Here is a 72,089-nt window from a genome sequence, read left to right on the forward strand (position 1 = left end):
GTTACCGGATCTGAAGCAGGTTCTGATGTTGTACTTGGAACCAATTCTTCTTATCATCTCCAATAATCCTCTGATGTAGGGAAGTGCAAGCACTGGTTGTGACGGCTTCTCTTCCTTGCGAGGCTCCTGCTGTCTTCTAGCCAAAGTCTTTTCTACCATCGCTTTGGAGTTGCCATTCCGTTGAAGATCATTTTTGATGATGTCTAGTTCATTCTCGAGACCTTCTTTCGTATTACAGAGCCCAAAAGCACGGTCTAATAGAGTCTTGATGATTCTTCTTTTAGTCGATTGATGGTGGTTGGATTCGTGGTTCAGATACTGTCCCGTATGAGTGGGTTTTCGGTATACAGATATTTCCCACTTAGTGTCGGTCCTCTTCACCAAAACGTCTAAGAATGGCAATTCGTTGTGGATTTGCTTCTCTATTTCTATTCCATTTTTACTTGTATTTTATTTCACTATTATTTCATTTCAGGTTTATTTTGGTTAATATAATTGTTATTTTCAGCTATTCATTTTCAATTCTTCTTTTATAGTTATTTCAAGGATTTCATATCATTTTATATAGTAGACAATGGAAATTCATCGAGAAATTAGTTATTAGCAATGTTAGCAGGGTTTCACTACATTAATCAAAATCTGGTCCAACTATAAATGTGAGGGATTTCGTTTACACTGTGTTATTAAAAATCAGTTGTTTCCTATTTACAATTTATATTTATTTACCTTTATACATAATTCGCCTAGAATTTAAAAAATTAGGTACACATGGAAAAATGGATTATGAGCGGCCTACAAAAAAAATAAACAAAAATTAGATTATTCTCCTTCAAATTACAGATAGAAATGTACTCGACTGAAAAATGGCGATATTTTTAAATGAACACGCATATATTAGACTACAAAGAAAAATATGAGGGCAGAAAATTGAGATATTTTCAAATATGATAAAATAAAACAGAATATTAGATAGTTTGATGACCAAATCAAAGTTCTCTCAATATGAGAAATCTGTTTGTATTTTCAGAGCACACCACTGAGATAAATCGTTTCATTTCTAGAAAATTACACTAGAATGAACGAGTTCCATTTACTTCGGAATTCGTTTTGAAACTGATTTTCAAATATTTCAATGTATTACTTTGTTCCAACAAATAAAGGGATAGTTCAAACACCAAACTTTTACATTATCTACAACTTTTACTTTGAGAAAGTTGTCTCAATGTAAATAAATGGGAGCATTCATTCACCACTTTTACTTCCAAGGGTGGTGTAGAAACACTCCCATTTACTGACATTGTGACAACTTTCTTGAAGTAAAAGTTGTAGATAAAATAATGGTAATGGTAAGAGATAAAATAAAAGAAAAAGTTTGGTGTATGTTGTTGCTGGTGATTTACAGAAATGAAAGGATTCTTTCACTCTCTGCATGCATTTTAGTTCACAAAATATATTACAATGGATTCCTTACAATTAAATTAATGAAAGACTAAATTCCAACCCAAGTAAAAACTGTGTCATTTCCTCTTCAATCGACTGACTATCCACTCGAGTCCTTGGTATAACCTAGAAAAAAATAAAGGACAAATAATAAAACAGAGAAAACAAGTTACATTCAACATAAATAAAAACGAAAACAAAACAATTCTATTCTCATCTCATTTCAAAATAATTCATTAACTTGACTTTTATATGCCTTATTTGAATTGTTTAAATAACAAATTATTTCATGACATGATCCACAAAGCCACCAGTAATAAAAATTTCAACTATTTGAAGATATTGACATAAAATCTTATGAGTAATAAGCATGGTAAGGACACTGAAAAATGGAAAGAAAAAACGCCTCATGAAAAAGGAAATGACGAGAAACCTGAAAAGTATACTGAAAAATTTTCAAAATTGGAAAAGCTATCTATTTTTAAAGAAAAAATTAAAGTGTTCAATTCCACATGGTTATAATTATTTCAATGATGTTGAAAAACTAGCTTTAGTTCACAACAATCATTTGAAAAACGATAACTCTATCACACTTCTTGATAATATTGAAAAAATATCTAGAAAACCATGAAAAATGTGAGGATATTATAGAGAAAAGTCATCTACTACAGGAAGAAGTACAATCCAGATGATCTAAATGTCAGAACCTTTCAAGTACAACAAGATGATGGAGAGCCCTGAAAACGAAAAATACTTCCATGAAAAAAAATGGTACTATTCAATGAACGAAAAAATTAAAGCAAAGAGCGAAGAAAAATAAAGTGGTGAGACCACTGAATGCAAATGGGTTTGAAAAATGAAATTAGCAACGACCATACTTTTCTCAAATATGGAGCCAGGTTAGTGGCACACGAACTATGATGAATTCTTTATATCCGTTGTGAAACAAATCATTTTATAATCATTATATTTATAATGGATCATCAGGAAGAAAAGGTTTCAAAATATCGCCATGATATTTCTGAAGTATTTGTTTGCATCAGGTGTCACCAGTATCAGTATCAGTTCATCAGAAAATCTCTGCTGAATTCAAGAACTCACCCTATAAGTAGTGTCTCGTATATTATGAGAGCATCTCTATTAAAATTGAAATTTAAACTTTTCAAACCTTATTAAAAAAACATACGATGTGCTTTTGAGTTTTATTATCCCGAAAGTTAATCGTACTCAAGGCGACTTCTTCTTGTCATTAGTCATCGTATTTACTTAGGTATAACACTCATCATGAGATTCTTATATCTTTATTGTTGCTCCTTTAATCTGCACCACGTGGTCTTCAAATGAAAACTAATCACCTATACCCTAAATTGAACTTTCCAGTTGTTTTTTTTTATAATAAAATATCAACATGCTCAAAATCACTTTACGTATTTTTAATAATATATCAAGGAAAACGTGCGGATGCATCATTCAACAACTGAGTAACAAACGATTACTTGAAAAGGGCAACTTTATGAAATCGAACACAGTAGCAGCATTTTTTATTAATTCAATTTGAGATATACAATATAGAACCATTAACTATTAGTAAAACAATTGCACCAGTTTTCAATAAAACACACAATAGTTATACAAGCAATGAAACAGCTTCTTACCGCTGGCAGGATTGCCATAAAAAATGTTTTTGAGAAAGTAAGAGTGTGAAAATTGATTCAGTTATTTAGTTTGCATGTCATGCTCCAGTTGAAGACCTACAATAACAGCCGCGTTCGTTTGTCGACCTTTGTTCTAGAAAGGAACTTAATTTCTACAAATATAAATTCAAAAGATTGTTAGATTTGTCGGGAATATATTCATACATAAAAGATTTTTAAAATACCAGAAATATGAGATTTGTCTCCTGCATATTTTCTGTGCGTTATGCTGAATGAAACTACAACACAAATTAACTTGGAATCTGAATATAAATTTATGAATAAATATTTGAATATAATAATAAAATATGAATATAATGAAATATTTCATTATTTATTAGTAGTAATATTTTGATGCGTTCTTCTCTCTTGAAGAAAATTTCAGCTTTAAGTTATTTCATGTTGATATTTATATCAACAGAGAAAGATTAATTGAAAAAAGTGTCAATCTAGAACTGTTCTAAAATACGTCATTCTGAGATGTAACTAATTCACCATCATTGATTCCAAACAACTTATGGTCTGATCCATTATAAATAGTTCTATTTCAAGAAACACTTCATTGTGAGATTTTCACTACACATTTTCACAAAAACGCAAAACGTCTTCTACTATAGTTTCTCCAGGTGTGCCTATATAGTGAAAGACGTGGTGTCGTGTTTTTTCAAAACTGTGTAGTGAAAATCTTACAATAAAGTGTTTCTTGAATGCGTTATGGATTTTCATCAAGTATCGGCCGATTCCATCACATAAATAGTCCTAAAAGTAAAATGAACATACTGTTGTACATCATGCCCTAAAGAAAATAACGCCGGGCGCCACTGGTAGCCATAAACCAATTGTGACGTAGCTAAGAGTGAGCGAATGTACGATGTTCGCTGCCGTTCTAAATGTAGCGAGAATAATGCTACCGGCTTCGATGGAATTCCGATGAATGTTTCGGCGCATTCGATTGCCAAATATAAGCGCCATCCACTCGCCCATCGAGACAGTCAAGTGGAAGTGACAGTGCGGTACGCGAAGCGATCTAGTAAGGCGATAGACATTTGAATAATAGTTGAAGTTTTAGTTAAAGTGTTTGTTGTATTTGAAGTGAAATAAATTTAAGTTTAATTATTGTTCAGTGCAGTCAATTATGGTAAACCCACGAGGAAAAACGTAACAATACAAACAAAAAATTCGAAATTATGGTATCATAATCACAAATGATTCATGTTCGCTTGAGTGTGGCAAGATAATCTATGATTTTTAACTGAAATGATGTTTTACTTACGATTTTGTTTTGTTGTTGTTTATGTAGTTATTGATAAAAAAAGTTTAGAATAATTGTCACTTTGATAGGTACTTCAGGAGAATTATTTTGCTAATTGACTTTGTCTAATTCGGTTTTTTTCCAACATTGTTCATCACACTGGGTAGGCGGTTTTGAAAAATTAACATTAATTACCTCAGCGAATAACTGAAACGTGAGGATGACTGCCGCAGTTGCAGTTGAAACGTTTAGAGATTGTAACCAAAGAAGACCACGGCAAAACCCGGAAACCAACCAAAATACAAAGGGAAAAAAATTGTTTGAAGTTTACACTACTTTTTTTTATTACATACATATGTTTTTGACATTTTTTTTTAAATCTAAACAAAAATATAGCATTACAAATTGTTTATTTAATAGACAAATGATTATGAATTTAGTTTTCTTTGGTTTATTGTAGATAATCAATAATAAATTGTAAGATAAAAGTTTTTGAATACATTGTTTAAACAGTAATACATAAAAAATAACAACACAATATGATTTTTGTGAACAATCATGTTTCATAACAAGTGGAATGCCAAAAAAGTCTGATAGATATATAATTGTTACACTCACTTTGATGAGAATATTTTCTACTTTCAGAGATAAAGTACAGCTGTCATATAGCCTTCACGATATTTGGGTTAACGATTATCTGACTATGAAGAATGTAAATGAAAACTCTAAGAAACAATTGTTAATTTGAGAAGAGAAATTATGCTCAATTTTTTCCTTCAAGTCTAGGTCATGAAACAGTTTTCCTAAATTTTTTAATTGATATGTATTAGTTTAAAATAAAACGTTTATTTGAAATGACTGCTTTCCACATCTCATGTAACTAACTGCAAACTCTAGGAGTAGCTACTTTTGCGTAAACTTCTTCATCTACAAAAACCTAATTTGCTTATAACTTTTGCAATTATTCATTTGCAGGTGCAAAACTTTCAAATATTTTTGTGGGTGTTATTTATAATTCCATTCCTTATCAAGATACTCCTCCAGCATGATAGGAAGAAATATTTTTTATCAATATTATTTCTCCTTCTATTAATGTTAGCTTCAGCATACATAAGTGCCTCTCAAAGATCTATTTATAGAACCTCCTCTTTATCCCAGACTTTGCCTTTGACAAGATTATAACTTTCAGAATTCATAAAGTTCCATATTTTTCCAATATAACTAAATGTGTTCTCAACAGTTTATTTCATTATCAAGTCTAATATAAACATTTGATATCACGAATGATTTGTTTATAATATTGTTGGCCACAAAAAACATTGTTTTGTTTCAATATCAGAATAATGTGCGTGTTAAGTATGTTTGCTATTATTAATAGTGATACTTGAATATATTTTACTTTAACCATTGAATAACTGTAGGAGTTTTATCTTTGTTGACATGAACAGGTCATTTAATGATAGGCAAATAGATGCCTAATCACGTTATTTGAATTTTATATTTCAATAAAATACACAATTATAGCCATTTTCACCTGATTTGAATAGTATCCAAATTCTTTTAGAATATGTTAAAGATATTGATTTTTTGTTTCTTCTTCGATTTCTCAGATTAATCTTTGTGGCATTTTTTCAAATGGTAGTTAGCACTGACCCACTTTAAACTAATTTTGTTTAGCTGAGAAATTTCAAGATAATGTTCTTAATAGGAAGTCGACAAAATTTATCAATACACTGGAAAAATGATTTGGTAGGCCTGATATAATTATATAAGAACTAATAAACTGTGTGAGGAAGATTCCCATGTTGGGACTGGGTGAGGGAAAATAGAGTATGTTTCAGTTGTTTGAGATCATCACATCACACAAAACTTTGTAAAAGCAAGAAAAAATGGCTCCCTTCACAAACATAATTTTTAAGGATCCTGAAACAGTACTAGAAAACTCCGAAGAGCAAGTCTGCCAGCATTCCATCGGAATCAGGAAAGTCTGAAGTTTTATTAAGAATAATTCCTGTGGAATTAACTGGCCCCAAAGGTAAAATCAACAGCTACGCTCTTTTTGATGAAGGGTCTACGGTTCCCATGGGCGACGCTGTATTGGCTGAGAAAATAGGCGCTACTGGACCAATAGAAAGTTTGAAACTAAGTTGGAGAAATTCTATGATCTGCGAGGACCCCTACTCAAAAAAAGTCAGTTTGAATATGAAGGAAATAATGGAGAAACTGAATGTTATGAATAATGTTGGAACTATCCATTCACGAAATGGAATCATCTGCAACAAGTAGATATTGAATATATACACTGTGTAAAACCACCAATTCTTATAGGACAGGACAACATCGATCTCATCATTGCTGTAGAAGTCCACAAAGAAGGAAACCACCAACCTATTTTGTCTAGATCGAAATTGGGATGACTAAAGTATAACTTTATAGACCGTATTTATGAATAAATTCAAAATGCTGGTTAAATTGAAACCCTAAATATCACTACATAGTATAAAAAAAAGTTGCTTCCCGCTGTCTGTTCCTATGTATGCTTAGATCTTTAAAACTGTGCAACAGATTTTGATGCAGGTTTTTCATTAGATAGAATGATTAAAGAAGAAGATTTATATGAATATAACATGTATAGTATAGTAGAGAATTACTAATAATTTTAGAGGTTTCTAATGTGATGTTGCAAATAAACACATTTTATTAGCTTACATTGCAAATGCTGGCTGAACCCTACGAGATAGATCAAAAAATGTACTACAGTATTGTACACCTTAAAAAGGTCTACAAAAAAGTTTGTGATGTCTATCTCTCAGATATAACCCACAATAACCCTTTTTTTATCCTCGAGAAATAATACGGCATTAATCCTTATCCAATTTGATACCTTAAATATATTGTGCATTTAATATAGGTCAATAATGCCTTTCTCAGCATGTAATTCAAGTGAATATTTTCGAAGATATTACAGATTAAAAATGCAGGGACATAGCGGTTGCAGTGGTACCGGCCGGGGGGCCGGCAGCTCGTGCCTATAAATAGCGCGTCGAAGGCCACGCACGCATTTATATGTATATTTGGTATCAGCTTTGCACAGTGCGGAGCCGAGGCGGCTTGCTAGTTTGACAAAAGTGACAAATTCAATAGATTTATTATAGATCGATGTTCTTCAAATTTGTTAGATTATATTTATGGCGTGAGGTTACAATCATTGTATCGTTTTTAAAACATTTAAATATAGGCATTTTGTTAAGAGCACTTTCAAGATTTGAGTCACTGCAGGTCAGCAAGATGTCTTCTGCAAACAAATTAATGAGATCACAATCCAGAAACAATTCAAAGTCATTAATTAATAACAAGAGCACTGAGAACATGAAAAGCTCCCTTGAAGAACGCCTCAATGAACATAAATTTCATCAAATAACGAATTATTTCTTAGTTCTGACACAATTCTCCGGCAATGACGGTTTACACCCATTTATTTGAGGAATTACTCATAGTCAATGAGTAAAATATTTCATGTGATTAATTTTGTCTATTTTCTATGATGGCACTGTAACTCCTGATATCAGATTGCTACAACTTTACTAGGAAATCATTACTCACCCATCTCCAGTTAGAGCACAACAAGACTGTATATGCCACTGCTGTTGCTTAATGGAAGTTAAATCTAACTCTTTGGATATTTCAGAGGCAGTCATCGAACCTTTAACATCCTGCTTATTTGCGTACACCAAAACACCTGCTTTCGATAATTCCTCGTTGGCTAACATTTTGTACAATTCTTCTCTTATCACAGATAACCTTTCCTTATCTGTTGAATCAACTACTAAGATTACAAACTGAAACAAAAGAGAAGAGAATATAATGTTTCAACAGTTATTTCAACTGTTTTATGGCATAAGTTGTATCAATATGTTTACAACATAAACAACATAATAGTGAAGTGTAGGTCAAGAATGAGTCACAAATATATGTAGAATATACGTGTTTATTTTGTTTTTCACTTTTCCTTTTCCTTTGAACTGTACAAACCTCATTTTGATGAGGAATTGATAACGAGAGTTTTCACCTAAAAATCTGAATACATTTTGAAAGACAAGGTTATTTTTGTATATGTAATATTGTACTATTCTTCATTTATCATCGAGTTTATTACATTGAATTTCCCGTGAATTATATTTATTTTAATTATATGTTATCTGTTGAGTTGTTTCAGATAAACTCTTTCTTCTGATTTATGTATGAAAAAAAAATTATCTACAGATTTCTTCCAAGTTTCCATAGATACATGTGAATTTTTCCTTAATTTGTTTTTCATTACCAAAGGGGAAAAAAGCGTATTTTCTAAACAATAAAGTCCACAAAATTTTATTTTTCAAAAAATAACTGTCTGTCATAAGCTTATATAGTTGTTGATAGGTTTGTATATTGAGAAAGATGCTAATATAAATTTAAAACTAATATAAATACTGCTCCCACACACTGAAACTGCATCCCAGAAAAGTGTTTCACCAACTAAGTTGTTATCAGATGACCTGTACTAAATATGGAAATAGAATCCCAGTTGGAAATAATATGGTTTAGTAAAAATTATCTCAGTGATAGGAAAAGGAACCTTGTATTGACGACTATCAAACTTATGAATGGATTGTATCTTCAAACCAGTCAGAACTTCCCACAGGTAAAATTATGTTCAGATAATTTTTTTTTTGCAGACAACAGCCTCCTCAATTACAAGGATAATACCCGACATACATAGTCAAAAAAATCCATATTATATTTGAATATACAATCCACACCTTATAAAATTGATGATCTTCTTGTTTTCATTGACAATCAGGTATTACCTGAATAAATTTCGTTAATGGGGCACTGGCTCGAAGCTGATGAACTTTGTTATCTAAATACTGTAGAAATTCTTTGAATAATGGGGGAACCATAATAATAATTAGGAACAATTTTTCTGATACTTTCACTTTATAAAATGTGAATAGATTTGATAATCTACTTATAGAAAGCATCTTCGAGTTTTCTTTAGTATACAATAGATGGAATGGTGGAATGTTCCTCCTGACGAAACTCAAGTAGTTTTCATAAAAGAGCTCCAAAACAACGCATTTCAAACTTATCATTTCAACCTTTTCCTTTAAAAAATTAATTACTGAAAAGAGAGGAATGAAATAATGCATTCAACATTTAAAGGGATTCGTTTCTATTTCACCATTTGGCAACATTGGTTATAGCTAATAAAGGACAATGAATCTGTTACCTGTATGAGACAACGATGACATATTTCAGAGACGTGCTATTCTGTTTACTTATGTTCTGAATTCCGAGACATTCTGTGACATATGACATTTTGTGCACCTAACCTATCTTACTCTAGATAAATAAATAACAAAACAACTGTTGTTTATGTTGCTTGTGGAGGTGGTATTGAACTATAATTTATATTGTGCCTTAATTGTTGATTTATAAAGATAATTTTCCTTTTTTAAAGTAGAATACCTAGGTGCCTATAAATTATTTCAACTTGATATAGGCGCTGTTGCCAATATGTGAATTTATTCACATAATAAATAAATAATAAATAAATAACAAAACAACTGTTGTTTATGTTGCTTGTGGAGGTGGTATTGAACTATAATTTATATTGTGCCTTAATTGTTGATTTATAAAGATAATTTTCCTTTTTTAAAGTAGAATATCTAGGTACATATAAATTATTTCAACTTGATATAGGCGCTGTTGCCAATATGTGAATTTATTCACATATTGGCAACGGGTAACACCCAATTAAGTTTAAGAGATTTCACAATAAATTATATGAATACAACAAATAATTACATCTAACTTACTTTTTAAAAGTAGAACTAATTTATTAATAAAAAAATAACAGTGAGAAAATAAATTTACTGAATTGAAATATTAATTAAATAAATGAATGATGAAGATAAGGAAAATTCAATAATTGATGATGTTTATGTTTATATTTACTACCATTTATAATTTATTTCTGAGCAAGCGTAATGCAAACTTAAATTTTGTTTCGTTCAATGAAAAGAAGTCCAGATCGACTTTATTACCACCAATAGCAACTCTAGACAGGGGAGAATGTTTACCGTAGTTACAACGATGAAAATCTATTGCAAATGTTTCTGTATTCCTTGTACTTCTAGAAGGAACATGTAAGCCAATTTGTGCTAGCAATGCAGGGCAGTTAATAAGATAATTTAATAATTGGAATAAGAGTTTTAAGTCAGTTTCCACTCTACGACTACTTAGCTTCATTATATCTGCAACCCTACGAATATCATCTAATGAATGGTCCTTCAAGGGCATTTTTAACTTGAACGCCAAAAATTTAAGAAATTTGTTTTGTACCCGTTCAATGTTAAGTGCAGGACTTTCATAGGTGGGTGACTATATGGAACTGCAATAATCTAAAACTGATCTTACCAGGGTGAAATACAGCATTTTTATACATTCAATATCATAGAAGTCCTTGGAAGTACGACAAATGAAGCCTAGCATTTTTGTGGCTTTGTTTATAATGTAATTATAATGTAGGTGAAAGTCCAGTTTTTTATCCATCACTACTCCTAAATCAGTTACAAATTCGACACATGTTAAAAGTTCTCCCGATATGTAGTAATCATAGTTTACAGGTGTAAGTATTCGATAGTACGTCATACATTAGGTAATAATATATGGAACATGGGGGGGTCTTTATAGGTCTCCAAGTTCCAGTAAGCCTGTTTTTATTGATGCTCTGGAGGATGTGATAGAAAAACATTTTTCTGATGGTAAAAGATGTTTATTAATTGGTGATTTTAATTTCAATTTTTTTAGTACTGAATATTATGAGCAAAAAATAAAAACTCTATTTAATATGTATGGGTTAGATCAAGTTGTTCAGGATTATACGAGATGTTGTGGTGATTCAAAAACTTTAATTGATTATGTTGTTACAAATTATGATAATGTTAGAGCAGTTATGAATGAACCTAACATCTCCGAGCATGGCATTATATCCATTAATTTATCCACTGAACACTTTTGATTGCCTGAAAAATCAATTACTTTTAAAAAATTTCCAGATCAAGAGTATCATAATATAAATATGCAATTAATCTCTTGTAACTGGAACAATAACTCAGTTAATGTCGATAATATTTTACATGAATTAATTGATAATGTGTCAACAATTGTTAATGAAATTGTCCCTGAGAAAACAATGTATCTCAAAAGTAATTATGTACCCTACTTTGATGATGAACTTAAAGAAATAAGACGTGAGCGTAATAATGCATATTACAATTTTAGGCATTGCGAGGGTGGTCCAAAAGAAGAACTTTGGAATGTCTATAAGATCATTAGAAATCAATATGTTGTTTTCCTAAAGGAAAAAGAGAGATTATATTTTGAACAAATATAGACAAAAATAAAAATAATAGTATGGAAATGTGGAAGTGTCTTAAAAAACTTGTTAAGCCAAAACAAGATGTTGTTAGCCGTATTCAGTTTGAGATTAATAATCAAAATGTAATTTTAAATAAGGAAATAGACATTGCTAATAATTTCAATTTATATTTCATATATAGTGTAAATGAAATAACTTCAGTTTTTCAAAATGTACAGCAATGGACCCATGACTACCCTGTTATATCAGCTAATTACACTGAATTCGTGCCTTCAACAATTAATGAACTAAGAAATATTATATTCTCGTTTGACAAAACTAACAAAGCAGAAATTTTAAATGATAATTTCTTTAAAAAAAGCTTTGATGTAGCTGGGTACGCAATATTAAATTTAATTAACACATCACTTAGAACCAGTGTGTTTCCAGATCAATTTAAGATTTCCACTGTTGTTCCTGTACCGAAAATTAACTCAATTAAAGCTGAACATTTTAGACCATTAAATATACTACCAACTCTTGAAAAAGTGTTAGAAATGTCTGTATATAACCAATTAATTCAGTACTTTAATACCAATAAATTGTTTATAGGCAACCAATCAGGTTTTAGAGCTAGACACTCATTTGAAACGTCTCTACAATTTTTAATAACTGAATGGAAAAATACAATTGATAGAAATCAGTACATTGTTGCGACATTTCTCGACCTTAAAAGGGCATTTGAAACAATTGATCGAAATATTCTACTTGAAAAATTAAAATATTATGGGATATCAGGGATTGTTTTCGATTGGATTCAAAGTTACTTATTCAACAAAAGACAAAAAACTAAATTTGGAAAAGAATTGTCAGATGAACTTATAATTGAGAGTGGCATACCCCAGGGTAGTGTGTTAGGTCCATTGCTTTTTATTATTTACCTAAATGATATTAATTAAATATCTGGATCACACTGTATAAACGTGTTAGGAATCACACGTTAAAAGGTAAGACCTCGTTAGTCCTTAACTCGCACAAGTTTCTCAACTTCTGAGAATTGTCGTTCATATGGGGGCGGCAGCTGATTAACGGGAAAACAGATTTTAAACAGATTTTTTTTTTTATGCAGGTGATACATTGGTTTATTGTATGAAAATGAAAATTTGGATCAAGCAATTGTTGAAATGAATAGGTCTTTAAATATCATTGAAACTTATTTATTTATTAATAAACTGAAACTAAATGTCAGTAAAACAAAAAGTATGATTTTGACATCATCTTATAAGTATGATCAAATTGTTTGGGCAAATACTGTTATAAAAATTAATAATGTTAGCATTGAAATTGTGACTGAAATAAAATATTTGGGTTTTATAATTGATAAAAATCTAAAACTAAATAGTCATGCTGATTTTATTTGTAAAAAAATATCTAAAAAACTTTTTTTTCTTTCTCGTATATGTAAAAAAGTGTCTATGTATGCTAGGTTGACTCTTTTTAAAAGCCTAATACAATCTCATTTTGATTATTGTACAACATTACTTCATCTACTTGGTAAAAATAAAATAGCGCAATTGCAAAAGCTTCAAAATTGGGGCATGCGATTAATATTGGGATGTAGCCGTTACTCAGCAATTAAATCGATGTTACAGTGTCTAAACTGGTTTTCAGTTGAAGTACGTATATTATATATGACTATGATCTTTATATTTAAGCTGCATAAAGGATTGCTACCCAATTACTTTCAAAAATTCTTATTGAGAAATAATGAAGTTCATGATTACAATACGAGAAGAAATAACAATTTTTACATTAATAAAACTAACACTAAATTTGGAATGAATAGTATATTTCATAAAGGCTTAAACGAATTTAATAAACTACCACAATTTGTAAAAGAATCTAATTCAATAAACCAATTTAAGTTATCATTAAAGAAGTATATTAGTGACAGCTCATTATGATATTTGTAATTTTTTATTTTTTAATGTGAACTAACCTAACAATCTATAGATATGTATGTATATTTGGTTTTCCTTGAAAGGTACTTTAAAATGTTATTATATTTACATAGTTAATGTCGTGAGATAATTATGAATTTGTAATTTTTCTTTTTTTTGTATATTAGGCTTGCCTACTTAATAAATAAATACAAATTTACATTTATTCACGTTGAGATTCATATCATTTTGTGAACACCATTCACTAAATCTGGTGTTTGAATTGTCTTAAACATTTTCAAATCATCTGCAAAAAGTAAGTATATTTTAAGTTAACTCTGATATCATTAATAAAAATGTTGAAAAGAAACGGCCCTAGATGGCTTCCTTGTGGTACACCTGATAAAACATTAATTTCGTTAGATATGTATGTGAATGTATTGTGAATTAGAAACAAATCCCTTTAAAAATTAAAACCCAACATTTGAAACATCAATTTGAATACTTTTCAAAGTGAATTTGAAAAACTCATGAACTGAACTCAACTTTATTTTGTTCAAACTTGCATTTGCTGTAATAACCCAAATTGAGGAACATTCCACATTATTTATATATTCTTTGTATTTTCAGTTTTCGACAGTTTTTTTGATATTTTCGAAGCCATTCTATCAGAAATATCGGTTTAATCAAAGATTATTGTAGCTGGAGATTTTAATATAAATTTCTCTGATGAGCAGTTTCTCATAATATTAACTGAAGAATTTGCTAACTGCCTTCAATATGACAATGAATGTATCAGAACCCACTCAGATATCGTTACATTCTACTATTACAATTAACTACATCAGCTCAAACTTTGATAATGATAACTTTAAATGTACCGTCATTCTTCACGACTTTCCGATCACGAGGCAATTTTCAATTTCTTTCATATAAATGGCGACAAAATGAAAAGAGATCTAGATATGGTAGAATATTCAGTAAGAAAAATTTTAGAAAATTCAGAGAACTTGCCTCAGTCACAGAGTGGATAGAATGTTTGTCCACTCCTGAACCTATGTATATCCTACATGAGACTTCAACTGTCCTCTTCGAAAATAGTTTTCCCCTCATAAAAATAAGGGAAAAGAGGAAGAAGCCATTAGTGTCCTTAGGAATGAAAATACCAGCTACAAACTTCAGATCACTAAATTTAATTAGAAAACACAATCATATGAATAAACACCATATGAAAATTCTAAACGAATTCTATTGCATGGTAGCCAGAAAATTTACCATGGATATTTTACCCTCAGTAGAACCTTTGCACTATCTCAAGGACATACTCGTATCTGATAACTTCAATTTGAGTTAAACGAACATAGAAGAATTCATAACAATCTTAATGGACCTACCAACCCACCAAGAAAAGACCATGGTTACTGTATGGTGGTCAGTGGCTGGTGTGATTCACTATAACATTCTGCAACTGGGCCAAACTATCACAGCAGAGTCCTATTGTGAGGAAACTGACGAAATGTACCACATTGGGTCAGCACCAGCCGGCACTGGCTAACAGAAGAGATCCGATTCTGCTCCATACACCCCAGACCTCTTGCCAACCGACTACCATCTTTTCAAGCACTTCAATAACTTTTCATTGGGAGAACCTTCGCCAATCAGGACTAGGCAAAAACGGTCTTCGTCGACTTCATCGAATCCCGAGTACACAATTTTTATGCTGACTGAATTAATCGACTTGTATTACGTAAGCAAAAGTGCACTGATTCAAATAGCGATCAATTCGATTATTTGAATGAGTATCCAATGAGCTATTAAAGTTTGAAGTTGATGAAAATGGACAAAACTTTTGAAAAAACCAAATATAACATTTTGTATATAATAAATTGATGGATGTAGCCGTTACTATGTGGTAGGAGTTCATCATGAAAAATGAGAAATAAAACTTCCTATGTTTTCATACCACTTCTATTTGTAACTAACATTATGATAGAGTTCATTATATTCGTTTGAAAATGTCCATATAGGACATAGTTACAAATAAAAGTGGTATAAAATCATAGGAAGTTTTATTTCTCATTTTTCATTATCATTCAGTGTCAATCAATGATTCTTTTTTTTTTGGTGCAATTTATCATTCTGTACCAAGTGTATTATTATGTAGCTAGGTATCCATATCCTCAACTTTTTTTACTGGTTTTTTTGTTATATAACCTTCCACAATCTGAAAAATAAATGGAGCTCAACCAATAGAGAACTTGCTGAAGTGTAATAAAGGCCAAACTGAAAAGTTCACCTCGAAAAGTTACTGCAAAATATAAACAACTGAAGAGTCTAATTAGTCAGTAACTTGTTGTATTCATGAATTTTGCCTACAAATTAAAAAACAATTGAAAAAATTTAATATTTATACTTATCTTTCTTTAGTGGTCCGCATTTCAGAAAATCTTTTTCCGTTTCCAAAACCTGAAATTCACTTTAAAACTTTCATCTCAAAATATGAATCACTCTAATTCTTTTGACATATGTCAAAATTTATGAATAGGACAAATTATTGACTAATTGGACTGTTCAGTGGTTTATATTAGGCAGTAACTTTTCGGGGTGAACTTTTCAATTTGCCCTTTATTACACTTCAGCAGATTATTGATTTAGCTTTGTTTATTTTTCAGATGTTGTAGTCAGTATTGAGTTCTCCACAAAAAAATGTCTCAAAGAATATACCTTGAAACATCATCACACTAATCTCATTTGCATTCACTGGAGAAAAATAGATAAACAAAAAATGAAAGAAAGGAGAGTTCATGAATGATTTTTTGTGAATTTCAATTCCTACATTATCAAAGAAAAATTGTGCATTCATAAGGAATGTTCCAGTTTCTCTTTTCTTTTTGCATAATAAACAATTTCCTTCTTATTCTCACCTCTGTATTAGTATAATAAGTACTCCAAGCTGCCCTCAAGGATTGTTGTCCTCCCAAATCCCACATAATAAAATGAATATTTCTCCAAACAACTTCTTCAACATTTGACCCGATAGTAGGACTAGTGTGAACAACTTCATTCATCAAAAACTGGTACAATATTGTTGTTTTTCCAGCATTGTCCAAACCAACAATAACTATTTTGTGTTCTAAAATTCGAAAAATATTATTTTTTTAGGTTAGATATATATTGAGAACTTGCCTTCATTGCCAAATAGGCTCCAAAGCTTAGCAAACAATAATCCCATGATACTAAAATATGTTTGGCATAAAAATATGTTTTGATTTGAATTGGTTTAAAAAACTTTTAGGAAAACTTTCACACTATTTCACTCAACTCTCACAACCAAAGTTCTAGATAACATTTCGATAAAACTCCTCACAAATTCCACAATAGAAAGTAATTGTTAAATTAGATCACATTTGGAACTATAGAATTCGTCATGACTTCAAATATTCCTCATCTTTCTTGCGAAAGCTCATAATTGACTATGAAAGCAATGAAAGTAAAAAGGAATGGAACAACCAGAATCATATGGAATAGCTATGACGCACCTCTGTGGATGACGTGATACCACAGAATATATTCTGTGATAATACGTCATCAGCCTTCAGAATAGACGTGTTTTCGCTAAAACTTCTCTGCTAGTGGAAAGTGCGTTCGCGGATTTATATTTCATTCAGCATTATTTCATCTATATTGGAACATAGATATTTTAATATACATAGTGCGGACGTAAATAGTCCCCCCTACCCTTTCAACTTTTGAACGGGGAAATATATCAAATATTTTTGTGAAAAGGAATCAATTTTAGTACTTTTTGATTAAAAAGTCGACAGCGTGTTAGCAACCAGTCGGGCGCTTTCAACTTTTTTTCAGTTGGAAAAGTCTTGTGACATTTCGTATGAAAGTTAATTTAATTTTCCACCTTTTTGAATTTTGATAACCGGTTGCAGAGTTATTAAAATTTGCATTTGAGACTAAGAATTTCGTAATTCTACCACCCTCTAAGTCAGATTTTTCGTTATTATTTATCTTATACATAAAAAAATATTGAACAAATGTCCCTTGATAGACTCCCCTTTTCCTTTTCATACAAATTTTGTGTACTTTTGTGTAACATGAATACTTCTGATAACTCTTCCCGACAGGGCTTTGAGTGCGTTGGCGGAGGCAATAAATTTCTTATTCTTCAAAGGTATGTTCCCATCATGTCTGAAAATTTCCACGATCATTCCTCTATGTGAAATAGTGGATCTTGACAACCCAGCTAATTTTAGGACAATTGCTTTGCAACCGTCGTCTCTAAAGTTATAGAAAAACTGGTGAAAAAACGAGTAATATTCTTCCTCGAGAAAAACAGTATAATAAATTTATTCCAATTTGACTTTCAGTCTTCAAAAGGTACACAAGACGCTATATTTTCGCTTCTGGAAAACCTGTACACCAATCTTAATGAAAGAGAATCTGTGGCGGCAATGTTTTGTGACCTAACCAAGGCCTTCGATCGTGTAGACCAAATGCTACTTCTTCATAAGCTAGAAGTTTACGTATTTATAGGATCTGCATTACTTTGGTTTGAGACGCACCTCACTCATCGGCGGCAGAATGTTCTATTAGATGGAATTTCATTAGAAGAACGTTTCATCGGCAGTGGGGTCCCACAAAGTTCCGTTTTGGGACCTGTGTTGTTTCTCATTTACGTCAATGACTTAGTTCATGTGGACTAAGTGGTCAATTAACATGTTTTGCTGATGACACCACTATCCTCTGGCATAGCAATACCGCCTCAAATTTACTTCATCAAATCATCGTCGACATACGAAGAGTGAAAGAGTGGTGGTGTTTTGTCATTCAAAATCAACAAAACAAATGTCACGTTTAGATCCAACATAGTGGAAATACTCTTGGAAAATGTAAAAATTGAAAATTTGGAGAAAAACAAATTTGTAGGGCTCTTCAGTGATAAAAATCTAAAATTTGATTCCCATGTGGACCACTTATGTAAAAGACTAGCAGCAGGATGTTATGCAGCGAGAGTTGTTGCAAGAGAGTTAGATACTACTATTACAAGATCAGTTTATTTTGCACAAATTGAGTCCTATTTACGTTATGGAATTCGTTTATGGGGAAATTTTGCACAATTTCGTTTCAGTATGGTATTTTCTCTACAAAAAAGATTCATCAGATATTTATGCAAGGCTAGTTACAGAGATTCGTGCCGCCCATTATTTGTCAAACAAAAAATTCTGACCTTAGTATGTCTTTTTATTTTGGAAACAGTGTGTCTTATCTACAATAAATATAAAAATCAATTTAATACCACCTCAACTTATAGTGCACGACAGTCTTACTTCATTTCCTTTCCCACACCTACTCTAGCCCTTACACAAAATTCTGTTATTTTCAATAGGAAGAAGTTATTTAATCACCTTCCCATTGATTTAAGGCGAATATATAATGAAAAAAAAATCAGAAAGAAAGTAAAAGAATTCCTTGTTGAGAGTCCTATTATAGTGTGAACAAATTCTACCAAGGCTCATGTAGCTCTGTGTAAACAAGTTATTGAAATCAACACGAAATGGCTATCAATGTTTATTATGTAGCATTATATATTTACATTTCAATATTCATGTACTTATATTTGTATCTGTTCAGCTGGGCTGTCTATTCACTCTGCTATTGTCTCTAAGCATTATTTTGTAGCTTATATTTGTTAATTTTAATGTCCCATTAAATTAACAACAGATCTGAGTTTATCTTACAATAAATAATGGTTAATAATGTCGAATGCTTTTTGAATGTCTATGTAAATGACATTTACCTGACTTGAGATTCAAAATCTTCAGATATATCTTGCGTTATGCAAGCTAAATTAGTAACTGTAGATTTCTGGTATTGAAGCCGTGCTGACTCAGTTAAATACTGTTTCTGACTAGATCATAGTATATTATTTCAAATCGTTCACTAAAGTCTGCTGGGTCACCCGATTTCAACACAGGCAGATCTATATAAGTAGTTTCCACACAGTTGGACGACTTTTAATAATAGAGAGTGGTAATAATATGATAAAAGCCTGACACTCAAGTATATTCATGTTTCAAAATGAATAGGTTCCGTAAATCACAATATATTGGAAGTAGTAAAGAAAGTAATACAAATCATGAAATTATGAAACAACAACAAAAATTAATTGGCGCTCCGGGGCAACAAGGCAATCACAAGAGAGGCCAGAAAATTCTTCAAGAGCAATTACCCTCAGTACTATCCCGCGGGGTTTGTTAGAAAGTAAAATTGAGTTATTATTGCAAATTATTTTTTTGGTAGACACTGCGCATAATAAGTAAATCGTATATGATATTAGGTTAGGTTAGGTTAGGTAAGGTCAAAAGTGAGTCTCTATTGCACTCCCCACTGCAACTTGTATATGATTACTAATAGTTAATAATTTAGTACACGCATAAACTATGCCCTTGCTCAGTAAATACAAATTTTTAATAGGTTATGTCTCCAAGTATGAAAAATTATCAAGTTATTTTAAATATATGATCAATTTCAACCTGAAAAAATTATATATTATAAATTTATTTAAACAACTTTTTTTTATTAATGGAAAAACAGATTAAACAATTTAAATTTTGTTTTGGTTAAAAAAACCTTACTAATCTATGCAAGCACATTAATTCACATAGTTTGAGTAATTGGAAAATAAACAAAAATGGTATTCAACTGCAAAATGTGTCTAGTACCCTCCAAAAAAAATGTATTCCCATAAATAATTTTTGTGGCAACTTCCTAATAGTACGAAAAAGCTAGTATGTCAAGCAAGATTCTGTACTAAGAAACAGATATACTTTAACAGAAACAAAAAAGTGCATGTGAAAAAATAGTTAAATCGGTGGTCGTCAGTTCTCACTTAAATCTTCATAAGATTTTCAGTTGAATTAAATTAAACAAGTAGTTAAAATAATTGATACCTTTAACAATCAAAATACATGTTTTAAAGTCCCAAAACAGGAAATAATAATGAAACGAATATTTCAAAAGCTTTTGTCTATATTTCTTTATGAGAAATGGAGTAGGAGTGATATGAGATTCAGAAAAAGTATTTCAATCACATCACATTGAATAAATTCAAAAGGTAACCCTCATAATTCTAACACTGATATTTTGAAGACACTTTCAAATTCTTTAAACATTTTTTCAGTAACAATTTTCTTTATGTAGTTCATTACAGTTGCTGATTAAAGCTAAACTTTGAGAAAATGCATAGTATGTATATCTCAGATAAATTCAGCTCTTTCACTTGATAAAAAATATTCTGAATTCCTGGAAAAATATCCATCCTTTTTGTTATCGAATCCAGTGTAACCACAGAAATTTTTTCAAAGAGCATGCTCCCTGAACCAGTTAGTTTCCAGAAAGATTGATTTCAACTTCGGTTCATTCGGTTACCCCACCCTCGCCTGTGATCATCTTTGAATTCATCCTTGGCTCTCATTCTAGCAATGTTCTCTTCATCATCCTCTTCAATCAACTTGTCCTTCAATTCTTCTTCTTTTTCATCTTGATTAAGAGACATTCCTGCTAAAGCTGCCTCTTGAAGACTGGTGGGAACAGTTTTCTTTTTGTTTGGATCAGGAAAGATACCTTCTGCCACACGTTTATCATAAAACTCATTCACCTAAAAGTTCAATTTAAAAAAATGTTAATATCTGAAGAGTTTTGAAGTTTGGTATAAATCCACATTTCATTATTTGAATTTTTCCTTCATGGCTCGAACAAATTATAAATGAAAATGAAACATTTTCTGAAAACATTGACTGACGTTCAAAAATAGGAATGACATATAGCAATTTTGTAAATATAAGAGATCGATTTTTCACTCGATTTTTCATGATAGTGGAGAGGTCTGATTTAGAATATACTTCACTAACATATGTCAAAGTGCATTTATAGCACCTGGAAACTACAAAACAAAAATTAATGATACTGCAATGTCTTTGGAAACAGAGACGGTTGAATCTAGTAAACTCTTTCCTTTTGGTGAGAAAACTTTTAAGGTGATTCTTTGTAATTTAAATTGCTTTTACACCAGTTATTATTATTAATCTTATCAGATCATATTCATACTACTCAGCAGAAAAGAGTACTTGAGTAGAAGTTGATTTTATGTTTTAAGTGTTAATCATACAAAATTTTCTCTCATCTGGCTGAATTCATTTTTTTAAAATAGATATCAATTTGTGTCAATACAAGGTTCAATAATGTGTTCTCTACTGTTTATACTCTATGTAAATAGTATCGGAGGTAATTGTACCACTTATGTAGATGATTTTTCGGTAGATATATCTGCACCAGATTCAAAAAGATTAGAAAACAATTGTGCCTGAATAGCCAGATATCAATTGATTTCAATAAGAACAATTCATTATTCGACGCAAAAATTATTCATACTGACAACTGCCAAAACGGATTGCCATATTTCATGGCGAAAAATCAGATCTTAACAAATACTGATCACTATGTAAGATTCTTGGAAAACATTCTAGATGGAAATCCCATCATCACAATCAACCTCAAAAACTCAACTGATTGAAGTTCCTCTTCATTAACTTTTGAACAGTTTTGACAAAGAGACAGTTGCTCAACGAATATTTTGCTCAAGTAGAATCAAGACTTAGGTATGGTATCTATTTCTGGGGTGTAACTACCTCAGTAAGAAATGTCTTTATAGCACAAAAACGTATTCTGAGATGCATAGCAAATTGTTCGAACAGAGAACCATGTAACCATGTAAGGCACATTTTAAGGAGTATGGTGTCTAAACTCCATCATTGGTTTATATTTTTGAACAATGAACGTACATGTTCAAAAACAAATCAACTTTCAAAACAAATCTAAAATTTCATCAACATGATTCTACAACAAAGAACTATTTACATATTCCCTTCGCTACATTCAATTATTATACATTACAGACCTTTGATTAACTCATATATTCATTTTAGTTTTGGATTAGGAGCTTGTCTTCCCTTTTTTTGTTTTTCAAATTTGTATCATCAATCAATACAGCATTATAAGAACCATGGAGTATGTGCAGTATCACAACTAAAAAATATATCAGATCGTAAGCTTGGGTAACATTTGACAAGTTTCACTTATTATAGATATCACACAATTCCCATTAAATCTTTATCGTGACTATTTCATGTAGTATTTCAGTTCTAGTAGCTCAAAGTAGCTTAAGAAATAAAGACATCAGAATCTTACCGTCATGGTAGGTAAAGAAGGATACCCTGCCCCAAATACTGCTTTCTGTACTTCATCTTTTGTTATAATAATTGGCCTGAGAGGAGGAGGTAGAGCTCTTTTGGGCTGTATTTTATCATCCTTTTTCATATTATCCATATGCTCCAAAATGGGCTTTTCCATATCAATGCTATTCAGTTCTTCGATAGCTTCATGAATAAAAAGTTTGATCATTGTAATGAAGTATTCTCGTTTGATTTCCTCATCCACATGTTCATTCTCAATATTTTTTTTCAAGTCACCAAGTTTAGATTTTAGTTCTTTTTGTTCTTTGAACCTGCAAAAAAAACCTTAACATGCAGAAATTGCTACTATTACGTATTTTTATAAAACAAGAATCAAAGTTGAATTAAATTTGCAGATTTTTTTTGGCATCAATAACACACACTGCTGTGTATACCTCTAGGGAGCAGCCTAACTATTTTCCAATAGGTGGCCCATTTGTAATGTTAATGGATAATCCCAAGATCATACAATAGTTTTACTATATCAAATAAAATCATTACATTTGTAGCAGGACAATTGAAGGTTCGTTTTTACAGTTTAAATTAGCAATAGGTATGCAGACAAGAAAAGTGAATAAAATGAAAATATCAGTACAAACGTGCAAACAATATTAAAAAAAAAAAAAATACATAATAGTGCACACATAATCTTCAAAATTGGCATATTGGAATTCTTGAAGGGATCAGAATGTTTCAGGAGGTATTCATCCAAAACAAGCACTTTTCCCAAATACCAGAACTGCAATACTCTTTGTGTCAGAAATTTCACCAACCAACACACATCGAGAAGAGTATTACCGTTCTGATGTTTGTGAAAAGTGCTTGTTTTGGATTTATTCCATGCCAGAGGTTCCAGTTTCACCTTTCTTTCATTTGCTTGGAACTCCTCATGTATCCCCAACGAAGCCTCTGACATTTCAGACGATCTCTCAGAGTATTAAACTTCACAGAGGGCTCCATGGAGGTATTTTCGTGCAATTCCTCTGACTCATAAAGAGAGTAGCACAAGGCAACCTACAAGACAGTAACGGGCTTTGGAGGTCCTTACAAAGGTTATGGGTCTACAGAGAAAAAATCATGGGATTGGTACAAATCTGAGATTTGATTGTATGACGGTCAATCTAAAGATGGCTGCTGAGGAAGGACCTGTGCAAATCGTCATTGGATCAGCTTATCTGCCTTACGATAGTCAGGAACTGACTATGGCAAAATACACACCTGACATGGGAAAGCACTGACAGCAATAAAAGTGGTGAGCCGTTACAACAGTTTTAAAAGAAGGGCCAGATGGCATTCACCCAGTTATGCTGCAAAAGGGACCAGAACTTCTACTTAAAAAATTGTATATAATTCTCAGGATGAGTTTGTCTCTGGCATATATACCAAAAACATGAAGATTGATTAGGGACACTTTTATTCAGAAACCTGGAAAAATTGGGCAGGACTCAGCGAAGACCCTGAGACCAAACAGTCTCATGAAAACATTGAAAACTTTTGAATACTACTTGACAGACATATTAGAGACACAGTAATGGCTACCAAACCACAGAATTGAGACCAATATGCCTACAGATCAGGTATGTTGACGGAAACAGTATTATGCCAGGTCCAGGAAAAAGCCGAATATTGAGATGCTTTCTTGGATTTAGAAGGCTCATTTGATGATACATCCTTAGAATCAATCATTAAGGCATCGAGGAGAAGAAGAATTGAAGATACAAGCTGCAGGTGGGTGAACTGCAAGCTTAGAGGAAGATTGATGTACACGACCATCATGGAAGAAGAGATAATAGTGGCACAGGTAGCAAGGGGTAGTCTCCAGGGGTTTTTTACCCCACCGTTATGAAAGCTTGTAATGGATGAGTTACTAAGTTTTCTGGACCGTAATAAACACATAAGTACTGGGTTATGCTCTAAACCAGAGCAAAATGGTGAAGGGACGCACGCAATAGGTCCTGAATATTACTAGATGGACTGATGAGAAAGGGCTGAACATAAGCCCAAAGAAACAGAATGTAGTAGTATTTACCAAGAGGACCAAAACAGAGGGCCTACGACCTCTAGTGATACTAAATCCCAGACTGACCTGGAACCAGTACTGGAAAGAGTGAAAGGAAAGGTGGAGTTACTTATGATGCTGGTCAGACGCACCTTAGAAAGTCATGAGGGCCGAAACCAGACATGATGTTATTGGCTCTACACCATGGTGGTTAAACCAATAACATTTGTATCTATGGTCTGGTGGCCAGAGATGAAATTTAAGTGTATGATTGAATTGAAGGATACCAGAAGAAATGGTAGTATTTGGGTGTGTAAAGATTGTTTATCATCAAGATTAATTTGATAGAATCGGCCGATACTTGATGAAAATCCATAACGTACTCAAAAAAAACACATTATTGTGACAGTCACCAGTCATCATAAGTGAAGCATCTTATAGTAGCTCATTCGATGGTGCTTCTAGTCTAATGAGAATTTCAGCCTGCAGGGGTCTGTATATGCATATCATCATGTTTATTTTTTAAGATGAACCATTGAAAACTCAATCTGTTTTTCCTGTATGAGTTTATACAGACTATAATGTTTTTCAAAGAAGAGCTTTAGGGAATTATTTGAAAAGCTCATACTACCAGAAATTTACATTTCTAAATTGTATGTACCCATTTTCAAATGTAAATATGATTTTGATAAAAGGTTTACTATTCTTAATAAAAACGCAACATTCAAAAATGATTTTCAACCTTTTTATATATTAAATTTGGTGCATTCAGGATATCTCTTAATGTATACCCATTAATACCCTACCTTTGTATTTTATTTGCCCTGGTATTCACTGCTGTCAACAGTTGTTCCAACTCTGTCTTATTTAGTTTTTCATCGGTTTTCTTATCTTGATAATTACTGAGATTATATGCATTGCAGCGTAATAAGAAATCCTTGAAATAGATTTCAGCAACATCTACAATATCTTTCCGTTCACCTGAAGTTAACTTCAAATTGAGAGAACCCAGGAGTGCTGGTAATAAAAAATACTGGAGATCACTTGTTGAAACTTCATCAATACTTTCATTGTTACTAAAAATGCCAGCCAATGAAACTAACCTAGTGGCATCTTCGAAAGTTTTCATAGTCCTTTTTATACTAATCTGAAATAGAAAAGTTAACTTTTATTAATTATTCTTATCCATAAATTACAAAAAACCTCACCTGCATATCTGGACTATTAGTAGGTTGATCACTATTTGTTATGTTATTATAAGATTCTAATCCCTTTTTGAATATTGATGACAGACTTTCAATATCACTTTCACTCGTATCGGTTCCCTTATTATCCATTATTTTATTATTGACAAAATATTTTCATCCAAAAATGATTGTTCTGAGAAATCAGAAATGTAAAACGTAATATAAATTGAGAGCAATCGGCAATGGTGCCGTTTCAAAAAAAAAAAACTATTTGTTCCAGTATTGCCAATGATGAATTAGTAAAATACCTACCCAAAGCTCGAAATCCTCGACTTTAGCTACCGAAGATCTGATTATGACGGGATTTTACCTGAATGCAATTTCAAGTAGTTTCGCACCTCTTTGGGATAAAATGTTTTGGCTTTCTACTTCTTACAAAAAATGTGGGAAACTTACAGAGGAAATAAGCGAGCAGTTAATTTCAAAATGAACTCTTCACAAAGATGTGAAGATGTGATGTGAAGATGTGAAGATGTATTTGTTTTATTGTATTTTCCCTTCAGGTTTTATTAATATAATGGATATTTTAGCTATTCATTCTAATTTTATTTGTTCTTTCATAGTTTTTGAATCATATTAGGCAATGGAAGTCCGAACTAATTAAATTCATGTGGTTCATTTTCTAGCCCGTGTCGATATTCACTGTTTTTCCACGGATGCTTTTGCATTTCAGGAATGGGATCCTCGTAAAACTGAAAATAACGACTTTAGTCCATACTTCTTGCAATATTGCCAACTATGTATTGTTATTGAGTCAAAAATAGGATCACTAAAAGTAAACCGTTTTTATTTTTTCACGAGCTCAATATTAAGTAATTTCAAAAAGTGTTGCAGTTCATTTTCTTCAAAATTTATATCTGCTTTGAAACCTAATTTATACTATCATAAGCGTGTTACCGAGACTAAAAATGCTAATGTCTTACCATATCATTGAGATAACATTACTTCATAATGATTTCAATAATTTTAACATTATGGTTAGGTTAGGTCCAAAGTGAGTGGGTCTATTCGACCCTCCACCGCAACCCGCAAGGGTTTATTGTGGCTCACACCTATTCTAACTCGGCCAAACAAATTCAGCTTCTTAACGAAGCCGATTAGTTTGTATGGTGAGTGGTCTTTCAGGTCAGATGGTGAGAGTACGGCTCTGCTGAACTCTAAAGACCTGATTCGGTCCCCAGCGGGGCAGGCACAGAGTATATGCTCTGTTAATGTGGTAGTCGGATAGTCATGTTGCAAGATTCCCACCTTGATACCCACGACAACCTTCCCATATGAGGGTTTTTGCACGTCAGCTACACTTGACGATGCCTTTGATTCAGCCGTGCAAGGCTTTTTCGCCTCTGGTTTAAAACCTCACTTGAGCGCAAACGTTTGCTAACCTGCTCATGGGGGGTTAGTTCCCCCACCTGAAACAGATTCTGCGTACACCGCAGCTCTCGCTCCTGAACTAAATTTATAGGGAGGTCAGTTGGAGTCGTAAACTTTACATCCATCTCCTCTCTGTAGACTCGCTCCTGAACTAAATTTACAGTGAGGTCCGTTGGAGTCGTAAACTCGACATCCATCTTCTTTGTAGACTCGCTCCTTTACTAAATTTACAAGGAGGTCAGTTGGAGTCGTAAACTCGACATCCATCTCCTCTGTAGACTCGCTCCTGAACTAAATTTACACGGAGGACGGAGGTCCGTTGGAGTCGTAAACTCGACATGCAACGTCGAGAGGGCGCCCGGTATCTCGAAGGTTCCATAGAAACAGCTGATAGGCTCAGTGTCGTTCATCCTCTCATCACGGATACACACACCTTAGGATTAAGCCATCGTTGGGATGCCATTCAGTTAGGGAATAACAGAACCACAAGTGATTCTGTCATTCCCGTATCCAGCGGGGCTACGTGGAAGTAGACATCCGATGGCGGGTTTGCTCAAACCCCACATCCCAAGCCGATGCACTCGCCGAAAACATTATGGTGCTCTGGTTCCGTAGATATATATACTGCCTTCCCAGTTAGTAATAAGTTGAACAATGTATTCTTACAAATCAATTGACTGTTACTATGTATTTCAAAAACTTCCTTCATTGCTAATCCGATGTAACGTATAGTTAATTCAGTAACTTACACAAGTTTCATTAAGACTGATGAAGATAATTCAAGATATTTGCACCATGTGATAGACTAAAAAAATACACCTGATATTTTTTAACAAGTGCCAAATTCTATAAGAAGGAGAGCACAAGCATGCATATTAAGTTGTAATGAATCTGAGACCGGCCCTGGCCGGTGTCCCGGTCGGCGGGCGCATGGCGCGTCACGAAGTACCGCGAAAACTCCGGATGGGTCCCGAAATCCGCAGAGGGATCCGGAACGTTCGTTGACGATATAAGAAACGTCGCTCTTCGTCCCGAAGGGCAGTCTGTACCAAGAAAGCGAATCGAGCGGTTAACAAACGGTGAAGATAAATTAAGCGTTAGTTACTGAGTGGTGTAAATAAATTAGTTGTGATAGTGAAGTATTGTTAAAATAAATTTGTTTAAGACAGTTAATTCTTTAATTCGTTACAATTGGTGATCAGAAGTGGATTTTCAAAATAAATTTGAGAGCGCTTGGTGGACAATTTTTGTATCACAGTGATATTGACTATAAAACTTTCGCACTTTCGCGCAGAGAGACTGGTGATTCATTGTGTTTCGCGAAGCGGACAGTACCGGACAACGGAGATATAAACTGATACATCTTTCTCGCGAAAAATAGACTTGTGAAAATAAATAAGTGTTTCGGACTCCATTAAATAAGTGGACATATTCAGTTTTGAGTAAAATAGACAGTAAGAGATAAAATGTGTTCAAGAAAAGTGCGCCTAGTGGACTTGAAAGTCGCCGAATTGAAGCAAGAATTGGAGGAGAAGGAACTAGATTCTTCCGGAAAAAAATCAGTACTCCAGAAGAGACTATGGGACAACTTGATTGAATCAGGAGAAGATCCCGAAACATATTTAATCGAAGTTTCTGGGGGTGATTTGAGTTCAATAATGAGCAAACTCGATGGACTTCAACAAAATTCGGTAAGTCTGGAGGAGAAGCTTCTGGAAAATTCGATGAGTTTAAAAGATGAATTTCAACAAAATTCGGAGTGCCTGGAGGAGAAGTTTCTGGAAAATTCTAAAAGTTTGGAAGATAAATTTCTAGAGAATTCGAATAGCTTGAAGGAAGAACTTCTTGAGAATGCAGAAGGCTTGAAGAAAGAGCTTTGTAGTGTAGCGAGCCTACTCGAAGAAAGAATAAGAACCATTGAGACAGAGATAGATGAAATCAGGAAGGAAATGAACGCAGAAGTAGAAGAAATCAAAGGCTGAGTTCAGGCAGAAATCAGCGAGATAAAGAAAACAATTATCAGGTTGCAAAACAAAATTGTTAATTTTGCCCACCCCACAGAAACGGTTACTGAAAACTCAATTCCGGAACTGAAAGATGTCAAACTCAGTTCTGAACCAGGAAAGCTCTCCATGAAGCCGCCCCAGTTCGACGGAAAAACTCCTTGGGCAAATTACTGCCGACAATTCGAAGCTGCGGCCAGAGCGAATGGATGGAATGCAGGAGAAAAGGCGGTAGCATTAACATTGGCGTTGCGTGGAGAAGCAACGAATATCCTGCAAGCCCTCACGGTCCAGGAACAGGAAGACTATGACCAACTTGTGAAGCATCTTGAACTGCGGTATGGACAGGCCCACCTAGAGCACGTTTACCATTCACAGCTCAAGAACCGCTGCCAGAAATCAGGAGAATCCCTACAGGAGTTTGAAGCCGACATAGCTCGATTGGTCCGTCTGGCATATCCTGCTACACCCGAAAATGTAATGGAGCGGTTAGCAGTTCAGGCATTCTTGGATGGACTTCGCGACCAAGAAACGAGGCAGGCCTTGACGCTAGCTCATCCCAAACATCTCGTGGATGCACTGGCAAGCGCTCTGGAGTTTGAGGCTATAAAACAATCCTGCAAAGGCCAGAGCAAAGTTCAAACTATGGAGGAAGATGGACAGGGTTCTGCTGATATTGAGGCCACTATAAGAAAGGCGATAAAAGGAGTTTTGTCTGAAAGAAAACAAATAAGATGCCGGAACCGTGGGAAAATTGGGCATGTGCGTAGCAAATGTCCAAGCATTCAAAAAACCAACACCAAATCAAAAAATTAGTCATCGGATGGAAGAAAAGTAATCGAAGACCATCGTGGCAGGAGGTAGCAAGTTATTCGCCAGTGATCAAGTCCTACTGGGCACAATGGAACTCCCTTACTTTGGAAAACGGGGTTCTGAAGCGGGTGTTGGAGTCTGAAGACGGTGCAGAAGAAAGGCACCAGACAGTGGTACCCAGGAGCAGACGACGGGAGGTGCTCGAAGAAATCCATGATGGAGTCACTGGAGGACATCTGGGAGTAACGAAGACCCTCCAGAAAGTAAGACAACGGTTTCACTGGGTTAATTGTCAAGCCGACGTCAAGGACTGGTGCAGAAAGTGTGCTGTATGCACTGCCAGTAACGGACCTAGGACACGACCGAAAGCTCCAATGCGCCAGTATAACGTGGGTTGTCCTTTCGAGAGAATCGCCATCGATATCGCCGGCCCGTTCCCAGAGTCCCACCATAGGAACAAATACATCCTGGTAGCCATGAACTACTTCAGCAAGTGGGCAGAAGCATATGCCCTGCTCAACCAGGAAGCCTTTACCGTCGCTGACGTCCTGGTAAAGGAATGGATATGTCGATTCGGTGTCCCATTGGAGCTGCATTCGGACCAGGGCAGAAATTTTGAGTCCAACCTGTTCCAAGAAATATGTAAACTGTTGGACATTCGAAAGACCAGAACCACAGCCTTACATCCACAGTCCGATGGAATGGTGGAACGAATGAATAGAACTATAAACCGCCACTTGTCCAAGGTAGTCTCTGACCATCAAAGAGACTGGGACCAATACCTCCACCTGTTCCTGCTGGCTTATCGTTCGGCAGTGCACGAGTCAACCGGCCAAACCCCTGCCAATATTATAATGGGACGAGAGCTGCGGCTTCCTTGCGACCTAAAATTTGGGATGCCCCCAGAACAAGACACTGCGGGGGAAGACTATGTCAGCAAGCTTCGGCAGAGAATGGACGACATTCATGAACGAGTCCGTCTGAACATCCGGAGTGCCAGCGATAGGATGAAGGGGGCCTATGACATCAAGGCGAATGCTGGAGGATTCGAAATCGGCGACCTAGTTTGGCTGTACAATCCTAAGCGCCGCCGTGGTTTATCACCGAAGTTGCGGAACTCGTGGGAAGGTCCGTACAAAATCATGAAAAAGATTAATGACCTCGTCTACCGAATCCATAAGCCACCTCAAGGAAAGCCTAGGGTCGTCCATTTTAATAGACTGGCTCCTTATGCTGGAAATCACGACCAAGTTCGCGCCCTCAGACCACCAGAGGATGAAATGACGTTCCAGCAATTCATGTCCTTATACTCGAACGGACAGAAGGTCGTACATGGGGTAACTCGAGAAGAGCCACGAGACCTTTTCAAGGTTCCAGTTGATTACGCCCTAGCGCACTGCGTGGCAGAGGATCTCCAAATGTCCAAGGGCATCGCTGTGGTATTCAACAAGAAATTCGGTCAGCTTCAAACATTACGAGAACAGAATCCAGAAGTCGGAGGAGTGCTACAGTTGAAGAAGGGTCAGAGAAACATCTTCTACTTGGTGACCAAAAAGCATTCTCGAGACAAACCATCCTATGAAGATGTCTGGAGGAGTCTTACTAGACTGAAGGAGACGATGCTCGACCAGAATCTCGTGGAGTTGGCGATCCCGAAATTAGCCTCTGGGCTCGACAGGCTGGACTGGAGAATTGTGAGAAGCATGTTGGAAACGATCTTCAGATCCAGCGGCATCCAGATTTTGGTGTGTGGTAACCATCTTCCACGACCGAGCATAAATACTGTGGAGTGTTACTTCGATCAAACTTCACAGTGCAAATATGGAGAGTTCTGCAGGTATCGACACACGCCAAGGATGACATTTCGGGGCGAAACGTCTTTGAGGAGGGGACAATGTAATGAATCTGAGACCGGCCCTGGCCGGTGTCCCGGTCGGCGGGCGCATGGCGCGTCACGAAGTACCGCGAAAACGTCGCTCTTCGTCCCGAAGGGCAATCTGTACCAAGAAAGCGAATCGAGCGGTTAATAAACGGTGAAGATAAATTAAGCGTTAGTTACTGAGTGGTGTAAATAAATTAGTTGTGATAGTGAAGTATTGTTAAAATAAATTTTTTTAAGACAGTTAATTCTTTAATTCGTTACAAAGTGAAGGAAAACTTTTTTTCAAAAATCGTTTCACTTTGGTTATGTTTACGTTTTTACGTAAATTATGTGTTTAATTCTTTCAATCAGATTGACTGATTATTTCTATTTTGTTGAAGTTATTTTCACTCAAAAATGTCGCGTCACAGAACTCCATGTGAGAAAAATCCATAGGCGTATTATTTTTTCTCTAAAAATAACGAAGTCATTAGCCTTACCCACACCACTGTTAAAATTGAAAATTATTTTTCATTGAAAAATATAAACTTTTATCAACTGCCATTGTTTACCAAATATCATCAAAATATCCCAAACGAATTAAGAAATATTAAATGATTGCCATATTTTTTCTTAAAACTTCCACACTTCGTATTTTCGCAATCGAACATTTTTTTTACCATAATTTATATAGGGACCTATCATTGAGTATTTTTTCATTTAGATTTTCACCGTTGAATAATCGCATATCATTGAGGAATATATTGTTACGTTTTTTTTCCGTGGATTGACCAATAATTGACTACACTGAACAATTATCGAACTTTATTTCACTTTAAATACAACAAACACTTCCACTATCATTTGAATGTATATCGCCTTACTAGATAGCTTCGCGTACCGCACTGTAACTTCCACTTGACTGTGTCGATATGCTCGTGACTATTGTTTATATATCGTGTAATCGAATGCGGTAGGAAATTCGCCAGAATTCCTTCAAAATCGGTAGCATGATTCTCGCTACATCTAGAGCGGCAGCGTACATTCGGGCGCTCTTAGTTAGGTCACGATTGGTTTATGGCTACCAGTGGCGGCCGGCGTTATTTCCTTTAGGGCATGATTTACAACAATATTATTGCTTCCTTTAACACAGCGTTGACATTGGTGTAAATTAATTTGCCGCATATCTATATAATAGTGAAAAAGATCTATCATGTTATTGTTGGGTTGCATAAAGTTATTATTTATTTCATATAACATACATATTATGTATTCAAATATTTTCAATGAAAATTCAGTAAGGCAAAATTGCCTTATATTCGATCCTTATTATCAGGTAAACCAACATTAGGTGTGTTTTGTTCCCACTAATCGTATTTATAGTGATGGACATAAACGAATTATTAGTAATCAAATTGTTTGAATAATCGAATTATCATACGAATTATAAATCACTCGCAATGCGCAGTAGAATCACTCAATGGACATCGAGAAACTGTACTTGTTCAGTATGTGGATGTACTATATTAGATTAAACTGTGAATTTTACTGTAAACTGAGAACAATGTTTTATTTCATTTTCATATACTGAGAATTTATTTTGAGTTCGTGAATTTATTGTACATTTCTCAATTGGCTTTGGTACTAGGTGTGTTTTGTTGATATTAATCCTATTCCAGATTGGATCATTCCCGTCAAAATTTATATGTTGTCCTGCTCGATCAAATAACTTTGGGCAGAGAACTTTCGTTGGAAAAAGCCCAATCTGGAATAGGATTAGTGCCAACAAAAACATACACTATCAGCGTTTGACTTGGAAATGTCTGGAAAATAACTGTAAAACAGTTATGTTCAAGTTCTGCGATGCGAATATTGTCAAATTAATTCAAATTATGGTCAAGTGCGTCTAAATGATAAAACACCAACCGTACCTATAATAAGAAAAAGACAAATAATTCGAATCTTGATATTCGATTCGATATCTCGAATTATTATGATAATCGAATTATTGATTATTTGTAATTCGAATTAGCCCATCAGTGGAAACCACAACGATTCGTGAAAATAGCTGACAAGACTAAGTTTTTGTTTCACCGTAACTATAACACTTTCCTAAAATTATAAGTTTAAATCATGCATACAATATTCTTACATCTTGAATTAAAATATATATTCCAAATATTTCATTACCGCCGAATGTTGTTCGCTGCTCGATGGAAATAACACAAGTATAAAATGCTAAAAGAACGAAATACAAAGAATGAAGCAGAGGTAGCGCATAATTTTTGTCGGGATTGAGTTGGGTACCAAAACCACCAAGCTACCTCTCTACTGTGGCCAAGCCACAAAACAGCTTTGTGGGCCAAACAGGCCAAGCTGCCAAGTCAACAACTGTCAATTGTGAAATTGTGGTTAGGGCACAGAACAGCCAAGGGGTTATGTCACACAGAATATTGGAATGATATATAAATAACGGTGCCAAACCTGAGGAAGTAATAAGTCGTCGTAATCATTTTGTGAAGGAAAAATCAAGTTTCACTATATAATTTTTTTGTCTAGATAATTATTCAATCGAATCTAAGTATGGCATCATTGAAACCAAGAAGCTCCTCTGGAAAAGTTGTACTTGAAAAGTTAACAAAAGAACTTTTTCTCAAAAATATTGTAGAATCGAGAGAATCACAGGGTGGAACTGATGAATTTGACTTCAATAAAACTCGCTGTCGAGTTTTAACTGACAATGAAACTGTTAAGGACAAATCTAATGGGATATTGTACTGGATGTACAGAGACTGTAGAATTCAAGATAACTGGGCCATGGTATTTGCACAAAGATTGGCAATTAAGCAAAAAGTACCTCTTTTTGTTTGCTTTACAGTGAAAGATGCTCATCAACAGTATCCCACAATGCGACATTTCAAATTTTTAATAGAAGGTTTGTTTGAGCATATCAAATATTAATATTTTTTTGTGAATGAATGCTTTTCATTAGTATTTGACTTCATTAGTTGGCCTTGTAAACTATTCATTTTAATGCAAGGAATAGGGAACTTCTGAAGTAGGTATATGTTCAGTAAGTTTATGTCATCTAAAGATTTTTCAGAACTAACAGGAAAAGGAAAGATTTTTTTATGGTCACTCTTCATCATATTTTTTTTTCTGATTGATACGGCTGTTGTTTGATGATCCATAGTTATTTCATAAACTACACCTTACGATTTGATCTTCACAAACTTTATTTTCAAAATATGTCATATATATCACGACATGTTTCACTATCACAGTAGCTTTTTCGTAGGGTTTGACATACTGAAAGTTAATTCTATTATATACCTACTCTAATTTTTATATACCCCACATAATCATAAGTGAGGGATACTTTCTCAGGTATTTTTTCGATCATAATTACCTAAAGAATCTACTCTTACGTACCTAAGGTACATCCTCAAATTATGACTACTTAAAGCATATTATATCAATTCTACGTCAATAATACATTGTCCGTTTCTGAGAAAACTAGTTCAGTAATGATGAATAATTCAAATCCAATTGGTCATTCAGTAAAATGTTTGAGTTTTTAAGTTTAATAATTCCCGTTGCTTCAAATAATTTAGCTTTCAACTTTTACTTTCTATGTCTAAAATTTTTTGAAATCTCCGTTGAAGATATGATTTTCTTCTAAAAGATTATTTGAATATGTTAAACTTGTTTTCTCATTTTTATAGCTCATATGATGTTCCTGGACGCGATTCCTAAATGTTCTGCAAGTTTGACCAACATAATTAAATATATATTTGGGCGTTTCGTCTCAATTATTTTAACTAACTTTCCCAACGTATTATGTCGGGAGAGGTATTACTTTGAGAAAGTTAGTAAAAGATAATAAAGACAAAACACCCAAATTCGAGAAATCAGGAGTTTAGAAACTGGCAGAACATTTGTGAATCGCATCCAGGAACATCATATGAGCTATGTAATTGAGATGCGGCCGTTAGATGTATAAATATTCTTTTATAGCAATATTTCTCCTAAATCTGACTGGAGTGATATCAACTGACCATAATGATCGGACAAACTCTCCACAACAAAGATGCATAGAAATCATGTTTTTTCAAAAACGCGAGAAATGGGATTGACTAAACTTTGTACACATGTTGATAGATGGTGCAAGATTCGAAATCTGTCACGCATATTTTGTTGAGACCATAATGTAAAAAATCTCTCATCTAATATCAATTCATTCCAAAATGTAAACAACATTGAAAATCGAAGTTTTTATTGATTGTCATGTTGCGTCACTTGAGTTGAACTCAGCACCTCTGTGAATGAAATACTGAAATTTATTGAATGTCTTTATTATTTTTATCACTAATGCTTGGCAAAATCATGTCACTAAAATTGCAAAGGCTGCCTCTCAAAAGCTTGGAACATAGTTCCGAACCAGAAAACTGTACATACAACTTTTGATGCTTTATAAAGCTCAAATCAGACCTTCTTTGGAGTATTGTTCTCATGTATGGAGCTCCGCCTTTAAGCATACCCTGAAGCTGCTGGATTCTATCTAGAAAAGAGTCATCCGCCTGATTGGAAATGTGACCATCACTTGCAACCTTGATAGTATGGAACATCGAAGAAAGGTTTGAGATTTGTCTCTCTTCTATAGATACTTTCACGGGAAGTGTTCAAGTGACTTGGCACATTTGATTTTACCAAGAGTGGTACATACCAGAAATACGCTATGGACTGTGGTTGTTCATCGTTTTGAGGTTCATCTCTGTACACCTCGAACTTCACTGATTAAAAAATCTCTCATTTGGAGAACTGCGTTTATGTGGAATAAACTTCCCGAGAACGTTTTCCCAAATGGATTTAATCTCCAGCGATTTAAATCCAATGTAAATCTCCACTTTCGTTCAGGCACCGCTCTTAGAGCGCCTTAAGGATTTTCCTGCAGTGCTTGTGTTTTGTTCTTGAAAAAAGAGAGTTTTTGACAAATGTTTTACATAGGGAAGGGGCAGAAGTGTTCACATCAGGGATATTCTATGAATCTTGTTCGTAACATAGAATAACCAACTTAAAACTAGGTCAGGTAATCCCATTAGGAGAAACCAAGCCACGCCCACCAATAATATAACACCAAAGTCAAATACCAGCATCGTATTTGTGTTGGAAACAACGGGAACAACAACTCAAGCACCAACCCAAGCACTGCGACCGTTACCACATCGCCTTTGATAATGTCTACCGCAGTTTTAAACGAAACTTCATGCATAAAAACCTGCAAAACACTTCCATAAAATCCGGAAAATAGCTTTCGCAGATTCACCTAAGAACTATCTTGAAAACATTGACATATTTTATATTGATCTGTGGCGGTGTAATAATTTAACAATTCAATTAGTAAACTCAAACTAAAATGCAAGACCCAACATTCGTTAAATTCCATTCTGTATTCAAAATAAAATTTTCAATTATTCTGATGACTAGGGAAATTTCACTCATCTGAAATTTAATTTATGAACTGAAAAAATAAATTAATGTCAAATTCAATGGTCACTGTTGTATCATATATTTTACAGCACTCACCGAACAAATTGTCTAAGTTACTAGGTACTCATACATTAATCTTCCGTAGGTTTGAAGTTACTTAAGAAGGAGTGTGAATCTCTGAACATTGGATTTTATTTATTGAACAGTGCACCCAAAGATTTGGCAAAATCAATTGTGGATAATAACATAGGAGGTGTCATCTGTGATTTCAGTCCCTTGAAACACCCTAAGAAATTACAAGAAGTTCTTTTAGAGCATCTAATTGATGATGTACCAGTAGTTCAGGTAATAACCTTTAAAAACTATTCACTTACTCTTACTAAACCTCTTTTTTTGTACCTACCCCTCGAATATTTCAGCAGGTGCAAAGTGAAATTAATAGTAATTGCAAAATACTGGTGACAATGTTGAAGCAAGCTCTTGTTTAAACCTCTGTTGTTTAGTAAAATTTTCAAGAAGTCACTTAGGCGATTTGGGGAAGAATATAGAAACAGCCGCTGTTACCAACTGGGATTAATTTTCTTAGTTCAAATTTAAGTAATGGTAGTTCAAGGAAAAAATTTTAAAAATCAGCTATCAGATATCTTTGATGATGACACATCCTACTCAAGCAAAGAAGGATATGACTAAGAAAAAAGTTATCGAGGAAATAGCTGAGAGTAACGGGTATCCTTTAGGTTAGGTTACAAAATTCAGAGTGTCTTCATAAATCATCAACTTTTCAGAAAGGTGAAGATTCCAAAGTGTAAAGTCCTATTATTACTCTTTATTAGCAAATAATGCTCTTCATAGTACAGTCAGTCACTTATAAAATACGAAACAATAAAAAATATATATATAAAATTAGACAAGTCATATTTTAAAAACAAGAAACTAGAAAACAAGAAGAATTATTGATGACAATTTCTTGAAATATATTCACTACATTTTCTTTTGAATGAATTTAATGAATCACATCATTTTATATGACTTGGCAAATTATTAAATGCAATCAGACCAGAACTATACAACGAACCACAACCTATATGTTCTCTGTTCATATAAAAATTTCCTATTCTATTTCTAGTGGAGTGTGTATGAATACTACTTGTGTAGGTTAACTAATCACTCAGATAATTTGGCAACATATTGTGTTTAATTTTAAATATAAATATTAGCATATTCATTGTTATCCTTTGTTTAGCAGACATAAGAGACAGTGTTTCCAACATGCATTTCACAGATGTGCGTTTATCACAACTTAATATTGCCCTCATGGCATATGAACTAAGATATACCAGTGAATTTTCTAAATTTTTGAAAAAAAAATTAAAGTTGGTTTTAAAAACTGCTTGTACACTTCAACAAGTTGTGCAACCTGAAAGACCATATGTCAGAAAAGAAAAAGTCTAGGATTCATGAATAAGCTGCGACTGAAAGTATGAAAGAATGTTGCTCAACCTAATCGGATTATAATAATTTGTTTCTATTAGATTATGTACATAAACATGAACATTGCATATGTTCAAGAATTAACTTATCCTGAGAGAGGCATTCACGGCCATGATAGGTCCGAAAGCCTCTGCAGGCTGGCCAAGACAAGTATAAAGACATCTCTCAAATCGTGGATGCAAATCAAATCACAAAACTGGTGAAACAAGCTCCTAAGGTTGAGGTAGGCAAAAAGTTCATGAAGGAACCCTCGCCCCAATTCACGGAATACCTGCTAATCCACAATCGCAATGTTGTAACGGTAGTGGTAGGTCTACTAGCAAGACATTGTCGGCTCAAGAAACTTGCTTGTGAAGCATTAGCAATGCTAAGATATGGGTGATGCAAGAATGAGAAACCAGAGGCTAATGTTGGAGCCAATATTATGGCTATGGAATCTCATCAAAGAGATCAAGGTAGATGAATGCTCTGCTAACCAAGACGAATCACAACATATCTCCAAAGGTCGCAGTGAACCAGATCACAGGTCAGCTCCTCTAATAACCTAATATATGAATAACTGGAATATATAAAAATTTCAAGTAACACATTTGACATATTTGGTTTTTTATTTTAACCAACAAGCCTAAGGTCGCTAAACATCTCAGAGAATGGCCACAGAAGAAATGAGAAATGCTTGAAATTGTGAAGACGAATATATGATACCAGGCTCTTGAAAGTTTAGAAATGGAAAAATTTGGTATGAGATCTATGAACAGCGATAAAGGTTCCATTCCAAACATCCCATTGTTTATTCGCTTGCAGAATACAAAAACCATTGAAATATTAGGTATCATAACAAAGTCATTAACATATAAATTAGGAATTAAGTTACAAAGATAAACTATCACAATAAAGTAATACATTCGGAATTATTATTTAGATTGCATAGATTGCATTATATAGAATTCCAAACTTTGGACACAGATACTCGGGAAAAAGTTATTGACATAATTCACAAAAAATTTCTGACACAAAAGAATAAACTCCTACGATTAATTCACTTTAGATTTCCCAAGAAGCGGGCCCAAAGTTTGGATAACTATTTTAATCATAAGTTTCTCGACAGATTTGTAAATCTATCTGACTCGAAGTTTACACTAAATGAAACGAGATTGTTAGAATAAGCCCTCAGTCATAACATAAAACCATATATAAATTCTACGACCATAGAATGTTTAGGTATAGAAACGGAGCTGGCTCTGAGAGGTACTAGTAATTATAATGAACATGTCGTGGCAAATATTTGGAAATCTGAACCTGTTGGATCAAATTCAGTCTAATAGGAAAATTAAAATTGCAAAATCATTCAAGCAAAGAGCTAAGGATAGTGAAGTGATTTTTACGAGAGCAGATTACGGTTATTGCATTACATAAAAATGACTATCTAGGCACAACTCTAGACTTCCTCGATTCAGGGAGCTACGAGATTCTGATGAAGAACCCTACAACTATGTACCAGAAATGGTAAAGGAAATTCTCAAGACAATATAATTAGTTATGAAAGGAAGGGACAAATGTAGAGAATTGATCATGAATCCACAACCAATCAAACTGTATTCTCTTATTAAATTACACGAAACCTATTTCCCAATTAGACCTGTGGTGTCATTTGTAACAGCACCTACCGTAAAAATCTCAGAAATCCTTATAAAACTGATTCAAACCTATACCATTTCAAGCCGAGATTCAGTATAAATAATTCGTATCAATTAGTGAATAATATTAAAAGCGTAATTCTTCCTGATAACGCGAAATTAATATCTTTTAATGTCCAAAATTTATTTCCCAATTGAAACAATTGGACTGGTTGAGCATCTCCCAGACAGAATCCACCTAAATCCACTAATAAAACAGGAAATTTCAGATTCACTTACTATTCGTCTATCTCCAAATTATTTTCAATTTGACGAAAAGAAAAATCATGCAGTGAAGGACTAATAATGGGGAACCCTTTGAGTCCTTTGGTGGCTGAATTTTTCATGGATAACATAGAGTATTAAATCCCTAATAATCAGTTAACTAACAGTTTCTTGTACTGGTACAAATACGTAGATGATATCTTAGTCTGTTTTACTGGTTCAGATAGGCAAGCAGGCATTTTTGTTGAATATGTAAATTCCATCCACCCGTCAATAAAATTCACCACTGAAAAAAAGTTTTTTGACAACACAACCTCGAGCTAAAATCTAATACTTTTTTCCCTTGTATAATAAATAACTATTCATGAGACACATTTTATGCCAGAGGTTCGAATTCCACCTATCAAGTGAGAAATCTATGAATGTTTTAATTTCACTGTAAATATATACCTGATTATTATTTGTTATATTTTTTGTAATATTTGAAGTTTTTTATTGTAATAGTGTTAAACTGAAAATGAATAAATAAAATGAGCTTGACCTATGTAACACACTCTCACATTTTCAGAATGAACAAAATGTCGAAAAAATCGTGCAACACTGAATAAATATTGAGCCCAAAGCTCAGAATGGTAATAAATATTCATATGAATATCCTACAACTAGTTATGATGAATCAAGTATTCAGCTGTTCATTGAACAAATTAAGTTATTCCTTAATAATTGCATCAACAATTTTCAATCTGAAAATTTTTCTGAATTATCTGAATCCTAACATTCACTATAACTTCAATAGAATTCAATATTCTCACAAAAATTATAGGTAGACGCTCACAACATCGTACCAGTATGGAAAGCATCAGATAAACAGGAAGGAATGGCAAAATTTTTGAGAACAAAGATTACAAAACAACTACCGGAATACCTAACAGGATTTCCCATTATTAGAAGACACAAGTATTCTGGAAAGCTTAACTTTAAAAATGAAATTGAAAGTTTTGATGGCGCCTACTCACATTATACTCCAAAATGGGATGTTCCAGAAATCAAATGGGGCGATGGTCCTGGAGAGAAGGCGGGGTATTCTATGCTGCTTGATTTTATTCTTAAAAATCTGAGGCACTATGGAGCCACTAGCAATGATCCATCAAAGGATAATTCTTCAAAGTTATCACCCTGGATTAATTTTGGTATAAGAGAACTGCCTACTAATGCATAAATTATTTTGGTGAAGATTTGTTATCATCAATGTTTTCATGAATTGAATAATATAAAATAATTTGTTGAACTTGAACAACTTGACTATCTATTCACTTTGTAGTGACCCCCAAATAATTTCAAATAATCGAAATAATTTCATTTTTATAAAATACCATAAAAAGTCAATAAATTCGTTTTAGATCACTTTCAAAGACACCCTTAAGAAAAAGTAGTTTTTTGAAATTGGTTTAATTATCTAAAAGAACAATTCCTACAGCCAGTTTACAAGTATGTCAACTCAATTTGTGAAATTGGTTTACTTTGTTTATTTTTTTGACAACTGTAAAAAGTAAATTACAAATGATTCATTACTCTTACAGGTCAAATTTCTGCACAAAGATGTGCTCTAGAAGTCAAAAGCGTGGATTCGATTTACAAAGAACAATGTGATAAATACCTAGAAGAACTCATAGTACGTAGAGAATTAACAGATAACTATTGTTTTTTCAACAGCAATTATGACAATATCAATGGAGCAGCTAACTGGGCAAAGGAGACACTAAAACTTCATTCGTAAGTGAAAAGTATTCATTGACTTCAGTGGAAAAGCAAGAGTCACTTATTTTATTTTTGGTTTCTTGCATAATTTTTACTTATAATTTGGGCTTCAAACTTGAGAATTCGACTTAAAACTTATAATTTTGTTTTTTCAACTCGTAATTTCAACTTTGCACTTGTATTTCTAACTTTGAAATCATTATTGTGACTTTGAACTTCACAACTGTAATTTTGACTTTGCGATAAAAATTTGAATTTATAGAGCATGTAGTTTGAAATATCTGGTGACTTTTCAGAGCATGCTCTATAGTTCTATAGCATTGCTCTGAGGGTATTTTTCAATTACATATTTTGTTTATATGGGAAATGAAAGTGACTGAAAAGTTAAAGAAGAATGATTCCCAAGAGTTATTTGTTATTTTATTCAACATATCATGCCTTATGGATAAAGAGTTATATTTTATCCTTTTTGGGATTGTTGTCAAGCTTTCTATATTTCAAGAAGTCCCAGACCTATTCAAATAACTCTTTATTGTGAAATTTTCACTGGACAATTCACAAAACTGCAACACGTGTTTCACTATACAATAGCTTCCTCAGGAACATACGATATTCTAAGGAATAATCCTACAACTCTGTACTAAAATGCGGTAAAGGAAACCTTTAAATCATGGTTATGAATATAAGTGATGAACGCAGGGCAGTGATCATAAACCTACAACCACCCATTAAGATACATAAAACTAATTTTCCATTTAGACCTGTGTTGTCGTTTGTAACTGCTCTAAATTTCCAATTTGATAAAAAGTTTCATTTATGCAGCAAAGGGCTGATAATGGGGAAACCCATTGAATCCTTTGCTTGCTGAATTTTTGTGGATAACTTTGAAAATGAAATTCATAATAATCAGTTGATCAACAATTTCTTGTACTTGTACAAATATGTAGATGATATCTTAAGGCCGTTTTACTGGTACAGGTAGGCATTTGGGCAAGTTTGTCGAATTTGTCAATTCCATTCACCCATCAATTAAATTAACCACCGAAAATAAGGTGAATAAATCAATAAATTTTCTTCATTCGACTCTCACTAAGATTAATAATAAGCATGAAGTAGCAGCATTCAATAGTATGCTTCACAGAGTATTGAATATTTCACAGTCAGAAAGTAATTTTCAGAGAGGAGTGAGTTTTATCAAATAAATTAATGTCAACAACGGCCATAAGGTGAATATGATTGACTCCAATCTTTCCAAAAAACGACAAAAAAAGACATTTACCAGATCTTTCCCACTTGAAAAAACGATAATGATCATCATAGGACATTAACATACTTTAGTGAACCCACCAATAACAGCTTATTTTTTTTTAAAGAAAGACTCACTTAAAACAATAAAGACAAAACTTCAGTGGCTTCAAAAGGCTTATTATGACTATTCATTTCAATCTAAAGACTCTAAAAAATTATGGAAAAACCTAAAGAATATTAATGATACAAAAAGTAATACTGATTTACCAATTCCCTTGCAAAATCCTGAAGAAATCCATTATTATTTTGTTTCAGTATTTATTGTTGATGATATTGATAACAACCTCCTAGAATACTACAATAGTAATAAATATCCAAAATTAAAAAATCAAGAAAGTGTGTTCAAATTAAAATTCATCTCAGTTAATCAAATGAACGAAGTCTTAGCTACTATCAAATCGAATGCCACTGGTTTTGATGGTTTATCCATCAATATGATTAACTATTGTACTCCGTTTATAGATAATTTTCTTACTCATATTTTGAATTGTTGCTTAGAAAAATGTTATTTTCCTAATCTATGGAAAATTGCCATTGTCAGACCTTTGAGTAAAGTTTCGAACCCAGTGAACTACACTGACCTACGTCCTATAAGTATTCTCTCTACGCTTTCAAAAATATTAGAAAAACTCATTCATCATCAAATAAGTTCATATCTATATGAAAATTATATTATTCCTGATTGTCAAGCCGGTTTCAGAAGTGGGTATAGTACATTTGCAGCCCTCGTTCAGGTTACAGATGCCATAATTCGAAACTCTGATAATAAAGAGTTGACAGCTCTAGTTGCCCTAGATTTTTCGAAGGCATTTGATACTATAAATCATTCTCTATTATATTTCAAATTGAAATATTATGGATTCTCGGATGAGTTAGTCTTGCTACTATTTTCCTATCTAACGAATCGCTGTCAAACGGTATATTATAATAATAAAATGTCGTCAACTCGAAATGTTACTTCTGGTGTGCCTCAAGGGTCAATCTTAGGACCTTTACTCTTTATAATCTACACCAGTGACATCTTGAATTTCTATGAAGCACTCAAAAGTTCAGGCCTATGCAGATGATACGCAATTGTATACCAACTTAAACATCTACAACTATGGAACTATTCAAAACCTCATCAATTCCGACCTACAAACCATTTCTAATTTAGCTGCGCAACATAATCTAAAATTGAATAGGAATAAATGCCATTTGATGCTTTTCGGTAATAAAAAGAATAGGGCTATAGTCGCACAACATCTCACAATTAGAATTGAGAACACCATACTTCCCGTTGTGAATTCCATTAAAAACCTATGTATTATTTTTGATTCTGACCTAAAATTTGATTTGCATTTGAATGATTTGCTTAGAAAATCGTTTGGGACTCTCAAACTGATTTATTCAAATAGATATTTTTTCAGTCGACCAATCAGGAAACTTCTCATTGAGTCGTTGGTCTTATCACGGTTCAACTATGGTGACATTGTGTACAGCGATCTTTCAAGTAAATTTGATTTAAATCGGAAACAGAAAGTACAGAACTTCTGTTGTAGACTTGTCTATTCTTTAAGAAAATTCGATCATGTCTCGAGTAAAATCAAAGAATTAAATTGGCTGACAATGATCAATCGTACTAATTATAATCTTTGCAATTTTGTGTACAAAGTATTGAGTTACAAAATTCCCACATCACTTTACAATAAACTGATTCCTAGGTCTATGCTGCATTCATTGGATGTAAGATCAAAAAATAAACTGCATGTCCCTCGTCATAAGACGTCACTGTTTCAGAGGTCGTTCACTTATCTCTCCATCAAATTCTACAACTCACTGTTATACAATTGTATGCAATTTTCGAAAGGAGAGTTAAGAATCATTCTGAAAAAACACTTTCTGAAAAACACTTCCTGATTACCAACAGCAACTTGAGTGCCGTGTCCTGAATTTACCTTTAACCTTTACTTACCTTGTCACAATATGTCATCTAGATACCTATGACATAAATTATTATTATGTGATGCGTTTTTTTCATCGTGTCTTTCTCTCTATTCATCATTTTAGTTGATTAGAATTGTACATTTTAGGTTAAGTGTAAGAGTAGCCTTTGGCTAAACTGCGCCTATTTTGTACCTTCACCAATAAAGACGATTTATTATTATTATTATAAATAGATCAAGAGTATATAAGTTTACTCGTAATTCCTGCCCAAACTTTTACAATGGCCAAACGTGGAGAATTTCTTTTCAAAGAATAAAAAACAGGAGTCGTTTCTGGAATGTGAAGACCAATTCCACATTTATCTACCATCTTTTGGCAGACAGACATCAGTTCAACCACGTCTATGTCGTATTTCATTTGAAAGAGAAATGTTTGAAACTTAATTGTTGGATTGACAGGAAATTAATAGATTCAAAATCTTCGAAAATTTATTGAATGATCAAATACAATTGAATTCTTCTCCTGTGATGAATCTGTGTTCTAATGTGGAAATTGGTAATTAGTTTACAACATGTCCCTTTAATGAGTTGGTTAAATTAGTTTAATTTTTAATTAGTTTATACCTAAACTCACCTAAAATTATTAGTTAATAAGTACCCAGAAGGTCATATAATTAAAATTGTTATATAAAGCACTAAATAGGTAAAATTTTAGTCAGTATGAAAACGCCTGAGGAAGTTATTGTATATCGAGGTTTGATATCCTAGGAGTTTTTACCAACAGATTTACACTTGACTTATTTATTTATTTATTCTAAATTCGGGACACATACAGGTAAAAGAACCTAAACAAGTATCCACTAAAATACAGATTGTGCTAACAAAACTGGCGTTCAACAGGTAAATGATCTAAATGCTTAATCTAAAACATAAATGATTAAAAATTGAATATTTTCCTTATGTTACTTTTATACATCTGTAAGGACATGGAGAAAACGTCCAAATTGAAACAGTATCTGTTGAATGAGTCTGTAATTCTATTTATTGGAGAGTTTTTCCCCACATTGGTGTTATATGTGGAAGTAGCTAATAAATATTTATTCCTTGTGTTTCTCTGGGGTACATGAAAGGACATCATTGCTATCAACTCAGGTGAGTCAATAAGATTCGTTAAAATTTTATAGCCAAACACTAGATCCGAAGTGATTCTCCGTTGTTCTAGAGGCTGAATGTTATAATAGTTACGGATTTGATTAATAACAAACCTATTTTGCAGTCGTTCTAAACGCAATTTGAATGTATTATAGCAAGGATTCCATATAATGCTAGCGAAATTCAACTTGCTATAAACAAATGCATAATAGATAGTTTTAATAGCGGCTTCGTTGTTGAAGTCTCTGCACATTCTATTGAAGAAACCCAGTGTTCTGTTGCTTCTATTTACGACATATTCAACATGGCGATTGAAATTCAATTTTGTGTCAAAGTATACTCCAAGGTCCTTGATATATTCTACTCTATTTAATGCAATACTATTCAACAAATACTGAAACAATATGGGTGAATGATTTCTATAAAACGAAATACATGTACATTTTTCCACGTTGAGTTTCAGCTTATTCTTATCACAATATATTACAAATCTAGCAAGGTCTTCCTGAATTTTTAAACAGTCTCTTATGGAGGTAATTTTTTTAAATATTTTGACGGTCGTCTGCATATAACAAAATATTAGAATAAAGGAAACAAGACTGTATGTCATTTATGAATACTAAAAACAACAGTGAACCCAGGTGTGAGCCCTGAGGTACCCCTGAGGTAACCACGAAGGGCGTCGACTTGAATCCATTGATGCTAACAAGTTGACTACGATTAAATACATAAGAGGACAGCCACCTAAGAAGATCGCCCTGTACACCAATTCCAGCAAGTTTCGACATGAGTATGTAATGATCAACCTTGTCAAAAGCCTTGCTGAAATCAGTATACAGTGAATCAACTTGTTCACGGCTGTCCAGTGCACTCGAGATATATTCGGTGTAAATGACTAAATTTGTTTCGATGGAACGTTTAGCGAAGAAACCATGTTGAATGTCACAGAGTGAGGTCTTTAAACTATAAAATAGTGAATCATAAACTATGCTTTCAAATACCTTACTGAAAATAGAGAGTTTACTTATACTCCGATAGTTATTGACTAGATTTCTACTGCCTGAGTTTTTATATATCAGGACGAGAAGAGCCGTTTTCCAAATCTTTGGGAAGATACCAGACTGAATAGATGTATTGAAAAGTTTACAGAGTGGGTGGCATAAACTGACTGCACAGTTTTTAACAAATTACGATGGATAGCCGTCGATTCCTGCACCTTTATTGACGTCTAATGTGTTCATTTTTCCAAGCACTAATTCAGGAGTGAAATGGATAGAATGAATCAAATTGTTGTTGCTAAGATGCGCGCAGAAATTATAAGATTGTTGATATGGACTATAAACAGAACTAAAGTAGTTGGCAAAAAGTATACAAATATCTTTGGCGTTATATCTGCAATGGTATCATTAAAATTCAATTTATTAGGAATACCTACACCATTTCGACAACTTGACGCGTATTTCCAAAATTTCTTCGGGCAGACTTTGATATCTGTTTGAATATTATCAATGTATGCTTTGTAATTTTTGAAGATTAGATTCTTGCTCCTACGCCCGAGTATTTTAAATTCCTCATAATAATACTGATAGCCATACTAGATAGAAATGACAGAACAATTTGTTACAATCCTGTATTCTAAGAAGAATACTTCGGAATTTCTCAAAAACTGTATAAAAACTTCAGTAATTCATTATTTCACTATTTATTGTTGTGGAAACTTGAATCTGATGAACAGAGGAGAATGTTATGCTAGTAATTGAGTTGATCCATTTCAACATTTAACACCTGTATTTAGGTTATCTGCTCATTGCCAGTATATAATAAATGCAATGTGTTCGTTATTTGTATAGAGTAACGAATTTGAAGTGAAGGTGTATGAAAATCATTTACCTACTTAAGAAATGCTAAAAATTTGTGGACCGATTTTCACTTTCAGGTTGAAATTATGAATTTGAAGTATGTACTTAAATATTTCAGATTTAATCAAGATCACAAGTTTAAAGTTGTAATTGAGAAAGTTGAAATTACAAGTTCGAAGTTAAAATTACAAATACAAATATGAAATTTTTGGCTTTCTACTACTCCATCTTGATACAGAAAAATGTGGGAATCTTCCAAAGAAATATCAATGAGGTTACGTACAGCGCCATTTGCCCGCGAATGGATCAAGCAATACTGTCGATAATTCTGTCAATACAGATCCCGAGCTTGTGAGTTACAAACAAACATACATACAGATGAAGCTAATATAAAGCGTGTAAAAAAAGTGTTTTCTGTATAATTCAGTGTTATATTTATTTCAAAAGAATTTTTCTTTCGTGTAATTCAATGTTTATATGAAAGTAGCTGTTTCAGGAAGGATTTTTCTTTCAGACTCGTGTCTGAAAGTTACTTCTTTGCATGATCTACACATCTATGTATACAGTTAATTCTTTTTAAATTAATTACTTCCTTGCTTTCTTTGGAAGATTCCCACATTTTTCTGTATCAAGAAAGAGTAGTAGAAAGCCAAAAAACTTTCTTTCCCAAAAATTTGTCATTCCTAAAAATATAACCCCTTCAAATTTAATATGAAATTATTCAAGAAATAAAGAAATAACATTTCAGTTTCATAATGTAAATTATGATAAAATATACATATCTTGGGATTAATTACTCAAAACAATTAAAATTAATAATTCTCTTCAAAATGTTCAGGCCTGTCAGAAAATTCTATTCTTAATTGAAAAAATAGTCCTCTCATTGAATTAACTTGGATTTGTAATCATCAAACTTTTATGACTATTTTCCATGTTGTCATGAATCATATGTACTTCTGTAAAGAATATTTGTAGGAAAGACAAAAGAACATGGGTATATACAAGAGAACAACTTGAGAAAGCTGAAACACATGATGAAATGTGGAATTCAGCACAACTCCAGGCTCATCATGAAGGTAAAATTCATAATTATATGAGAATGTACTGGTGTAAGAAAATCTTGGAGTGGACAGAATCTCCTGAACAAGCCATTGAATATGGGTTATGGCTGAATGATACATTTTGTCTAGATGGTACAGATCCTAACGGATATGTAGGTGAGTAAGACAAATATATTTCGGAGGGGTGCATAGGAAATACCCAATTTTTTTTATCCCTTGATTTGACTTCGCAGTTCCTTTTGTTATTAATTTTTATAAAATCACTTCATCCTAAATCATGAATAAAAATCAAGTCACATGTATAATTTTAATTCTTCAGTGGTGGATATGATACATTTTTTATTAATAATATTTGAAAAATTCGTGGCTCCACCAAATTTATTTCGTACTTTTAGAAAAGTGAATGTTTGAACTGGATTATGTTCTAATAACATTACTGTTAATTTGGAAGATATATGTTTTTTCCACCTAAACGAAGACCAGAAAATGAAAAAATACTGAGAACCTAATTGAAGCAAATACCCATTGAAGTTCCACTTTTGCATGAAACTAGATAGTGGCAGTGAATATATTCAATTCATCTATTCCATTTATTCCTAGACTACCTGTTCAAAAACTAACCTCCTTACCCGATTTTGGTTGTGGCAAGGTGTGCCATCATGTTGGTAATATAACATATGACTTCTGTCAAATGGTACATCTTCCAACAAATTTGATAAACCATTTCGGAGGGAATCTATAAATGTCTCCGTTCAGAGGCCCATTAAAGAAATATGGTCCTATGACGTGATCCCCAATTATGCCCCACAAAAAATATCGGACTAGGGTTTTAAAAAAAAAATTCAACACCTTGCATCTGGAAAACATTGCATACCTGGACTCTTTTTCCATAAAATCAGCTCCTGAACATGCCTCTACATTTTTTATCTCAATTAAGAAACAACCTGTATACTGCTGTAGAACATATGGTTATCTGCCATGAAAAAAAACATTCAAACTCATATAGGTACTCATTTGTCAAATGTTCAGTGTTACATTTCCTGAAAGTAGTTAAAGATTTCAAGGAAACCTCTCAACTAGAGTTTCATGTTGAATAACTTTTTTCGAGATCAATTGCCCTAACACCAAACTGATATTTTTGCACTCGACGCGCGTTTCGCCAACAAATTTAGCATCTTCAGGAGAAGAAAATTGATACCTAGTCTAGTCTGGTTAATCCTTATATAGTAAAATTTGTTACCTGAGGTTGTATACCTGAAGTCCAATATGGAATTTCTCGGTAATTAACTACCTGCAAGTTCTTGGTAATTATTCTCTTCCTAACAGAAGATTAAAAAGCGGGCTAAACTAGATGGGTACCTTATCGCCATTCATGCTGTTGTTACATTATGCTATTTCTAGACTCTCGCATGCATCGAGTAATTATAATAATAATATGTTTATTATGAAGAAACTGGTAGCTACATTACAATTCAGATACTATAAACATAGAAACCTCATATTAACCAGGTTGGTTGTATGAGTTGACAACTGATTTCGTAAATCCCCGACCTTTCTGTGTTTTCTAGTCTATCTTTTGGATTACCAAGAAGCTTTTGGTAATCCAAAAGATTGTTGTCAAGATTGCAACAGCAAATACATCGGCCAGAACCGACGAGCGAATAAAACCCGCTTCAAGGAGCATTGTGCACACATGAAATATGGAAGGATAGAAAAATCCAGTGTCACCCAACATGATCTAGACAAGGACCACAGAATTGGTGAGAACAATCTGAAACTGATTAAGCATGTGCATGACACCAGGCTACTCGATGCATGTGAGAGTCTAGAAATAGCAAAATGTAAAAACAGCATGAATGGCGATAAGTGACCCATCTAGTTTAGCCCGCTTTTTAATCTTCTGTTAGGAAGAGAATAATTACTAAGAACTTGCAGGTAGTTAATTACCGAGAAATTCCATATTGGACTTCAGGTATACAACCTCAGGTAACAAATTTTAGTATATAAGGATTAACCAGACTAGACTAGGTATCAATTTTCTTCTCCTGAGGATACTAACTTTGTTGGCGAAACGCGCGTCGAGTGCAAAAATATCAGTTTGGTGTTAGGGCAATTGATCTCGAAAAAAGTTATTCAACTTTCACACCAAAGGTTCCAATCTCATCGTTAGAGTTTCATGTGGCAAGAATCAGTGGTAAAACCGAACAATGTTTTAACCTACCAACACCGAGAAGCAATATGTTATTCAAATCTCCCTCATTTGTATTCAACATGTATATATTTAAAAAAATAAATAAAAAACATTATGTTTGGGAAGCAATAAATACTTATTTGAAAGAAAAGGGAAATTAAACTTTCTATGTTTTTTACCACTTTCATTTGTAACTAACGCTACTTATTGTATAAGTAAGAAAATGTCCGTGTAGGACGAAATTGCAGTAACGTTAGTTACAAATAAAAGTGGTAAAAAACTTAAAAAGTTTTATTTCTCTTTTCTTCATTATGATTTCCTACCACGTAGTAACGGCTACATCCATCAATTAACTTATTTGAAATTTGTTTTTGAAGTGAAAACTTCGCTTCGTTACCTAACGCGTAACGGTGCCAGTTTGTCTGGCTTCCCTTCCTCTTACGCATACGTCAGCGGAAGGCAAGCCCCTTCTCTCTCGTCGGATAGTCGATCAGTATTTAGTGTGCGTGCGTTAAACATGCACTGTTGACAGTATTATAAAAATCTAACCAGTAAGCACGTAATATTCTTTTATTATATGAAACGTGGCTTAAAAATGATGATACAAATTTTGTGTATGTACATTATTAATACCATTATTTAATCCTACAAAAGTAACAATTGACTTATGGTAGCTATAATATATGTATATAAACAAAATAATCAATAAAAGATTTTTATTAATAAATTACCTTTCCTTACATTATCATATTAATATACATAACCTAAGCTTTCCTCAAGTTATGCAATTTCAATATTGGATAGTTTAACTTAGTTTAAGTTATCACTTCTGTCGAGCATCTCGAGACGCACCCGTTTTTTTATTCCATGAAGGTATTATTGTTACAATATATGTATATTCAGTATATTCAACACCTCCATCCTAAAACTGTATTATGTTTGTAAATCATCAAACACTTACTCAAAATTTAACGTATTCCAAAAACACTTTATTGTGAGATTTTCACTAAATTGTTTTACAAAAACGCAACACGTGTTTCGCCATACAATGGCTTCATCTGGCGTGTCTTTCAACTAATTCTACACATTCAATACTAAATATATATATAGTTTATGGAGTACCTGAAATCAAAGTACCTGTAAACGAAGTACCTGAATTTTAAGTAGCTGATATTTTACCTGAGTTTCTAACGAATTAAATTACCTGCACTTATGTTCCATTTTCACATTTGAAAAAATATATTCAGTAACGGAGAGTTATTGAGTTCTAATTGATCATTCAGTAAATTACCCGAATTCCTGAATCTATTGATTTCTAAACATTCTAGATGATTAAGTTTCAAACTCTTCTCTTCTAAATGTAACACCTCGTACTCATGATTGAACTCGTGTCCTTCTGCTAAAAGATGGTTTGCAAATGTGGAATTGGTCTTTCTATTTACAAAACTACTCCTATGTTCTTTAATTCGTTGGAAAAATGTTCTTCCTGTTTGCCCAATATACAGTTTTGGACAGGAGCCACAAGTCAGCTTATATACTCCTGATCTATCCGACACCAAAGTTTTGTCCTTATTGTTTTTAATAAATTTACTTAGGTTATTATTCGTTCTATAAGCTACGTTTACTCCTTCTTTCTTCAAAAAACGGGCAATATTCCTGTTTGGTTCCCCCACATATGTCAATGTCTTATAACTCACGTTATCGCATCTTGAATATGGGTAGACCAGATCCATGGCTTGCTTTTGTCGTTTTTTGGAAAGAATGGAGTTTACAATATCTACCTTATAACCGTTATTAATCGCTATTTGTTTGATCAAATTCAGCTCTTTCTGGAAATCCCTATCAGACAGTGGAATATTCAATAATCTGTGAATCATACTATTGAATGCAGCAACTTTATGCTGGTACGGGTGTGTGGAGGAATTATGTATGATAATGTCCGTGTACGATGGTTTGTGGAAAATTGCAAACTCATGTTTATTGTTATTTTTCGTAATGGTTAAGTCCAGGTAATTTATTGAATTATTTACCTCCCTCTCAGTGGTGAATTTTATTGACGGGTGGATGGAGTTGGCATATTCAATGAACTTGCCTAATTGCCTATCTGTACCAGTAAAACATACTAAGATATCATCTACGTATCTGTACCAGTACAAAAAATTGTTGGCTAACTGATTATTATGGATTTCATACTCTATGTTATCCATGAAAATTTCCGCCAGTAAGGGACTCAAAGGATTCCCCATTATTAGTCCTTCATTGCATGAAAAGAATTCTCCGTCAAACTGGAAATAATTTTGAGACACACAAATGGTGAGTAAATCAACAATCTCTTGTTTTATCAGTGGATTCACACGGTTTTTGTCTAAGAGACACTCCACTAGTCCAATTGTTTCAGTTGGCGGGATACTGGGATATAAATTTTGGACATCGAACGATATTAATTTTGAGTTATCTGGGAGGATTACGTCTTTAATATTATCCACTAATTGATAAGAATTATTTATACTAAATTTAGGCTTGAAATTGGTATAGGTTTGTATCAATTTAATCAGGATTTCTGAGATTTTAACAGTAGGTGCCGTTACGAACGATACCACTGGTCTAATCGGGAAATTGGTTTTATGTAATTTAATAAGAGAATACAGTTTTGGTGGTTGTGGATTCATGATCAATGCTCTGCATTTATCCTTTCCATTCATAACCAATTCTATTGTTTTGAGAGTTTCCTTAACCTTTTTCTGGTACATAGTTGTCGGATCATTCCTCAGAATCTCGTAGCTTCCTGAATTAAGGAAATCTAGAGTTTTTCCTATGTAGTCCTTTTTATTTAATGCAATAACCGTTCGACCTTTATCTGCTCTTGTAAAAATCACTTCATTATCTTTAACTTTTTGCTTAATTGATTTTGCAATTTTACTTTCTCTATCAGACTGAATTTGATCAACCGGTTCAGATTTCAAAATGTTTGCCGCAACATATTTATTATAACTACAGGTACCTCTCAGAGCCAGCTCTGTTTCTATACCTAAACATTCTATGATCGTAGAATTAATATATGGTTTTATGTTATGACTGAGACCTTTTTCTAATAATCTCGTTTCCTTCAATGCAAATTTTGTGTCGGATATAATTCATAAAAAATATCTGATACAAAAGAATAAACTCCAACGATTGATTCAGTTTCAACTTACTGAGAAACAGGCCCAAAGTTTGGAAAACTATTCTAATCATAAGTTTTTCGACAGATTTGTAAATCTATCCGACACAAAATTTGCATTGAAGGAAACGAGATTATTAGAAAAAGGTCTCAGTCATAACATAAAACCATATATTAATTCTACGATCATAGAATGTTTAGGTATAGAAACAGAGCTGGCTCTGAGAGGTACCTGTAGTTATAATAAATATGTTGCGGCAAACATTTTGAAATCTGAACCGGTTGATCAAATTCAGTCTGATAGAGAAAGTAAAATTGCAAAATCAATTAAGCAAAAAGTTAAAGATAATGAAGTGATTTTTACAAGAGCAGATAAAGGTCGAACGGTTATTGCATTAAATAAAAAGGACTACATAGGAAAAACTCTAGATTTCCTTAATTCAGGAAGCTACAAGATTCTGAGGAATGATCCGACAACTATGTACCAGAAAAAGGTTAAGGAAACTCTCAAAACAATAGAATTGGTTATGAATGGAAAGGATAAATGCAGAGCATTGATCATGAATCCACAACCACCAAAACTGTATTCTCTTATTAAATTACATAAAACCAATTTCCCGATTAGACCAGTGGTATCGTTCGTAACGGCACCTACTGTTAAAATCTCAGAAATCCTGATTAAATTGATACAAACCTATACCAATTTCAAGCCTAAATTTAGTATAAATAATTCTTATCAATTAGTGGATAATATTAAAGACGTAATCCTCCCAGATAACTCAAAATTAATATCGTTCGATGTCCAAAATTTATTTCCCAGTATCCCGCCAACTGAAACAATTGGACTAGTGGAGTGTCTCTTAGACAAAAACCGTGTGAATCCACTGATAAAACAAGAGATTGTTGATTTACTCACCATTTGTGTGTCTCAAAATTATTTCCAGTTTGACGGAGAATTCTTTTCATGCAATGAAGGACTAATAATGGGGAATCCTTTGAGTCCCTTACTGGCGGAAATTTTCATGGATAACATAGAGTATGAAATCCATAATAATCAGTTAGCCAACAATTTTTTGTACTGGTACAGATACGTAGATGATATCTTAGTATGTTTTACTGGTACAGATAGGCAATTAGGCAAGTTCATTGAATATGCCAACTCCATCCACCCGTCAATAAAATTCACCACTGAGAGGGAGGTAAATAATTCAATAAATTACCTGGACTTAACCATTACGAAAAATAACAATAAACATGATTTTGCAATTTTCCACAAACCATCGTACACGGACATTATCATACATAATTCCTCCACACACCCGTACCAGCATAAAGTTGCTGCATTCAATAGTATGATTCACAGATTATTGAATATTCCACTGTCTGATAGGGATTTCCAGAAAGAGCTGAATTTGATCAAACAAATCGCGATTAATAACGGTTATAAGGTAGATATTGTAAACTCCATTCTTTCCAAAAAACGACAAAAGCAAGCCATGGATCTGGTCTACCCATATTCAAGATGCGATAACGTGAGTTATAAGACATTGACATATGTGGGGGAACCAAACAGGAATATTGCCCGTTTTTTGAAGAAAGAAGGAGTAAACGTAGCTTATAGAACGAATAATAACCTAAGTAAATTTATTAAAAACAATAAGGACAAAACTTTGGTGTCGGATAGATCAGGAGGATATAAGCTGACTTGTGGCTCCTGTCCAAAACTGTATATTGGGCAAACAGGAAGAACATTTTTCCAACGAATTAAAGAACATAGGAGTAGTTTTGTAAATAGAAAGACCAATTCCACATTTGCAAACCATCTTTTAGCAGAAGGACACGAGTTCAATCATGAGTACGAGGTGTTACATTTAGAAGAGAAGAGTTTGAAACTTAATCATCTAGAATGTTTAGAAATCAATAGATTCAGGAATTCGGGTAATTTACTGAATGATCAATTAGAACTCAATAACTCTCCGTTACTGAATATATTTTTTCAAATGTGAAAATGGAACATAAGTGCAGGTAATTTAATTCGTTAGAAACTCAGGTAAAATATCAGCTACTTAAAATTCAGGTACTTCGTTTACAGGTACTTTGATTTCAGGTACTCCATAAACTATATATATATTTAGTATTGAATGTGTAGAATTAGTTGAAAGACACGCCAGATGAAGCCATTGTATGGCGAAACACGTGTTGCGTTTTTGTAAAACAATTTAGTGAAAATCTCACAATAAAGTGTTTTTGGAATACGTTAGTTATGGATTTTCATCAAGTATCGGCCGATTCCATCATATTACTCAAAATTTATTTTTTTCTTTTTTTTTAATATTTCATGAATGTATAACTATTATGATACTTATATATTTCTTATATTTAGCTCTTTCATCTCAAAATTATTTACTGTGTCCTGTAATTGGGTATAGTACCTGTTTGAAAGTTTTTTTTTCGTGTATTTTTGATATTTCAAAATCTTCATTCTTTCCTTAGGCGTTATGTGGTCGATATGTGGTGTTCATGACCAAGGATGGAGGGAACGAGAAATATTTGGGAAAATTCGTTACATGGTCGATTATAGTTTGAGACGTAAATATAATATGGATGCTTATTGTGCAAGATTTGGGCGTAAAATTCTGGGAGATTCCAAAACAAAAGCTGCTATTATACCTAAGGAGCCGAAAGAATCGAAAGGAAAAAATGAAACAAAAAAAGGAAAAGGAATTAAACGAAAGGCTACTTGAATTTGAAATTATATTTGAAATGAAACTTCACATGTCATAGACATCTGCACAAATTATAATTCATTTGTTTTGAAATGCAACTGAATACCTCTTGAACTACCTCACATATTTTTACCTGTATTTTAAGGTTTTGGTTAATAAATGTTTTTATACTTTATATATACTTTTAATTAATTTTCAACTCGCTTTTTCGAAATTTTCAATAGTAAAAAGTTTTTAGAGGATAATATGATCAGAGTCTACTACATAGTAAAAATCAACCAGTGATTTCTGAGCCTTTGACTCTCATAGTTAATTCCACTTTTATTAATATACTGAAAATGTCAAAGGTATTGCCAGTATACAAAAATAAGGGCTCTCGATCTTACTATATCGCTACTTAGTCAGTTTTCTAAGATTATTGAATACTGTTTCTATCAAAGATTGTATGATTACTTTGAATCATTCAGATTATTTTCTTCTAGTCAAAATGCTTATAGAAGCCAAAAACTTTCTTTCCCAAAAAGAAATAAATCTACAGTTGGTGCAATTGATCAACTCATTAAACATACGCTGGAAATCTTGGAAAACAAACAGCAGACTTCAGAATTATTTTTTGATTTGAGCAAAGCTTTTGACCTCGTTGACCATGACATACTGTTATACAAATTTCAGTTTTATGGTATACGTGGCTCTGCATTGAATTGGGTTGGATCTTACCTGACTGATCGTAGTCAGCTGGTCTGTGTGAATAGAATGAATTCTGAAAGAAAATGTATATCAAGAGGGGTACCTCAAGGCTCTGTTTTGGGACCCCTTCAATTTTTTGTTTTTATAAATGATCTTCCGAAATTTTGTTCAAAAGCTTCCATTACTCTTATTTTTGCGGACGATACTAACATCTTAGTATCTGCGGGAACTATGTCCGAAGTAATTATCAAAGCTAATGAAATGCATGAATTTGTAATTAAAAATACAACAATTGATAAAAGCTATTTAATCAGATTAAATAATGAAACTTCACATCAAGTTAATTGTACTAAATTCTTAGGTGTTGATGTTGATAATAAACTTACCTGGAAGTTCCATGTTGGTAATGTCAAACTAAAGCTCAGTAAACATATATATTCACTTCGCCGGTTAAAACAGTTTCTCTTGATGTTCTCAAGCTTTTAAAGCACAGTTTAATTCAGTCACTGATTTCCTATGGTCTTGAACAATGGAGCTTATTAGCTAAAGCTACCTGCGTGACATCCGGATCCAGGAAATTATACAAATATATAGTTATAGCTGCCTCCGTGGTGATTTTGATAGGTTTCTTGTAAACACAAGATCTATCAACTGAAACCACAAATGTGCGTTTAGCTCCTGCTGGTGGCTCCGTTCATTTGTATTTCTATCTTTTGGTAACCAAGTGTTGCCCATCCTTACACTTGGCTGCACCATACTGATGATGGATATATATATTTTAATATTAATGTAAGTCAGAAAAAGGATTTGAAGCTTTATAACTTCTGTTTAATTATCTGTGAGCGCTTTCGACAGCTGGTCGTGCTGTCATAGGCCAGGGGTCTCCAAACTACGGCCCGCCAGTGTCATCAATCCGGGCCGCGACAGCCAATGACTTACTGTCATCAATCTGGCCCGCGACAGCCAATGATTACCTAATAGTTACTATTGCTATGATAAGTTGAAGAAGAAAACACAGAATGATAATTACTCAGTTTTATTTACTTGCAAGGTAAAATTTAACGACAGAAATGATGACAAAGAAAACTTAACTTAAGTATCTAAGTTTAAGCATATTATGCTTAAACTTCATTCGCAATGACATCAAAATCTGAAAAACGAGTATCAAAATTTATCTTCAGAGCACTCAAAGTTTCGATTGCAAAATTGACGGGAAATTCAGTCTATGTAGTGTGGCTGAATATTTCACATGTTTCAAAATGTGTGAAACATTTTTTACGTAATTGCGATTGAAATAGTATTATTTTCTGCCTGAAGGATTTGATATTGGTGTATAAATCAGGGAGAAGCTGATTTTCTCCTTGCAATCTCAAATTCAGTTTGTTCATATGATTTGTCAAATCGACATAGAAGGCTAACTTCCACATCCATTAACTATTTTCTAAATCGGCAAAAGGGCGCTGCTTCTCATTTAAAAAAATTTTCTATCTCTGCTTGAAGTTCAAAAAAGCGTTTAAGGACTTTTCCGCAACTAAGCCAGCGTACGGCAGTATGATATGGTAAATCATTTTCTCCAATCGCGGAATTGTCGGTGATTCAGCCCAGTGGATCTGATGAAGTTAACAACTGATATGACTGATTTTAGAACTTCAGACAAATCCAAACATTTTCCGCACAAGGACTGTTGATGAATGATACAATGTAAGACTAATAGTTTTGAACCACCATCATTTTCTACAGCCTTTGACACAACTGCAACCACTACTTTATTTTTACCATACATATTTTTACCTCCATCAGTTGTTATTGATTTCAAATTTCTCCATCGAAGGTTCTTTTTATTAATGGCATTTTCAACTCCCTTAAAAATATCTGCACCAGTTGTCGTGCTATGAATACTATCAATATCAAGAAGTTCTTCATACACTTCATATCTTTTATCTACTCCGCGAATAAAAATCAACACCTGAGCAGTATCTGACACATCCGTTGACTCATCCAATGCTAGAGAAAACCACGCATGATGTCCATTTTTGTCAGACAGTTGAGATGATATATTTTCTGCGATGTCTTGCACCCTCTGAGCCACGGTGTTTGCTGACAAACTGACACTTTTAAATAAATTCACCTTTTCGGGGCATATTTCTTCGGCTACTGCAATCAAGCATTCTTTTATCATTTCTCCATCGGTGAATGGTTTGCCACGTTTTCCGATTTCAAGAGCCACACGAAAGCTGGCGCGAGTTGCAGACTCTTGTTCAGTATTCGCTTTGGTAAACAAAGAATGCTGCGATTTGAGCCCGCGTTTCAAAGCTTCAAATTTTTTCTTCCGCAAACTTCCTGTATACTTGGAGTAACTTTCAAGATGTTTCGATTCATAGTGTCGTTTAATGTTATAGTATTTGAGAACAGCTATGGTTTCATTACAAATTAAACATAGCGCCTTATTACTGGACTCAATCACAAAATACTGAAAGTTCCATTTTTCTTGGAACGTTCTGCATTCACTGTTGATTTTTCGCTTCTTTTCCATTCTAACAAATCACACATAAAAATAATAAGTCAAATCAAAATAGTTTTATTGACGGTTGTTACTTTATTTCACAATAGACAGTTTCGCTTCCTTCGCCTTTCCTACGCAGACTAACTCCCAGTTGCGCCGCTAGCCTTTTTATATGCAAGTATTACTGCCATCTCGAGGTGATCGGAATACACTAACTAGAACCAGAACTTTCTCGAACCAACGTCATCTATAGACAATGCCAACGCGGTAATTCCAAATATTTAATTACGCCTAATGCCACCTAGCGGATAGCTGAAAAAGATGGTACATAGTACCACTACTCGCCACTAGATGTCGTTAAGTGTCACAATACACAATAATAATTGAAATGCAAAAAAGCGTAAGTTTGCTTAGGTCACGTACTTTGCGACTATCCTAGTCTAGAAATATAGTTAAGGGCAGAAATTGGCCCTTGGAACAAACTGAAAAAATCATTATGGCCCAAAGGCTTCAAAGTTTGGAGACCCCTGACCTAGGCCCTACTCAAACTGGAGTTTGAGGTCCGCTTGGCTGGGATGTTTAAAAAAAATCTACAAATTATTTATTCCAACACTGTGGAACTTGTTTCAGTCCATGTAAACTGCGATTCAGCTTAGAAGTGCTATTGGTGCTTTCTGAAATCCTCTTGGTTGTACCTGATTTTCAAGCCGGGTTCAGAAGTGGGTATAGTACATCTGCAGCCCTCGTTCAGGTTACAGATGATATAATTCGAAACTCTGATAATAAAGAGTTTACAGCTCTAGTTGCCTTAGATTTTTCGAAGGCATTTGATACTATAAATCATTCTCTATTATGTTTCAAATTGAAATATTATGGATTCTCGGATGAGTTAGTCTTGCTACTATTTTCATATCTAATGAATCGCTGTCAAACGGTATATTATAATAATGAAATGTCGTCAACTCGAAATGTTACTTCTGGTGTGCCTCAAGGGTGAATCTTAGGATCTTTACTCTTTATAATCTACACCAGTGACATCTTGAATTCTATGAAGCACTCAAAAGTTCAGGCCTATGCAGATGATACGCAATTGTATACCAACTTAAACATCTACAACTATGGAACTATTCAAAACCTCATCAATTCCGACCTACAAACCATTTCTAATTTAGCTGCGCAACATAATCTAAAATTGAATAGGAATAAATGCCATTTGATGCTTTTCGGTAATAAAAAGAATAGGGCTATAGTTGCACAACATCTCACAATTAGAATTGAGAACACCATACTTCCCGTTGTGAATTCCATTAAAAACTTAGGTATTATTTTTGATTCTGACCTAAAATTTGATTTGCATTTGAATGATTTGCTCAGAAAATCGTTTGGGACTCTCAAACTGATTTATTCAAATAGATATTTTTTCAGTCGACCAATCAGGAAACTTCTCACTGAGTCGTTGGTCTTATCACGGTTCAACTATGGTGACATTGTGTACAGTGATCTTTTAAGTAAATTTGATTTAAATCGGAAACAGAAAGTACAGAACTTCTGTTGTAGACTTGTCTATTCTTTAAGAAAATTCGATCATGTCTCGAATAAAATCAAAGAATTAAATTGGCTAACAATGATCAATCGTACTAATTATAATCTTTGCAATTTTGTGTACAAAGTATTGAGTTACAAAATTCCCACATCACTTTACAATAAACTGATTCCTAGGTCTATGCTACATTCATTGGATGTAAGATCAAAAAATAAACTGCAAGTCCCTCGTCATAAGACGTCACTGTTTCAGAGGTCGTTCTCGTATCTCTCCATCAAATTCTACAACTCACTGTTATACAATTGTATGCAACTTTCGAAAGAAGAGTTAAGAATCATTCTGAAAAAACATTTTCTGAAAAACACTTCCTGAATACCAACAGGAACTTGAGTGCCGTGTCCTGAATTTATCTTTAACCTTTACTTACCTTGTCACAATATGTCATCTAGATACCTATGATATAAATTATTATTATGTTATGCGTTTTTTTCATCGTGTCGTTCTCTCTATTTATCATTTTAGTTGATTAGAATTGTACATTTTAGGTTAAGTGTAAGAGTAGCCTTTGGCTAAACTGCGCCTATTTTGTACCTTCACCAATAAAGACGATTTATTATTATTATTATTATATAAATACAGTAGAACCCCGTTTATCCGAGTCGCGTTTAACCGAGCTCCGGACTAACCGATGTTATGTACTGGGTGAGTCAAGCTTGGGATTCCACTATTCAAAAATCTTGGTCAAAAGTTATTGACTTTGAGGACTCTTATGACAGTAAAGAAGATATTCCATTGAATGATTTGGCTTCTAAATTGAAAAGCCGTGAAGGTCCCGGTTCTGTCAATAGCACAGAGAAAATCAAGGAATAAGAAAAAAGTTTGTTTGATGTAATGCGAGCATCAGAGGGCTGCGAAAATATGATAAGTATCGAAGAAATAACGGATGCTTTGCAGGAAACCGGAGAAGTCGTTGACGATGACGAAGTGGTTGATGAAGAGCCTGCCACTAAGATATCTCATCAAGAAGGTTTTGCTGCTTTAGAAAAGGCTTTAATTTATATTGAGCAGCAACCAGAGGCAACACCTGCTGATCTGTTTGAAATCTGTTTTTTCCGTTGTCCATACGAACGACAACTCTCAGAAGTTGAGAAACTTGTGCGAGCTAAGGGCTAACGAGGTCATACCTTTCAACGTGTGATTCCTAACACGTTACACGTCCTACTACTTCTTAGTAGATGGCGAAACATTGCAGTGAGAAAAAAAGAATGCACTATGAAACAGAAGTGAATAGATAGTTATTTTACTGTTTTGTATATACTTATTATCTACATTCCACATATCTAGGAACATAAATAATGTTTTATTGGGCGAATAATAAATAAATCCGGATTACTCGAGTTTTCATTTATCCGAGATGGGTTCCCCCCCATTACCTCGGATAACCGGGGTTCTAGGTACTGTATATCCTTATAAATTTCCATGCCTACAAAAAGGCAGTTTCAATATTGAACTATTTCACTTTCAAGTCACGCAAAGCTGAAGAAAACGTTCAACAATTAAACATGCTTTATAGTTTTCGACTCGTCCCAAAACTGTAATTTCACTCATGAAAATCCAATTATTTTTTATTGATACCTGTAAGGTATCAATAAAAAATGAGGATGTAAGGATTCGATTTCGCATTTCATTTCTTGCTTCCATTATGTAACATTTTTTTCTTGAAATTTTTGGTACATGAGGATATAGGTACTTTCATACCAAATATCCTAAAGTTTTCAGTTGTCGGTTTCTTTCAATCCGTAGCATATATGAAGAAATGCCATTCACTGAACTAGTTCTATTTCGGTTTAGAACATAAACAGCTATATGTACGGCTTCATCGAACATATTTTCCAAATTTGCAACTTGGAACATAGATCTGGCACTTTCAGAAATGGTCTGGATTAACTTGTCCAGTGAACCATTTTTTTCCAGTATGTAAGGGCACCGATATTTACCGTCTGATTTCCTCTCTGTCATAAATTGATTTCAATTATTGTTGATGTATGACCGCAAACTTTTAAAATAAATACAGTCTCAAAGTGTGAAAAGTCATCTTTGAAAGTAGAAAGTATTTAGAACCTCCTAAAGATAATTCTTCCATTGGATCATAATGTACCAACTCTGATACTTTTACTCTTCCGTGAGCTTCATGGAATTAATCCTATGTTTCCGGTTTTCTTTTATCTGGTGATTTTTTCTGGGCAAATTAAAAATGAATATACTATCCATTCATTAGAAAAATTGTCATTTTTCTGGCTTCATCAAATGAAGTTTTGAAATTCAGGACATTCTGATCAGTTCCGGAGATATTCGAAAAGAACTAAATTCGCAAATTTTGTTTTATTTTTTAAACATTATTTAAGATGATGTTGAATAACAAAGAACATTTTCCCACGGTGTTTACCGATTTTCAATCCAGCTTTTCGTCTTCAATAAACCATCATTAATTTTCTTATGTGGAGCAGAAACAAGAATCATACTTTATAAGTTGACCTTTTTAGTAGCAACTCCACTGATGTATCACACTTAATCGGAATTTTTTAATACCGGCCCTTTCTATCAACGTGTTAGGAATCACACGTTGAAAGGTAAGTCCTTAGCTCTCACAAGTTTCTCAACTTCTGAGAGTTGTCGTTCATATGGGGGCGACAGCTGATTAACGGAAAAACAGATTTTAAACAGATCAGCAATAGACCTAATTTTTAGAAAAGTTCCTTCATTTCTCATCATATAGGTTCTACCTTCTCCAACATCAACGATTTGACCTTTCTGCATGAGTTTTCAAAGGTTACTGTTTGAATTTATTGTTATGCCTTTATCAAGTGTAACTCCTGATGAGAATACATTTAAGTAGACATTAGGAACATGAAGCACATCATTTTGAATGATATTGGCCTTCAGCAAAAGCCAATATATGAATATTTAATCACGTTGTATGCTTCGATTATTTCACCATTTTCAATTCTTATATAGGTAGGTAGTTAGGTAAGTCCAAAGTGAGTGGGTCTATTGGTTTCTCCACTGCAACCCGAGAGGTTTTATTATGGCTTAAATATGTTCAAATAGTCATATCTATTCAAATACAGCTTATCAACGAATAAGACTACTATGTTTGGTGAGTGATGTTTCAGGTCAGCTGGCAAACGCTGAGAACATATTCTGGGGGTGGGGCTGGCAGAATATGTTCTCTGGAGACGCTCTCCTGTTCCTCTCAGGTACCCTGCACAGCAGTTATAATGACATACTCGAGATTCCAGTTGAATGGTCGATATTGAGATTGTTGGATGTTCAATGTGGAAAATGTCCATCTTCATGACGCAATCTTCCCATATGAGGGTATATTTAAGTGAGTTTTATATCTGACCATTCATTAGATTCAGTCATCAGAGCTTTTTCGATTCTGGTTTAGGTGACTCATCATTGACCTCTCCTGATGTAGATAGTGCTTCTGCTCTTAAAGAATGTGGTGCAGGGCAGATTTATGAGATAATCTGCTCCTGATGCGATAAGTCGGTTTCTGACAATATCACCTAGCCTCCTAGCCTCTTGATTGGTTTCGTTAATGACACTGAGAGGGCACAGAGTCATAAGTCGATAATGATACATATGAACATCAGGATGAGGGGTCACTTAAGAGGATTCTTAACTCGATGGTATCCACCGCCTTCCGCTGCATTGAGTTGATTCTTACATTTGAAATAGTTTAAAATCAGTAAACCATTCAAATCACCTACACATGTGACCAGTAGAATTCATCTACCATCAATCTGCCAATGTAAGCACTACCTGATGAACCTTCAAGCAAAGTTTCCATGTGATAACTTGTCGATTTTTGACATGACATTCTTTATTTATAACTATAAAACGTGATAAACTAAATTAAACAATATGCTGAGTTAGTTTTCCCAGCTGAAACACACTTTTTTTCTTGTTATCAACGAAATATTTCATTTTGGACCCCCACCGAGACCAGATGTTTCCCTCCAAACAAAATATTTTATAGACTCCACTGCTTGGTATACAATATTTGCAAAACGCAATATTTTATTGATGAACTAGTTCTCTGAAGAAATTGACTTCATGTTAACAACCTATCAATTTTTGAAATTAGTATGATTGGTTAAAATTTTATCTTTTAAAAGTCTTTTGAAATCTGTTTTTTCGTTTACCAGCTTTCGCCCCCCTTTCGACAACTCTCAAAAGTCGAAACTTGTGCGAGCTAAGGACTAATGAGGTCTTACCTTTTAACGTGTGATTCCTGATACGGATTGAACGATAAGAAGTGAAAATTGATTGTCCGGCCTTGCGGTTCGAATCACCGGTTCACACAGAGGTCGATTGAGTGAGTGAAGCAAACCACCCACGTCAACCCACCAGGCTACTGTCCCACCTATCACTTTCTGTGAAGAAATAATTCCACCGATTTAAATTCTATTCCCCAAAAACTACGTGCACCGAAGGGGCAGAAAGTAAAAGATGAAATTGAACTTTTACCTTTTTCAAGTACTCAAGTTCTACATTTTGAACACACACGCACACACTCACACCCGTACAAACGAACACACGCACAAACTCGCACACGTGTTTTTGAGTGAGAATGAAAATATAACACTGACATAGAATGACATTTCAACATCTACTCATAGAACCATTGACTTCACAATCAGCACGTTACAGGATTTGTCAATAATCTGATCCCTAGTAACTTGATTTCTTTCATCGAAGACTTTGATACTTTTCTAGATCAAAACAGAGCAAACCACAACATTGAAATTATAGTAGGTGATATCAATATAGACTTGTTAAATGAGAATGACATCAATGTTAACAAATATCTTTCAATGTTGTTCAAACACGGCTTCCTACCTTATATTTCAGAGCCCACACGAGAAACCCATGATAGTAAGTCCTGTATTGACCATCTATTTGTAAAAAACCAAGCTGATATGAATAAATTTTACATTTGATACATACATTCTTAAATGTTTTATCACAGATCACTATCAAATACTACTAAATATTGCAAAAAGTGAGAAGGAAAATAATGTCAGTAGGGAAAATAAAAATAAATATACTAAAATTAATATAAATAAATTGATATCCTCAATCAAAGAAGAGAATTGGCAAAATATCTTATTAGTTAATGAAGCTCAGAAAGCAACTGATCTCTTTATGAATACATTAAATGAATACCTAGTAAATTCAAAAAAAGTAATTAAAATTAAATCCTGGATAACAGAAGGACTTATCACATCTATTAAAAACAGGGACAAATTGAAAATGAGGCTACTGAACAATTTTTCTCCTGAATTAGAGCAGGAATACAAATCTTACAGAAATAAACTGAATAAACTATTGAGAAAATCTACAGACGCTACAAACACAAAGACAGTGAAAGAAAACAATATTAAACTTACTGATGAAAATGGAGATTTTATTAGTGATAAAAAAATAATGGCAGACTTTTGTAACAATTATTTTATCAATATTGGACTTAATATGCATAAAAATATCACAGGTGATCCTGACATTACTGAAAATATATTGACTAATACAAATAGCATGTTTGTAACTCCAGTAACAGAAAATGAATTAATTTAACACATTTCTTCTTTAAAAAATAGTAGTTCACCAGGCATTGATGGAATCAAAACTGATATATTAAAAAAAATTCATTTACATATTCTCACACCTTTAGTACATATATTCAATCGCATATTCCAAACAAACATCGTTCCAGTGCAATTTAAATCATCAGTTGCATCACCCATATATAAATCTGGGGATAAAACTGATATATGTAACTACAGACCCATTAGTGTTATCAATAATTTTGGAAAATTATTTGAAAAATGTTTAAAAGATCGGTTAATACACTTTCTAGACTCAAACGATATAATCCACCGACAGCAGTTTGGATTTAGAAATGGTAAGTCTACCACTGATGCAATGTGCTCGGTCATAACAGAAGTAACTGAAAAATTAGATGCTAATAAGAAATGTATCGCAGTGTTTCTTGACTTAGCGAAAGCATTTGATACCGTGAATCATGAAAAGCTCCTCAATATACTGGAATGTTATGGAGTACGTGGGACAGTATTGAATGTCTTTCGCAGTTATCTCTCAGATAGAACACAAATAGTTAAACTGAATGACACCTTAAGTGATCCAAGAACGATAAAAATAGGAGTACCTCAGGGCACAGTACTTGGACCTATTCTCTTTTTAACATATATCAACGCATTCTTATCTTCATCAACAAATGCAAAAGTAATATCGTATGCGGATGATACCGTCATGTTGTTTAATGGCAATACGTGGACTGAGACAAAAGATTTTCTGCAAAGAGATATGGAAATTGCCAAAAACTGGTTGGATAAGTACCAATTATCCCTGAATGTCAAGAAAACACACTATATTGCATTCTCAACAACAGATGTTAATAGACCCTCCTTCAGTAGTATAAAAATTAAGAACATCAAGGAGGAAATCACAGAGTTGAAAGAAATCAAGTACTTAGGGGTTATAATAGATAAAAACTTAAAATGGAGTAACCATATTAACTATTTAACAAATAAAGTGAGGAAGCTTATATATAAATTTTATCAACTACGAGATATCCTCTCTAAAAATATCCTTTTATTAATTTACAAATCACTGGCCGAGTCACTCTTTCGTTATGGTATTCTAGTATGGGGAGGAATGTACAAAAATGCTCTACAAAAACTAAATGTCATTCAAAATTATATATTAAAAATAATATATAGGAAAACAAAACGTTATCAGACAACACTACTTTATAATGAAGACGTTGGTGACATAAGATCTCTATATTTTCATAGCCTATGTATATATGCCTACAAATACAAGCAATATCAGAACCATCCTTCACATAACTATACAACCAGAAGTACTACAAACCATCACTTAAGAATTCCCAACTGCAACAAAAATATTGTTCATAGATGTTTAATATATACTTTACCTAAAGCATTCAACCTTCTTCCATCCAGTATAAAAGAAAAAAAATTTCAAGAAATTCAGTGTTCTATCAAAAAAATATATTTTTCATAATTATTACACCTTTCTAAAAATACTGAATAAATAAATTAACATTTACACTTCTTTGCTGACATACGCTTATGAAGTTTTCATTATGTTTTAATATTATTCCTAAGCCATTTTGTTACAAGACTTATTTGAAATCCGCATATATAATAGAGTTGCACAATACAAGTGTTCAATCACTTAGGTGCCAAACTCAGTAATGTAATCAGAAATTAGTATAGCTAACCAAATATAGTGGTAAGCGAACCGAAAGATTTTCAATTTTTGAGTCTACTGCGAGGGATAGTATTGACAGTGAAGACGTAAGTTTGGATACCTAATGATGAATGTTGGTTGAAAAGATAACTTTCTGAAACTTATACAGGGTGTAACATAAGTACGTTAAAATATTCAAGTGACGTATTCCTGAGACAATTTTAAGAAAAAAAGTCTATATGAACTTGTGTCCGAAAATGTTTCGTTTCGGAGATACGGGGTGTTGAAATTGAATTTTTTTGTTCGCTTTTTGAAAATAACTCTTGCAAAATATAAGTTATTTGCACAAAATTCGGTACGCGGGGTTTTTTTGACGTGGGAAATCATAATTTTGTATTAATATTAATTCGTATTTCGTATTAACATCTAGAGTACGCTGTAATTATTTATTTCAAATTGCCCTAACTTTTTTGACTGTAAACTATTGGTACTTTTCATAAAAAAACCTAATTCCCACACCTTTTCCAAGTAAAAAAGGTACACCTTCTCAATAACGCTGGAGGTGATCGTTTTCGAGATATTTACAGTTTTCTATACCGATGCATACTACTTTATAGCCAAATTTGATTTCAATAATTTTTGTCACTCTCTGCTTGCAAATTAAGTTAATTAAATCGAGCAGGCTATGAAAGTTTGTCTATACAAATAGAAGTTAGCTGTCACATTTTTAACTATTAATTGACAAATTCACAGTTCGGAGTTTATAAAGTGATTTTTTGGTACCATGCCCGACTTTACGAATGTTGAAATGGCTGATTGAGTTTTTACATACTGCTTGGCTGACGGAAATTCAAGCGAGGCCAGACGCATCTATCAGGAAAGGTATCCCCAACGCGTGACTCCTTGTGCAGCGACATTTGCGAATCTTTTCCGGCGACTTTCCGAATCTGGAGGTTCTGAAACAAATTCTGCAGTAGGACGGTCACAGGCTACAAAATTATATCGTTATCATATTCAGCACTTACGCTACGTGACTTCCAACCACGTATCGAATTTGCTCAATGGCTTCAAAGAAAAGTCAAACAACATCCGCAAATTTTATCGAAAATCCTCTTCACAGATGAGGCTAATTTTTCAAGAAATGGTATCATGAACTTCCATAACAACCACATCTGAGCGGAAGATAACCCACATGCGATAACGCAAACTCATTTCCAAGACAGATTCTCTTTTAATGTATGGGAAGGCATAATTGGGGATTATTTAATTGGGCCCTAATTTCTCCCCTTACATTTGAATGGAGATGCTTACCTACATTTTTTGGAACACGAGCTTCCCCAACTTATGGAAGATGTTCTCATTGGTCTACGAAATCACTCTTGGTTTATGCACGATGGAGCTCCTGCTCATTTTGGTGTGATAGTATGAAATTTTTCAGACGCATATCCCCAACGATGGATAGGAAGAGGAGGCACTGAGCATTGGCCCCCGAGGTCACCGGACCTCAATCCCATCGATTTTTCCTTTTGGGGACACCCAAAATCACTAGTTTATGCTAGCCCCATTGAAACCGAGAAAATGTTGTGGGATCGCATCATAGCTTGCTGCGAAACGATAAGAAACACTCCGGGCATTTTTCAACGGGTGCGGAATTCTTTGATGAGGGGAGCAGAAACTTGTATTATTGTTGGGGGTCGTCACTTTG

The 72,089-nt window shown here is 33.7% G+C and overlaps 3 protein-coding genes and 1 long non-coding RNA gene across 4 annotated transcripts; 2 read left to right on the top strand and 2 right to left on the bottom strand.

The window, feature by feature from the left end:
- Positions 1 to 1,317: 1,317 nt before the first annotated feature.
- Arl5 (ADP-ribosylation factor-like 5) lies at positions 1,318 to 17,253 on the bottom strand. Its single transcript, XM_023169152.2, has 4 exons — positions 16,915 to 17,253; positions 16,653 to 16,861; positions 7,990 to 8,225; positions 1,318 to 1,566 (listed from the first exon to the last, which is right to left on the bottom strand). Exons 1-4 carry the CDS (start codon positions 16,958 to 16,960, stop codon positions 1,518 to 1,520), a joined length of 540 nt encoding a protein of 179 aa, XP_023024920.2. The 5' UTR covers positions 16,961 to 17,253; the 3' UTR covers positions 1,318 to 1,517.
- Positions 17,254 to 17,847: 594 nt separating this feature from the next.
- Positions 17,848 to 19,044, top strand: LOC141480532 (uncharacterized). The gene is made up of 2 exons (XR_012464409.1): positions 17,848 to 18,050; positions 18,108 to 19,044. It is a non-coding gene; the product is annotated as an uncharacterized lncRNA (long non-coding RNA).
- Positions 19,045 to 20,751: 1,707 nt separating this feature from the next.
- On the bottom strand, positions 20,752 to 26,470 carry Tap42 (immunoglobulin binding protein Tap42). Its single transcript, XM_023169150.2, has 4 exons — positions 26,238 to 26,470; positions 25,836 to 26,176; positions 22,987 to 23,302; positions 20,752 to 21,397 (listed from the first exon to the last, which is right to left on the bottom strand). The coding sequence occupies exons 1-4, from the start codon at positions 26,364 to 26,366 to the stop codon at positions 21,146 to 21,148; spliced, it is 1,038 nt and encodes a 345-aa protein (XP_023024918.2). The 5' UTR covers positions 26,367 to 26,470; the 3' UTR covers positions 20,752 to 21,145.
- Positions 26,471 to 34,729: 8,259 nt separating this feature from the next.
- LOC111512992 (deoxyribodipyrimidine photo-lyase) lies at positions 34,730 to 58,521 on the top strand. The gene is made up of 6 exons (XM_074170607.1): positions 34,730 to 35,259; positions 37,960 to 38,159; positions 42,030 to 42,396; positions 42,787 to 42,979; positions 50,184 to 50,425; positions 58,114 to 58,521. Exons 1-6 carry the CDS (start codon positions 34,908 to 34,910, stop codon positions 58,362 to 58,364), a joined length of 1,605 nt encoding a protein of 534 aa, XP_074026708.1. The 5' UTR covers positions 34,730 to 34,907; the 3' UTR covers positions 58,365 to 58,521.
- Positions 58,522 to 72,089: the final 13,568 nt, after the last annotated feature.

This window comes from Leptinotarsa decemlineata, unplaced genomic scaffold (genome assembly GCF_025532065.1).
Source record: "Leptinotarsa decemlineata unplaced genomic scaffold, Ldec_3_MD MMD2_P_RNA_scaffold_9, whole genome shotgun sequence".
NCBI lineage: Eukaryota > Metazoa > Arthropoda > Insecta > Coleoptera > Chrysomelidae > Leptinotarsa > Leptinotarsa decemlineata.

Bases quoted from the DNA above. Each gene is read 5' to 3' on its own strand.
- Tap42 (XM_023169150.2), bottom strand. From the start codon at position 26,366: ATGGATAATAAGGGAACCGATACGAGTGAAAGTGATATTGAAAGTCTG. The intron at 26,177-26,237 runs GTGAGGTTTTTT...TTTCTATTTCAG, and splicing joins CTAATAGTCCAGATATGCAG to ATTAGTATAAAAAGGACTAT. The intron at 21,398-22,986 runs GTAAGATTCTGA...TTGAACTTTTAG, and splicing joins CTTCTTTACCTACCATGACG to GTGAATGAGTTTTATGATAA.
- LOC111512992 (XM_074170607.1), top strand. From the start codon at position 34,908: ATGGCATCATTGAAACCAAGAAGCTCCTCTGGAAAAGTTGTACTTGAA. The intron at 35,260-37,959 runs GTTTGTTTGAGC...AATCTTCCGTAG, and splicing joins TTTCAAATTTTTAATAGAAG to GTTTGAAGTTACTTAAGAAG. The intron at 42,980-50,183 runs GTAAGTGAAAAG...GAATATTTGTAG, and splicing joins GAGACACTAAAACTTCATTC to GAAAGACAAAAGAACATGGG.
- Arl5 (XM_023169152.2), bottom strand. From the start codon at position 16,960: ATGGGATTATTGTTTGCTAAGCTTTGGAGCCTATTTGGCAATGAAG. The intron at 8,226-16,652 runs GTGAGAATAAGA...CTTTTGTTTCAG, and splicing joins CTTATTATACTAATACAGAG to TTTGTAATCTTAGTAGTTGA. The intron at 1,567-7,989 runs GTGAGTAATGAT...ATTTTTTTCTAG, and splicing joins TGTGCTCTAACTGGAGATGG to GTTATACCAAGGACTCGAGT.